This window comes from Cherax quadricarinatus, chromosome 54, assembly GCF_038502225.1.
Source record: "Cherax quadricarinatus isolate ZL_2023a chromosome 54, ASM3850222v1, whole genome shotgun sequence".
NCBI lineage: Eukaryota > Metazoa > Arthropoda > Malacostraca > Decapoda > Parastacidae > Cherax > Cherax quadricarinatus.
Window position 1 is genome coordinate 12,727,266 of NC_091345.1, and position 72,089 is coordinate 12,799,354.

The window sequence follows — 72,089 nt, forward strand, 5'->3', positions numbered from 1 at the left end:
TTCCTACATATGAATGCAGCATTTCTAGTGAAAGACTAAGAGCACTGGATCCTTCAACACACACACACACACACACACACACACACACACACACACACACACACACACACACACACACACACACACACACACACACACACACAAGGTGGACAGAAACAGGATGTTACAGGGATGGGATATAGCAACAGTCACAATTGGAAGTTGAAAACTCAGGTAAGTCACAGGGATGTTAGGAAGTACTTCGTCAGTCACAAAGTTGTCAAAAAATGGAACAATCTAGATTGATGTAGTGGAAGCAGGATCCATTCATAGTTTTAGGAAGAGGTACAACAAAGCTCATGGAGCAGGAAGGGGACCTAGTAGCGACCAGTACAGAGGTGGGGCCAGAAACTGTGAATTGACCCTTGCAACCACGAGTAGGTGAGTACACACACACACGCACACACAAGCTGAGGAGAAAAAGTGGAGAGCTCACAAGAAACGACCAAGAAGTATGTGAGAAGCTCAACATGAGATTTAAGGAAATATTTACAGTGGAGACAGAAAGAACTCTGGGAAGTCAGAACAGAGGGGTACACCAACAAGGGATATACCAAGTGATGGATGTAATGCACACAATCGAGGAGGAGGTGAAGCTGTTAAGTGATCTTGATACCTCAAAGGCGGTGGTACCTGACATCTCTCTGTGGGTCCTTAGAGAGGGAGTAGAGACACTGTGAGTGCCACTAACAACAATTTTGAACACAACCATTGAAACTAGGCAACTATCTGAGGTATGAAAGACGGCAAATTAGTCCCCATTTTTAAGAAAGGAGACAGACACGAGGCACTAAACTATAGACCAGTGTCTCTGACGTGTATAGTATGCAAAGTCATGGGGAAGATTATCAGGAGGAGAGTGGTGGAGCACCTGGAAGGGAACAAGCGTATGAACAACAACCAGCACGGATTCAGGGAAGGCAAATCCTGTGTCACAAACCTACTGGAGTTTTATGACAAGGTAACGGAAGTAAGACACGAGAGAGAGGGGTGGGTAGATTGCATTTTCTTGGAATGCAAGAAGGCCTTCGACACAGTTCCTCACAAGAGATTAGTGCAAAAGCTAGAGGATCAGGCGCGTATAACAGGAAGGGCACTGCAATGGATCAAAGAATACCTGACAGGGAGGCAACAACGAGTCATGGTACGTGACGAGGTATCAAAGTGGGCACCTGTGACGAGCAGGGTTCCACAGGGGTCAGTCCTTGGACCAGTGCTATTTTTGGTATATGTAAATGTTTGCATATGATGTGAAGTTAATGAGGAGAATTAAATCGGATGAGGATCAGGCAGGAATACAAAGAGACCTGGATAGGCTTGAAGCTTGGTCCAGCAACTGGCTCCTCCAATTTAACCCCGGCAGATGCAAAGTCATGAAGATCGGGGAAGGCAAAGAAGACCGCAGACAGAGTATAGGCTAGGTGGCCAAAAACTGCAAACCTCACTCGAGGAAAAGGATCTTCGGGTGAGTATAATACCAATCACATCACCTGAAGCACACATCAACCAGATAACTGCTGCAGCATATGGGCGCCTGGCAAAACTGAGAATAGCGTTCCAATACCTCAGTAAGGTATCGTTCAAGACACTGTACACCATGTACGTCAGGCCCAAACTGGAGTATGCAGCACCAATTTGGAACCCACACCTAGTCAAGCACGTCAAGAAATTAGAGAAAATGCAAAGGTTTGCAACAAGGCTAGTTCCAGAGCTAAGGGGAATGTCCTACGAAGGAAGATTAAGGGAAATCGGCCTGACGACACTGGAGGACAGGAGGGTTAGGGGAGACATGATAACGACATGTAAAATACTGCAAGAAATTGACAAGGTGGACAGAGACAGGATGTTCCAGAGAAGGGACACAGAAACAAGGGGTCACATTTGGAAATTGAAGACTCAAATGAATCATAGAGATGTTAGGAAGTATTTCTTTAGTCAAAGAGTTGTCAGGGAGTGGAATAGTCTGGCAAGTGACGTAGTGGAGGCAGAAACCATACATAGTTTTAGGACGAGACATGATAAATCTCATGGAGCAGGGAGAGAGAGGACCTAGTAGCGGGACCAGGAGCAATGTCTCGACCCCTGCAACCACAAATAGGTGAGAACAAATAGGTGAGTACACACACACACACACACACAAGAGGCGGGGCCAGGAGCTATGACTCGACCCCTGCAACCACAAATAGGTGAGTACAAATAGGTGAGTACACACACACACACACACACACACACACACACACACGTTTATAACCTTTGGGGACTTTCTAGGTCGTTGCCTTCTGTTACCATTGTTGCTAGGAGCTCCAGTGGTGCACCGGAGTCTCTTGCAACTTCTCCAGTGATGTCAAGAAGGTAATGATATTAAAATGACAATATATCAAAATGATGATGGTATCGAAATTTATTATTATTATTGTTATTTCTCTTATTATTATTATTATTATTATTATTATTATTATTATTATTATTATTATTATTATTGTTGTTGTTGTTGTTGTTGTTGTTGTTGTTTTTTTGTTGTTGTTGTTGTTGTTGTTATTATTATCATCATTATTATTATTATTATTATTATTATTATTATTATTATTGTTGTTGTTGTTGTTGTTGTTGTTGTTGTTGTTGTTGTTGTTGTTGTTGTTGTTGTTTTTGTTGTTGTTGTTGTTGTTATTATTATCATTATTATTATTATTATTATTATTATTATTATTATTATTATTATTATTATTGTTGTCGTTGTTATTATTATTATTATTATTATTATTATTATTATTATTATTATTATTATTATTATTGTTGTTGTTGTTATTGTTATTATTATTATTATTACCCTGGCCAACAATGGTTTCAGTTCACGCTTAAAACAACGCGTGTTTCTAACTAATATTCAGGGGCTGGTTAAAAATATGAACACAGTCTTGTTCCAACACGAACAGTTTCCGTGAAACAGAACACCACGGTGAACGAGTTCACCAAAGCACATCCATCACGGAGAAGAGACGTCAGGGAAAACCTGACGACCAGGTTGACGGCTGACTACTGCTGGACGCTGCTGCCAGAGAACCATACTCAACACAAGATAAAAAGCCTGAAAGCCGTCATGCAAATATGTTTGTACCTGGAGTTTACCTGGAGAGAGTTCCGGGAGTCAACGCCCCCGCGGCCCGGTCTGTGACCAGGCCTCCTGGTGGATCAGAGCCTGATCAACCAGGCTGTTGCTGCTGGCTGCACGCAAACCAACGTACGAGCCACAGCCCGGCTGATCAGGAACTGACTTTAGGTGCTTGTCCAGTGCCAGCTTGAAGACTGCCAGGGGTCTGTTGGTAATCCCCCTTATGTGTGCTGGGAGGCAGTTGAACAGTCTCGGGCCCCTGACACTTATTGTATGGTCTCTTAACGTGCTAGCGACACCCCTGCTTTTCATTGGGGGGATGGTGCATCGTCTGCCAAGTCTTTTGCTTTCGTAGTGAGTGATTTTCGTGTGCAAGTTCGGTACTAGTCCCTCTAGGATTTTCCAGGTGTATATAATCATGTATCTCTCCCTCCTGCGTTCCAGGGAATACAGGTTTAGGAACCTCAAGCGCTCCCAGTAATTGAGATGTTTTATCTCCGTTATGCGCGCCGTGAAAGTTCTCTGTACATTTTCTAGGTCGGCAATTTCACCTGCCTTGAAAGGTGCTGTTAGTGTGCAGCAATATTCCAGCCTAGATAGAACAAGTGACCTGAAGAGTGTCATCATGGGCTTGGCCTCCCTAGTTTTGAAGGTTCTCATTATCCATCCTGTCATTTTTCTAGCAGATGCGATTGATACAATGTTATGGTCCTTGAAGGTGAGATTCTCCGATATGATCACTCCCAGGTCTTTGACGTTGGTGTTTCGCTCTATTTTGTGGCCAGAATTTGTTTTATACTCTGATGAAGATTTAATTTCCTCATGTTTACCATATCTGAGTTAATTGAAATTTCTCATCGTTGAACTTCATATTGTTTTCTGCAGCCCACTGAAAGATTTGGTTGATGTCCGCCTGGAGCCTTGCAGTGTCTGCAATGGAAGACACTGTCATGCAGATTCGGGTGTCATCTGCAAAGGAAGACACGGTGCTGTGGCTGACATCCTTGTCTATGTCGGATATGAGGATGAGGAACAAGATGGGAGCGAGTACTGTGCCTTGTGGAACAGACCTTTTCACCGTAGCTGCCTCGGGCTTTACTCTGTTGACGACTACTCTCTGTGTTCTGTTAGTGAGGAAATTATAGATCCATCGACCGACTTTTCCTGTTATTCCTTTAGCACGCATTTTGTGCGCTATTACGCCATGGTCACACTTGTCGAAGGCTTTTGCAAAGTCTGTATATATTACATCTGCATTCTTTTTGTCTTCTAGTGCATTTAGGACCTTGTCGTAGTGATCCAATAGTTGAGACAGACAGGAGCGACCTGTTCTAAACCCATGTTGCCCTGGGTTGTGTAACTGATGGGTTTCTAGATGGGTGGTGATCTTGCTTCTTAGGACCCTTTCAAAGATTTTTATGATATGTGATGTTAGTGCTATTGGTCTGTAGTTCTTTGCTGTTGCTTTACTGCCCCCTTTGTGGAGTGGGGCTATGTCTGTTGTTTTTAGTAACTGTGGGACGACCCCCGTGTCCATGCTCCCTCTCCATAGGATGGAAAAGGCTCGTGATAGGGGCTTCTTGCAGTTCTTGATGAACACAGAGTTCCATGAGTCTGGCCCTTGGGCAGAGTGCATGGGCATCTCATTTATCGCCTGTTCGAAGTCATTTGGCGTCAGGATAACATCGGATAGGCTTGTGTTAATCAAATTTTGCGGCTCTCTCATAAAAAATTCATTTTGATCTTCGACTCTCAGTCTTGTTAGCGGCTTGCTAAAAACTGAGTCATATTGGGACTTGAGTAGCTCACTCATTTCCTTGCTGTCATCTGTGTAGGACCCATCTTGTTTAAGTAGGGGCCCAATACTGGACGTTGTTCTCGATTTTGATTTGGCATAGGAGAAGAAATACTTTGGGTTTCTTTCGATTTCATTTATGGCTTTTAGTTCTTCCCGCTATTCCTGACTCCTAAAGGATTCTTTTAGCTTAAGTTCGATGCTTGCTATTTCTCTGACCAGTGTCTCCCTACGCATTTCAGATATATTGACCTCTTTTAGCCGCTCTGTTATTCTTTTCCGTCGCCTGTAAAGGGAGCGCCTGTCTCTTTCTATTTTACATCTACTCCTCCTTTTTCTTAGAGGAATAAGCCTTGTGCATACATCGAGTGCCACCGAGTTAATCTGTTCTAGGCATAAGTTGGGGTCTGTGTTGCTTAGTATATCTTCCCAGCTTATATCGGTTAGGACTTGGTTTACTTGGTCCCACTTTATGTTTTTGTTATTGAAGTTGAATTTGGTGAATGCTCCCTCGTGACTAGTCTCATTATGTCGGTCTGGGCTCCACGCATACATGTCTGAACCTCAATTATGTTGTGATCTGAGTATATTGTTTTTGATATGGTGACATTTCTTATCAGATCATCAATGTTAGTGAAGATGAGGTCTAGTGTATTCTCCAGTATAGTAGGCTCTATTATTTGCTGGTTTAAATTGAATTTTGTGCAGAGATTTAAAAGCTCGTGTGAGTGTGAGTTTTCATCAGAGCTGCCTCCTGGTGTTATTACTGCAACAATATTATTTGCTATATTCCTCCATTTTAGGTGCCTTAAGTTGAAATCCCCCAGGAGCAAGATGTTGGGTGCAGGAGCTGGAAGATTTTCCAGACAGTGGTCAATTTTTAACAGCTGTTCCTGGAATTGCTCGGATGTTGCTTCCGGAGGCTTGTAGACTACACAATGACTAGGTTTTGGTTCTCGACCTTTACTGCTAAAAGTTTCACTACATCATTTGAGGCATTAAACAGTTCTGTGCAAACAAGTGACTCTGCAATGTACAGGCCAACCCTCCCCTTTTGCCTGTTCACTCTGTCACATCTGTATAGGTTGTAACCTGGGATCCATATTTCGTTGTCCAAGTGATCCTTTATGTGGGTCTCAGTGAAAGCCGCGAACATTGCTTTTGCCTCTGCAAGCAGTCCACGGATGAGAGGTATTTTGTTGTTTGTTGCTGGCTTTAGACCCTGTATATTTGCAAAGAAGAATGTTATCGGACTGGTGGTATTGTTGGTACTGGGGGGATATTTTTTTTTCCGGCATTAGTATCTGTATCTGTTGGTTCCACTCCAGGAATGACTGGATTTGGTGTACGATTTCTGCCATTTCCTGCCAGTTTTTTTTCCTTCCTGGCACTAAAAAACCTCTCCCTCTTGAGTGGCTGTGGCTACCCAGGTTTTCCCATGGCCTGGATGTTTTGTATCTTTTTGTCCCCTTTAGATGGTATGCCTGGCAATTTAAGTTATAGCACAGTCTTTCCTGTACTGAAGAGGTACACAGTTCAGGGTGAAAAAGCTTACAGGAAGGGAGTTTGCATTTTCCTGTTGTCATATGGGCATGGCATTTTCTAGGGAGGTCATAGTTGCACGTCCCATCTGTTTTTCCAGATTTCCCATGCCAGCAGATACCAAGTGCATAGCATGTGCACAGGCTTGGTTTCCGTTTGCCTTGGGTTTCTGTGACTGTATTCCCTGTTGGTGCATGTTTCCCTGTCTTACTTCTATCCTCCCTAGCACCAACAATGGAGCTCCCACCAGTTGTTTTTGGTAATATATCCTCACTATTGCTAGTGGAGTCCTCTTGTTTGCTATTTCCTGCGGTATTTCTAGTTTGCAATATTGGTTTTATCTTATCTTTGACTACACTTGTTTCCCTACTATGGCTCCTGTCTCCTATGAGGTCATTTATATGTATTCCTTCCTGCGTATAATTCCCGACTACCTGGACAAAATTTCCAGCTTCACCATTACTGTCTCCCAGGACAGCATCTCCAGCTTCACCATTACTGTCTCTCAGGACAGCACCTCCAGCTTCACCATTACTGTCTTCCAGGACAGCACCTCCAGCTTCACCATTACTGTCTCCCAGGACAGCACTATCAGCCCCACATTTACTGACTACCAGGACTTCATCTCCAGCCTTACAGTTTCTGACTACATGGCCAGTATCAAGGGCAGTACCATTCAGCCCAGACTTTTTATGTTCCCATCTGTTGTAGAAAGCTTCCAGGTTTTCTATGAAAGCAGCTTTGATGTTGTCCTCTTTTAATACCCTTGTGATTTTAGTCCACAGATTTATCTCATTTTGGCATACCCAAAAACACTTCCCCGTTTTAACACTGCTTATAGCTAGTTCTTGGATATCTGCACAAGGGGCGTGACACCAATTTCCACAAAAATGACAATTTACCCATGTGGAAGCCCGTTTGTTTGACTGACCACAGACTACACACAGCTTCATAATGATTTGAATGGTTGATTTACTGCAATTCTACTAGCAACCTCTTGAATATTCTATTAATAACCTCCTTAAATGAAGCTCTAGCTATTTGTATTTCTGTTTCTAACTTTTTTGTATATTGGACAGCTTACCGTGCACGTTCCTGATTTATATTTAATGTTTGTGTTTATAAGGGCGCCTACAACCCCATCCGTTTACAGTCTGCTTTATTGTCCAACGAAACCGTTTGAAACCAGTCAAGGGTTCGGACCAGTCAAGGGTTCGGACCAGTCAAGGGTTCGGACAGTACGAACATTTATTTTTTTTGCCATTCATATTCATAATGAATTTACGTTCAGGAAGATTAGTAATTCATCACTGCATGAAGCACATTAAATATCTAGAAGAGACCTGGTTATGGACTGGCCGCGGGGGGCGTTGACCCCCTGAAACACCCTCCAGGTATAACATAATGGCTATGATTGTTAGGTAACATATATCATGTGATTCTTCAAGCTTAAGTAGTTGATAATAAACCTCCAAAAATCTTTATTTATCGTGATCAATGTTAACTTAAAACCAACAATTTACTTTCTGAACTAGATAAAAAAAAATTTGTTGGTTAGTGTTATTGTTGTTATTATTACCATTATTATTATTATGATCATGATTAGTATTGGTAGTAGGATAATAATAATAATAATATTAATAATAATAATAATAATAATAATAATAATAATAATAATAATAATAATAATAATATCTACATTTACTATAAGTACATGTACATGGTATACAGGCCTGGCTGACATACTAATATACAGAAAGCCCCTTAAACAGTAGAAGTAGCAGTAGATTCAGCAGGAAGCATTTAAAGCTACGAGGATCATACAGCTCCTGGGGAATGGGGAATAATCATAGTTTGATTCGAGGAATAGGAGAGCAGCTCCAATTTCTTGGCTTAAGACCCGCCTCATCAGCATCAAGACTTCTACCTCGAAGTGTTTATACTGTGTAAAGTCTTTGTTACCTTATGTGTGTAAGAACACTGAGATGATTGTATGAGTAATACAGTGATTTGGTTTCCAAATCATTGTGTCACTTACACATGCTCGTTGTGAATTATTATAAAGGAAAACAGGTTAGAATAATTCAAAAGCAACAGCTGTGAAATTCCTCTGACTGAAGTTTTCAAACTTCCTTCTAGCATCCGCAGTTAACCTATTTTGCAGTTTAGTAATTATGTTAACGTCTTAATTCACGTTTTTTTGCAATATTTCAATTAAAAAAAACTGTTTCTACTCTAATTTATAATCTGTTTGTAGGTCATAGTTCAGTCTGTCACTAAAATAAAATGATAGTTTTGATTGGTCGTGGCAACATGATTATGGTGGGTTAGGTCGGTGGGTGGGTGAGTTTGGGTGGGTCTTAATCGGGCGGGTGGGTCAGGGAGTTTGGGAGTCTTGACTGGTATATAAACTGGGTCTCTCCTTGCTTATCCTCACTCGTAGCGGTACACAGCATCATCAGGTACGGACCTACTGTACACCTCTTGCTCTTTCTTGTTTAATTTACATTTCGTTGTTGTAGCGAATATTCGCTATGTATAACAAAGTATAACGTGTGTTTACGGTAGCCTATTATCTATCAATAGACAAAAATAATGCAGGATTTACGTATTGTATATATACCAGTCTCATATTTTAGAGTATTTGCCTAACTATTGTTGATATTAATTTGCACTGGGGTAAGGTTGTCGATAAACGAACAATATCTTGTTTCCTTCTCTTGCATTGCAGGATGAGTCACAGCGTAGTCGCCACAGCGCTGGTGGTAGTCGTCTGTTTCCTGCAACCATCATTAACCAGCCGTCCATACGGTGGTAGCCATGGTGGCAAGGTTGGTGGAGTCGGAGGGTTTGGAGGAGTCAATCCGGCTCTTGGTCTAAATGTGAGAGGCCTGTCCTTCGGTAAAAGATTCTTCAACCAACAGAATTTCCCAAACTTTGTGTCTGGCTTCAACCAGATGTACATCAGCCATCCTGGTAATGGCTACGGAGGCTGCAAGAACTGGTGCTTCAGCATGTATCAGAACCAGTACTATTGCTGTTCAACACCCTTAGGAGGTGTCGGAGTGGGTGGCATTGTAGGCAGCGGCGTCGGTGTCGGGGGAGTCGGGGGCTTTGGAGGAGGCAAGCCAGTTCTTGGACTGAGTGTGGCCGGTCTGCCTTTCGGTGAAGGATTCTTCACCCACCAGAACTTCCCTAACTTCGTTCCCGGCTTCAACCAGATGTACATCAGCCATCCTGGTAATGGCTACGAAGGCTGCAAGAACTGGTGCCTCAGCAGGTATCAGAACCAGTACTATTGCTGTTCAACCCCACATAACTTGGGCTTAGGAGGTGTCGGAGTCGGTGGTGGTGGCTTTGTAGGTGGTCACGGAGGCTCTGGTGTCGGTATTGGCCATAAAGGAGGCAAACCAGTTCATGGACTGAATGTGGCCGGCTTGTCTTTTGGTCAAGGAGTCTTCACCCAACAGAACTTCCCTAACTTCGTGCGCGGCTTCAACCAGATGTACACCAGCCATCCTGGTAGTGGCTACGGAGGCTGCAGGAACTGGTGTCGCAGCTATTTTCAAAGCCAGTATTATTGCTGCTCCTCCCAGGTGAGCTATGGCTCACGCTACCCTGGTTAAACCAAGACAAGCAAAGAATCATCAACGTAAGAGAGCCACAGATCAGTGGGAAAAAGCATGACAACACAATGTTTTGCGTTTACAACACTTCCTTGTTTGATATTTATTATTGTATTAAATATATGAAAATAAACTGTTAACTTCAATACAGCTTTATATACACCTTCAAAAGACCTAATCTAACTCCTGTGTGTCAGTTATTTTCTTTCTCACTTGCTACATAATTATGGTCCAGGAAGATCGAAACAATTCAGTTTTGTAATAAGATAACAGTAAACAGGTGATATCACAAAATGCAGAACAACCACTGTGAAAAAAACATTGAATTTTCAGGTGCTTTCGTGATTTCTCACATTATCATGGAACAGTGGTTGTTCTGCATATAGCACGTTTTATGTGCATCATTTAATAAGCTATTGATGCGGTATATTCTTATTAACTGATGGAGACTAAAGAGTGGACAACATCGATGACATTTTTCTTTCTTTAAGTAATAGTATACAATATCCAATTCGAAAGAAGCTTTAATGTGTGATATTCCAATTTCTAATTGCCATAAGCAGAATTACTATTCTTATTACATTAATGGGGGGAACACTGAACCCACAGGGGTCATACAGTGCCCCGGGGGATGGAAGGCATTCAGGCTTCACTGAAGGAACTGGAGCATAGGTCCAATTCGTTAGATCAAGAACTCCTCGCCAAAATCAAGGGACCTCCTTTGAGTTAACCATAGAGTAACCCGCACATAGGAGAGAAAGAAACTAAAGACAACGTTTCGGATCAACTTGGACCATTCACAAGAGACTTACATTCCCAGTCATGCAAGCGAAGAAGTACGAACAAGCAGTTGGTTTTGTTGCTCTGGTAGATACATTCAGGAGTTTAAGCAAATGCTTTAGTCCTGTTTGTTATCCCAGAGTTTGATAAACAACAAGAATCTTGGGAAGTATTATCTCTACCATCTCTACCCTGTGTTAGTGTGACTTGTAAACGATGCAAGTCGGACCGAAATGTCGTCGTAAGCTTCTCTCTCCCATGTTCGGGTTATCTGTGTATTATTCCAGTCACGGTATTGTATCTTTTCTCTCTTTATTACTATCCTATCATGTGAGTTTAAAAACAGGTGGCTGTCAAGCGTCCCGGGTTATTCAAGGGAATGCAGAGCTGTGCAACATTTATGAGTTTCCAGCTCTTTTCATGAGCATAATGACGATAGTTTGGATAAATTTCATTTTTTTTTACCTTTCAGACGTTGGTGGTCGGGCAATTTACGAGGATTTTTTTGTCTGGTGTATGAGACACCTGTGCAACAATTTTTGTCTGTTCTGTATGCTTCTTCAGTCGGATGGAGCGGTCACTAAATACTGGGGACAGCAGAAGCAGTGGCGAGGTAAAGGAAGGTGATCAGTCCCTCGGTTTTGAAGTAGTTTTGAGGTGATCAGTCTTTTCAGTCTTGAAGTAGTTTTAAGGAGATCAGTCTCTCAGTCTTGAGGCAGTTTTGAGGTGATGAGTCCTTTCAGTCTTGAGAAGTGCTAAATTCCGTTTCGAGAAATGTCAAAATGACATTTTGACAGCACATATGGCTCCTTTGCCTATTTTGCTTATTATATTATAAATGCTTATTATATTATAAATGACCCTTGTGGGTCATTTAGCGCATCTAGTGGTGGAGGCTCGATCCTCGGTCCGCTAACTGCGAGATGTTACTCCGGCAGACAGTCAAGGTTCTTGACCTGTGCGCCTCTCTTTCGCATCAGGACCACCATCGTTTCCTCCCTTCAGATGGTTGCCTTGATGCTGGTATGGGGGCCTGGGTCCAAGATATAGGAGCTGCGCTCTTATACCTCGGATCAAACTGGATTACCTTTCCCTTTGACATGGCAAATAGTTAACAAATGACAAGTTGTTACGCCCCTTCTTTATTTAACCCCAAACTGGACGATACATTTACATGTGTTGATTTGGCTTTTTCACTTAATATTATATTAAGGAGTATCTTCATTAATAGCTAAAATGAATATACTCGGCTTTATAATATTATCTGGCCATATATCAATTAGCTTCGTAAATAGGTAGGATGTTTCAGTGTTCTACACTACTGATGCGGCAAGGTTAAGCACCAGGGGACAATTTGAATTACTCAACCTCCGCTCAGTCCAAATTGAGGTCTGGTGGTAAAAGCTCTACCTAGGGCAGTTCACATCTTCCTCTAGTCGAGGAGGGATCCGGTGGAGAGCTTGGCTTTAAGCTTCGCTAGAATTCACAAAGAGTACCCATGAATTTTAGAAGACCTTTGGTCGGGTATATCTTGGTCTGAGAAGGCGGTTAAGAAACTCCTAAAAGTTTCGGGAACAGTGAATGGGTCTAAGTGTTAAGCTGTTTTAAACTCTGATCGAGAAGGGGAATATTGTGGAAAGCTCCCTGAGAAAAAACTCGATTACTTGTGTTAGTGTTGCTTTTAAGCTTATAAACGCCCCTACATATACGTATATCTTTTGACTCATTGTGATCTAGTGTAGAAAATCTATATGGCTGGTGCCTTTTGTAAATATTTAATGAGTTACCTTGATTAAGTGCTAATACTAATGATAATTGTTTCTACTGATAATTGTTACTGTTCGAGAAGTCACGTTTTAAAGTTCAAATTATTTAAGGAATAATGGAAACATTAACTGATTATTAATGAAGTTAATGAAACCAGCAGAAACCAGGGGTGGGTTGATAGCCAGGGGTGGGCTGGTAGTCAGGGGTGGGCTGGTAGCCAGGGGTGGGCTGGTAGCCAGGGGTAGGATGGTAGACAAGGGTGGGCTGGTGGCCAAGGGTGGGATGGTATCCAGGGGTGGGCTGGCAGCCAGGGGAAGGCTGGTAGCCAGGGGTGGGCTGGTAGCCATGGGTGTGCTGGTGATCTGGCATGGGCTGGTAGCTAGGGGTGGGATGGTAGCCAGGGGTCGACTGATAGCAAGGGGTCAACTGATAGCCCGGGGTGAGCTGATAGCCATGGGTGGGCTGGTAGCCATGGGTGGACTGGTAGCCATGGAAGGATGGTAGCCAGGGATGGGCTGGTAGCCTGGGATGGGCTGGTAGCCAGGGGTGAGTTGGTAGCCAGGGGTAAGCTGATGGTCAGGGGTGAGCTGGTAGCCAGGGGTGGGCTGGTACACTACACAAATAAACCCGTACATAGAAGAGAGGAGTGGGTTGATATCTAGGGGTGGACTGATAGTCAGGGGTGGCTGATAGGCATTGGTGGTCTGGTGGATAGGCTTCAAACCCCATTAATTGACCTTGTGTGTGTCTTATTTACATACATAATGTCCTGGTAGTCAGTAAATGTGGGGCTGATAGTGCTGTCCTGGGAGACAGTAATGGTGAAGCTGGAGGTGCTGTCCTGGGAGACAGTAATGGTGAAGCTGGAGGTGCTGTCCTGGGAGACAGTAATGGTGAAGCTGGAGGTGCTGTCCTGGGAGACAGAAATGGTGAAGCTGGAGATACTGTCCTGGGAGACAGAAATGGTGAAGCTGGAGGTGCTGTCCTGGGAGACAGAAATGGTGAAGCTGGAGATACTGTCCTGGGAGACAGTAATGGTGAAGCTGGAGGTGCTGTCCTGGGAGACAGAAATGGTGAAGCTGGAGATACTGTCCTGGGAGACAGAAATGGTGAAGCTGGAGATATTGTCCAGGTAGTCGGGAATTATACGCAGGAAGGAATACATATAAATGATCTCATAGGGGACAGGAGCCATAGTAGGGAAACAAGTGTAGTCAAAGATAAGATAAAACCAATATTGCAAACTAGAAATACCGCAGGAAATAGCAAACAAGAGGACTCCAATAGCAATAGTGAGGATAAATTACCAAAAACAACTGGTGGGAGCTCCATTGTTGGTGCTAGGGAGGATAGAAGTAAGACAGGGAAACATGCACCAACAGGGAATACAGTCACAGAAACCCAAGGCAAGCGGAAACCAAGCCTGTGCACATACTATGCACTTGGTATCTGCTGGCATGGGAAATCTGGAAAAACAGATGGGACATGCAACTATGACCACCCTAGAAAATGCCATGCCCATATGAAAACAGGAAAATGCAAACTCCCTTCCTGTAAGCTTTTTCACCCTGAAATGTGTACCTCTTCAGTACAGGAAAGACTGTGCTATAACTTAAATTGCCAGGCATACCATCTAAAGGGGACAAAAAGATACAAAACATCCAGGCCATGGGAAAACCTGGGTAGCCACAGCCACTCAAGAAGGAGAGGTTTTTTAGTGCCAGGAAGGAAAAAAAACTGGCAGGAAATGGCAGAAATCGTACACCAAATCCAGTCATTCCTGGAGTGGAACCACAGTCGATGGCCTCCACTCCAAACCAACAGATACAGATACTAATGCCGGAAAAAAAATCCCCCCCCAGTACCAACAATACCACCAGTCCGATAACATTCTTCTTTGCAAATATACAGGGTCTAAAGCCAGCTACAAACAACAAAATACCTTTCATCCGTGGACTGCTTGCAGAGGCAAAGGCAATGTTCGCGGCTTTCACTGAGACCCACATAAAGGATCACTTGGACAACGAAGTATGGATCCCAGGTTACAACCTATACAGATGTGACAGAGTGAACAGGCAAAAGGGGGGGGTTGGCCTGTACATTGCAGAGTCACTTGTTTGCACAGAACTGCTTAATGCCTCAAATGACGTAGTGGAAGTTTTAGCAGTAAAGGTCGAGAACCAAAACCTAGTCATTGTGGTAGTCTACAAGCCTCCGGATGCAACATCCCAGCAATTCCAGGAACAGCTGTTAAAAATTGACCACTGTCTGGAAAATCTTCCAGCTCCTGCACCCAACATCTTGCTCCTGGGGGATTTCAACTTAAGGCACCTAAAATGGAGGAATATAGCAAATAATATTGTTGCAGTAATAACACCAGGAGGCAGCTCTGATGAAAACTCACACTCACACGAGCTTTTAAATCTCTGCACAAAATTCAATTTAAACCAGCAAATAATAGAGCCTACAAGACTGGAGAATACACTAGACCTCATCTTCACTAACAATGATGATCTGATAAGAAATGTCACCATATCAAAAACAATATACTCAGATCACAACATAATTGAGGTTCAGACATGTATGCATGGAGCCCCAGACCGACAAAATGAGACTAGTCACGAGGGAGCATTCACCAAATTCAACTTCAATAACAAAAACATAAAGTGGGACCAAGTAAACCAAGTCCTAACCGATATAAGCTGGGAAGATATACTAAGCAACACAGACCCAAACTTATGCCTAGAACAGATTAACTCGGTGGCACTCGATGTATGCACAAGGCTTATTCCTCTAAGAAAAAGGAGGAGTAGATGTAAAATAGAAAGAGACAGGCGCTCCCTTTACAGGCGACGGAAAAGAATAACAGAGCGGCTAAAAGAGGTCAATATATCTGAAATGCGCAGGGAGACACTGGTCAGAGAAATAGCAAGCATCGAACTTAAGCTAAAAGAATCCTTTAGGAGTCAGGAATCGCGGGAAGAACTAAAAGCCATAAATGAAATCGAAAGAAACCCAAAGTATTTCTTCTCCTATGCCAAATCAAAATCGAGAACAACGTCCAGTATTGGGCCCCTACTTAAACAAGATGGGTCCTACACAGATGACAGCAAGGAAATGAGTGAGCTACTCAAGTCCCAATATGACTCAGTTTTTAGCAAGCCGCTAACCAGACTGAGAGTCGAAGACCAAAATGAATTTTTTATGAGAGAGCCACAAAATTTGACTAACACAAGCCTATCCGATGTTATCCTGACGCCAAATGACTTCGAACAGGCGATAAATGACATGCCCATGCACTCTGCCCCAGGGCCAGACTCATGGAACTCTGTGTTCATCAAGAACTGCAAGAAGCCCCTATCACGAGCCTTTTCCATCCTATGGAGAGGGAGCATGGACACGGGGGTCGTCCCTCAGTTACTAAAAACAACAGACATAGCCCCACTCCACAAAGGGGGCAGTAAAGCAACAGCAAAGAACTACAGACCAATAGCACTAACATCCCATATCATAAAAATCTTTGAAAGGGTCCTAAGAAGCAAGATCACCACCCATCTAGAAACCCATCAGTTACACAACCCAGGGCAACATGGGTTTAGAACAGGTCGCTCCTGTCTGTCTCAACTACTGGATCACTACGACAAGGTCCTAAATGCACTAGAAGACAAAAAGAATGCAGATGTAATATATACAGACTTTGCAAAAGCCTTCGACAAGTGTGACCATGGCGTAATAGCGCACAAAATGCGCGCTAAAGGAATAACAGGAAAAGTCGGTCGATGGATCTATAATTTCCTCACTAACAGAACACAGAGAGTAGTCGTCAACAGAGTAAAGTCCGAGGCAGCTACGGTGAAAAGCTCTGTCCCACAAGGCACAGTACTAGCTCCCATCTTGTTCCTCATCCTCATATCCGACATAGACAAGGATGTCAGCCACAGCACCGTGTCTTCCTTTGCAGATGACACCCGAATCTGCATGACAGTGTCTTCCATTGCAGACACTGAAAGGCTCCAGGCGGACATCAACCAAATCTTTCAGTGGGCTGCAGAAAACAATATGAAGTTCAACGATGAGAAATTTCAATTACTCAGATATGGTAAACATGAGGAAATTAAATCTTCATCAGAGTACAAAACAAATTCTGGCCACAAAATAGAGCGAAACACCAACGTCAAAGACCTAGGAGTGATTATGTCGGAGGATCTCACCTTCAAGGACCATAACATTGTATCAATCGCATCTGCTAGAAAAATGACAGGATGGATAATGAGAACCTTCAAAACTAGGGAGGCCAAGCCCATGATGACACTCTTCAGGTCACTTGTTCTATCTAGGCTGGAATATTGCTGCACTCTAACAGCACCTTTCAAGGCAGGTGAAATTGCCGACCTAGAAAATGTACAGAGAACTTTCACGGCGCGCATAACGGAGATAAAACACCTCAATTACTGGGAGCGCTTGAGGTTTCTAAACCTGTATTCCCTGGAACGCAGGAGGGAGAGATACATGATTATATACACCTGGAAAATCCTAGAGGGACTAGTACCAAACTTGCACACGAAAATCACTCACTACGAAAGCAAAAGACTTGGCAGACGATGCACCATCCCCCCAATGAAAAGCAGGGGTGTCACTAGCACGTTAAGAGACCATACAATAAGTGTCAGGGGCCCGAGACTGTTCAACTGCCTCCCAGCACACATAAGGGGGATTACCAACAGACCCCTGGCAGTCTTCAAGCTGGCACTGGACAAGCAACTAAAGTCAGTTCCTGATCAGCCGGGCTGTGGCTCGTACGTTGGTTTGCGTGCAGCCAGCAGCAACAGCCTGGTTGATCAGGCGCTGATCCACCAGGAGGCCTGGTCACAGACCGGGCCGCGGGGGCGTTGACCCCCGAAACTCTCTCCAGGTATCCAGGTATCCAGGTATACTCTTCCAAAGTACCGTCCCCAGTCCAGTTCTCACCGTCTTGCTCTTCTAAGACTGATGAGATTGGATTAGATTTAGAGAGACATAGTTTTACGTGTTTCTCGTTTATCCTACGGCAGTAAGTAGCATTAAGGCAGCAACTCACACGTCGTAGCTAAGGGAAGTATGAACGTCAGCGTTGCTGTATTTACAACTAAGCAGTTGTTAAGGAGCACTATGAAGGAGCAGTGTGATGGAGCACTGTAAAGGAATACTGTGAAGGACCACTGTAAAAGAGCACTGTAATGTTCACTGTGAAGTAGCACTGTAAAGGAGTACTATAAAGGAGCACTGTGAAGGAGCACTGTCAGGACTCGAAAAGAAGGTAAATATCTTATTCTAGACCCATTTCGAAAGTTTTTTATGAACTATCTATGCCATTACCTTGACGCCAAACTGGGTTTTACAGTCACTTCCAGTCACTCGGAAAAATATCTTTTTTCTAACCCAGGGACGAGCAAGATCAGAACATTGAAGAAAAATTTTGCCATTAATAGCAATAAAAGGCGAATTATCTCTAAACTTATTGTCTTATATGACATGTAAATTAATTTTTCTCTTCTCAGAGTAACAAAATTAAATTTGATTGGCATCACGTAATAAAATTACCGTCCGTGTTGCTTCTATCGTTAGCTATGAATGTCACTACACTGAGATGATTGTTTTAATGAATTAGTTAAATAAAAACATAATAACATCATAATTTCTCGATCTTCAGCAAAATCGCGAAAATTTCCCAAAAATTTTGTTGTCAATTTAATGATTGTACACTGTACCAGTAGTGCAGTTGACAAGTAGGTACATCAAAAGACATATTGAAAACAAATATTTATTTGTATGTATTCAACTCATCCAATTATACAGAGATATACAGAGATAATTTAAAGTGGAGGTTCATCTCTGAAGAGAAAGCTGTTGGAAACAAGGTTCAAACTGACTTGTAGAGCTGTTGTATTTTCCTTGATTTGCTAGATTGTTTCTTCCATTTGTAAAGTAAATTTGCTCTGTGCTCCAGAGGTCGGAGGACTTGGTAATGGTTGTGGCTTACTCGTGGCTTATTCAGAACTGAATTTGCGCTGGAAAGAGCATCATCATCATCATCATCATCATCATCATCATCATCATCATCATCATCATTATCATCATCATCATCTGCAGCAGCAGTGCTGATCTTATTACCCTATGCAGCACCAGGACTGCTGGTGAACAGTTCGTTGTTGATCAGCACCAAGTCGGGGAATCTCTCTGACGTGAAACATTCTCGACTGAATGTCTGCTCTAACAAACTCAGTAAAAGTCCTGAGTTGTCATAGTTTCTTGAACCGCACTACCATCCTTAAGGCCACCGACTTCATTACCACCTTGACTACCAACGTCTCCTCTGGGTTTATCCGCGATGTCCATGATGTCCATGATGTCCATGGTGTCCACCACCTGGAAATCTGCCCCCACCAATGATGCCTCCACTGCCAGGAAATCTACCCCCGATGCTTCCACCTCCTGGAAGTCTTCCAATAAAGCCACCACTACCCGGGTATCTGCTGCCAGGGAAGCCATGTTGAGGGTTGGCTTCTGATAGTTGCAGGAAGCAAACAATTACTACAAGAGCGGCAGCGATTGTGATGCGACTCATACTGCAATGTAAGAGAAACAAATTGATAACACTGATGATGATATTGATGATGATACTGATGATGACAATGATGATGATACTGCCAGTGATACTGATGATGACAATGATGATACCGACGTACTGACCATCCGGTTGGCCTCACAACCACGGGATCACAGCTAAGCATCATCTAATTAAACTGAAGTAAGGTTGGAAAAAGTCAATCTTTACATTTATAACATAATACTGAAAAAAAACACATACACATTACATTTAACTTGTAGTAAGGTTGACGAAATATTTACTAAATTATCTGTTTGCTTGATAAGTTTTGTGTATTGCTTTTCTTTATTAATGGTAAAGCCATTTGCATTATAAAGGAAAAAGGACATTTTATGTCCCTTTATAGGTAGTAGGTTGGTAGACAGCAACCACCCAGGGAAGTACTACCATCCTGCCAGATGACTGTGAAACAAAAACCTGTAACTGTTTTGTATGATGGTAGGATTGCTGGTTTCTTTTTCTGTCTCATAAACACGCTTACATAACAGGGATATCTTGCTACTCCTACTTACACTTTGGTCACACTTCACAAACACGCACATGCATATATATATATACATACATCTAGGTTTTTCTCCTTTTTCTAAATAGCTCTTGTTCTTCTTTATTTCTTCTATTGTCCATGGGGAAGTGGAAAAGAATCTTTCCTCCGTAAGCCATGCGTGTCGTATGAGGCGACTAAAATGCCGGGAGCAATGGGCTAGTAACCCCTTCTCCTGTAGACATTTACTAAAAAAGAGAAGAAGAAAAACTTTATAAAACTGGGATGCCTAAATGTGCGTGGATGTAGTGCGGATGACAAGAAACAGATGATTGCTGATGTTATGAATGAAAAGAAGTTGGATGTCCTGGCCCTAAGCGAAACAAAGCTGAAGGGGGTAGGAGAGTTTCAGTGGGGGGAAATAAATGGGATTAAATCTGGAGTATCTGAGAGAGTTAGAGCAAAGGAAGGGGTAGCAGTAATGTTAAATGATCAGTTATGGAAGGAGAAAAGAGAATATGAATGTGTAAATTCAAGAATTATGTGGATTAAAGTAAAGGTTGGATGCGAGAAGTGGGTCATAATAAGCGTGTATGCACCTGGAGAAGAGAGGAATGCAGAGGAGAGAGAGAGAGATTTTGGGAGATGTTAAGTGAATGTATAGGAGCCTTTGAACCAAGTGAGACAGTAATTGTGGTAGGGGACCTGAATGCTAAAGTAGGAGAAACTTTTAGAGAGGGTGTGGTAGGTAAGTTTGGGGTGCCAGGTGTAAATGATAATGGGAGCCCTTTGATTGAACTTTGTATAGAAAGGGGTTTAGTTATAGGTAGTACATATTTTAAGAAAAAGAGGATAAATAAGTATACAAGATATGATGTAGGGCGAAATGACAGTAGTTTGTTGGATTATGTATTGGTAGATAAAAGACTGTTGAGTAGACTTCAGGATGTACATGTTTATAGAGGGGCCACAGATATATCAGATCACTTTCTAGTTGTAGCTACACTGAGAGTAAAAGGTAGATGGGATACAAGGAGAATAGAAGCATCAGGGAAGAGAGAGGTGAAGGTTTATAAACTAAAAGAGGAGGCAGTTAGGGTAAGATATAAACAGCTATTGGAGGATAGATGGGCTAATGAGAGCATAGGCAATGGGGTCGAAGAGGTATGGGGTAGGTTTAAAAATGTAGTGTTGGAGTGTTCAGCAGAAGTTTGTGGTTACAGGAAAGTGGGTGCAGGAGGGAGGAGGAGCGATTGGTGGAATGATGATGTAAAGAGAGTAGTAAGGGAGAAAAAGTTAGCATATGAGAAGTTTTTACAAAGTAGAAGTGATGCAAGGAGGGAAGAGTATATGGAGAAAAAGAGAGAGGTTAAGAGAGTGGTGAAGCAATGTAAAAAGAGAGCAAATGAGAGAGTGGGTGAGATGTTATCAACAAATTTTGTTGAAAATAAGAAAAAGTTTTGGAGTGAGATTAACAAGTTAAGAAAGCCTAGAGAACAAATGGATTTGTCAGTTAAAAATAGGAGAGGAGAGTTATTAAATGGAGAGTTAGAGGTATTGGGAAGATGGAGGGAATATTTTGAGGAATTGTTAAATGTTGATGAAGATAGGGAAGCTGTGATTTCGTGTATAGGGCAAGGAGGAGTAACATCTTGTAGGAGTGAGGAAGAGCCAGTTGTGAGTGTGGGGGAAGTTCGTGAGGCAGTAGGTAAAATGAAAGGGGATAAGGCAGCTGGGATTGATGGGATAAAGATAGAAATGTTAAAAGCAGGTGGGGATATAGTTTTGGAGTGGTTGGTGCAATTATTTAATAAATGTATGGAAGAGGGTAAGGTACCTAGGGATTGGCAGAGAGCATGCATAGTTCCTTTGTATAAAGGCAAAGGGGATAAAGGAGAGTGCAAAAATTATAGGGGGATAAGTCTGTTGAGTATACCTGGTAAAGTGTATGGTAGAGTTATAATTGAAAGAATTAAGAGTAAGACGGAAAATAGGATAGCAGATGAACAAGGAGGCTTTAGGAAAGGTAGGGGGTGTGTGGACCAGGTGTTTACAGTGAAACATATAAGTGAACAGTATTTAGATAAGGCTAAAGAGGTCTTTGTGGCATTTATGGATTTGGAAAAGGCGTATGACAGGGTGGATAGGGGGGCGATGTGGCAGATGTTGCAAGTGTATGGTGTAGGAGGTAGGTTACTGAAAGCAGTGAAGAGTTTTTACGAGGATAGTGAGGCTCAAGTTAGAGTATGTAGGAAAGAGGGAAATTTTTTCCCAGTAAAAGTAGGCCTTAGACAAGGATGTGTGATGTCACCGTGGTTGTTTTATATATTTATAGATGGGGTTGTAAGAGAAGTAAATGCGAGGGTCTTGGCAAGAGGCGTGGAGTTAAAAGATAAAGAATCACACACAAAGTGGGAGTTGTCACAGCTGCTCTTTGCTGATGACACTGTGCTCTTGGGAGATTCTGAAGAGAAGTTGCAGAGATTGGTGGATGAATTTGGTAGGGTGTGCAAAAGAAGAAAATTAAAGGTGAATACAGGAAAGAGTAAGGTTATGAGGATAACAAAAAGATTAGGTGATGAAAGATTGAATATCAGATTGGAGGGAGAGAGTATGGAGGAGGTGAACGTATTCAGATACTTCGGAGTGGACGTGTCAGCAGATGGGTCTATGAAAGATGAGGTGAATCATGGAATTGATGAGGGAAATAGAGTGAGTGGTGCACTTAGGAGTCTGTGGAGACAAAGAACTTTGTCCTTGGAGGCAAAGAGGGGAATGTATGAGAGTATAGTTTTACCAACGCTCTTATATGGGTGTGAAGCATGGGTGATGAATGTTGCAGCGAGGAGAAGGCTGGAGGCAGTGGAGATGTCATGTCTGAGGGCAATGTGTGGTGTGAATATAATGCAGAGAATTCGTAGTTTGGAAGTTAGGAGGAGATGCGGGATTACCAAAACTGTTGTCCAGAGGGCTGAGGAAGGGTTGTTGAGGTGGTTCGGACATGTAGAGAGAATGGAGCGAAACAGAATGACTTCAAGAGTGTATCAGTCTGTAGTGGAAGGAAGGCGGGGTAGGGGTCGGCCTAGGAAAGGTTGGAGGGAGGGGGTAAAGGAGGTTTTGTGTGCGAGGAGCTTGGACTTCCAGCAGGAATGCGTGAGCGTGTTTGATAGGAGTGAATGGAGACAAATGGTTTTTAATACTTGACGTGCTGTTGGAGTGTGAGCAAAGTAACATTTATGAAGGGATTCAGGGAAACCGGCAGGCCGGACTTGAGTCCTGGAGATGGGAAGTACAGTGCCTGCACTCTGAAGGAGGGGTGTTAATGTTGCAGTTTAAAAACTGTAGTGTAAAGCACCCTTCTGGCAAGACAGTGATGGAGTGAATGATGGTGAAAGTTTTACTTTTTCGGGCCACCCTGCCTTGGTGGGAATCGGCCAGTGTGATAATAATAAAAAAAAAATTATAGGGCAATATATGTTCTTGTTTGATTTAATTATTATTATTATTATTATTATTATTATTATTATTATTATTATTATTATTATTATTATTATTATTATTATTATTATTTCTGAGGAAGCATCTGTTCTCGTAGGAATTATACAGTTTCTGTTTAAAGTGTAATCATGTTTGACCTGAGTTAAGGTCAGGTGTCTCACTACCGTCACTGGAACAATACACAAACATCTCGCACATAGGAGAGAGGAACTTATGACGACTATTTTCTCTGACATAAGCTTCTCTCTTTTATGTGCGGGTTGTGTAAAGGTCGCTCCGTTACCTCGGATCAATAATTTTTAAACCATTATTCAGATATATTCTAGAGATGTTTATTGCTTATTGATAAATCAGTGGTGATTGTTACCACTTGTCTTATGTAGTGGAACTATAACTTATACATTGCAAACTGGAATGACGCACTGGAATGAATAAGAAAATAAACGCTAACGTTTGATTAAATGTTTACAATTGTTCACTCACTCAATGTTCACAAAGTAGCGAACAAATGAAAGCAACAAGTTAGGAAATATAAGTGTACTCAAATTGTTGCATTCATTTTCCTATGAATTACATTACGTCAATATCTGAACGTGCTAAGTTACCTTCAGGCTGAATGTTAGTTACTCTACTTTAGTTAAAAATCCAATAAACAAAATTTAAAATACGGCAAGGTAAAGTCAATCAGCGGGGTAGACGCTGCTGTGGTTAAGATAGCTGGAAATAGGACGCTGGTTATCAGTGTTAAGGAACATTAGAGATGTGTGGCTCCATACCTGACGATGTTGGCACTGATAGCTGGAGAGAATGACCCAAGACTGAGGCAGCAACACCACCTGCTGTGTATATATAGGTTAGTGACCCTGGAACCACCCAGTCTTAAACCAGTTGCCAGACACTGCTACACTCAAAACTCACATCAATTTATTTAGTTCCAAATTCTTTGTGTGATGACTTTGCTGAAAGTTCATGAAATAAGTTCATAAATACACATCTCGGTATAAGAGACATGTATCTACATTATACAATCAAATAATACTCGGCAAAGGGGAAAGGAATAACCTCAAGACCTTTCGTAAACACATTATCAAGTAAAATACGTATGTAGCCAAACACTTTCCTACCTGCCTTATTTAGAACTGTTCACAGGTGCCACGGGAGTAAAGTTGTGATGTGCCCAGCTCACCTTCTACCTCACAAATTTGCTCAGAAATGAATGACTGAAAACGCGCAGTGTATGTGAGGAAATCTCTTGTTATTTGATATATCAATCACCTAGAGAATACAATTAACAAATCAAGAGAGATAAGAGAGTGAATAAAGATGGTGGTAATCAAGTTCCTTGTGTTTATACCTGTAAAACATCACTTTACGCTCACAGCTCAGTTCAAGGCAAGAGAGACATTAGATCTGAAAAATATAGAGAACTCGCATACTTCCTGCGCAGAGAGTGTACAAGATATACCTTAAAATACCGTGATGTACTCTCTGGAGCAAAGTAGAGAACGTACTCTGATACAATATACTCGAAAAATACTGAAGGGCCAAATCTAAACATTAATCTAACAACTTGCAGGAGTAAGAGATAAAGGAGGAAATACAAAATAAAATCACTGAAGAGGAGAGGTGCCACAGGAACAATAAGACAAGACTCTATAAATATCTCTTGACCAGGGCTGTTTAACCTGTTACCAGCCGATATCAAAAACATTGCTGGAAAAAGTGTAGACATTTTCAAGAGGAAACATGATCACAACCTCCGCCAAGTGCCCAGACTAGGCCGTGATGGCTGCGTGAGCCAGAGGTCCATGGATAATAACAGACTGGTTGAACAACCCCTTAAGAAGGAAGCGTTGACAATGGTCGGCTTGACAGAGTAGAAAATCTTTTACAAGTGTGTGTGCGTGTGTGTGTGTATATGTACATATATATATATATATATATATATATATATATATATATATATATATATATATATATATATATATATATATATATATATATATATATATATATATATATATATATAGTATGTGTGTGTGTGTGCGTGTACTCGCCTATTTGTCGTTGAAGGGGTCGATTCATAGCTCCTGCCCCCACCTCTTCACTGATCGCTAGTAGATCCTCTCTCCCTGCTCCATGAGCTTTTTCAAACCTCGTCTTAAAACTGGGGATGGTTCCTGCCTCCACTTCGCCACTTTAAAGACTATTTCACTTCCTGACAAATCTGTGATCAAAGAAATGCTTCCTAACATCCCTTTGACTCATCTGAGTCTTCAACCTCCTATTGTGACCCCTTGTTTCTGAGTCCCATCTCTTTAACATCCTGACTCTATCCTCCTTGTAAATTTCTCGAAGTATTTTGTATGTCGTTATCGTTTGTGTGTGTGTGTGTGTATGTGTGTGTGTGTGTCTGTGTTTGTGTGTGTGTGTGTGTGTGTGTGTGTGTGTGTGTGTGTGTGTGTGTGTGTGTGTGTGTGTGTGTGTGTGTGTGTGTGTGTGTGTGTGTGTGTTTGTGTGTGTGTATGTGTTAGTGACCTCCCCAGGTAGAGGGTGAGTAACCTAGGTAAGTCAAAAGTTACCTGGTGTAACACGTATGATCACTTAGAATTTCCCTTTCACTATTTTCTTTTTGCTTTGTATTATTGAGAGTATGATATAGAGCTAAAACAATGTTTTGCCTAGATGTTTATGAACGTATTCCATTAACTTTTAGCAAGTCATCGTCTAAGGTGTTGAAACCAAATTAATTGAGAGTTTTGAGTGTAGCAGTGTCTGGCAACTGGTTTAGGACTGGGTGGTGTCCAGGGTCACTAACCTATATATACTCAGCAGATGGTGTTGCTGCCTCAGTCTTGGGTCATCCTCTCCAGCCATCAGTGCCAACATCGTCAGGTACGCAGCCACGCAAACTTTCCCTTTTATGTTCCTCAACAAGGATAAACAGCGTGCTGTTTCCAACTGTCTTACCCATTTCAATGTCTAACGCACTGCCAGACGTTACTTTCCCGTAGAGAAATTTCCTTTTATTGATTTTGAAGTATTCGTATGTAAGCTTATTTACATTTTGTTAAAGTAACATACATAAAATAAATAATATTCAAGCTGTAGGTGGAATAACACGTACCGATACTAACGTCCAGTAATTCGGAAGGAAATGAAGATTGTAACTGATTACTTATTATGGAAAAATGAGAAGTTTAAGGTAATCAGTCCCTCAGTTTGGATGTTATGTATTTCTCTATCTTCTGCTTATATTTGTTCACTTCTTGGTGAACACCGACTTAATGAACAATTGAAAGCATTTAACCAGACTTCAACGTTCATTTTCTTACGCATTGCAGTGCGTCAGTTTCTGCACGATCTAAACCACTTTCGTATAAGTTATAGTTCCCTTACATCAGAAAATTGGTAATAATCACTTCCGAATTATCAACAGACAAATCAACATCTCTAGAAGGTATCTGAATAATGGTGTAAAAATTCTTGATCCAAGGAAACGGAACGACCTTTACACAAATAACTCATAAAGCAAACAGATATTTCAATGAACATAGATAGTTTCAGGTTAATTTTAAAGATAACTTCAAGATGAATTTTATTGTATTTGTTGTAGTATATTACCAATAACAATGAGACTACAATAAACATTATTATTTTAGGCCTAAACTAGTGATCAATGGTTATTATTTAACTAATGATAAGTACAGCCAAATACAGTTATTTATGTATATTGAACTTCTCATATTTAATTAAGCATATAAGTGTGTAATTAGTAAATAATAATTTTATTGTTAAGTCGTAATTTATTTATGATAAATACTAAACTAGTTGATGAGAGTCAACATTAGAGGCTCTATCCTCCGTCCTCTAATAACAACTACGCCTCTCAAAAGTCAGACAAAAAGGAAAGATAAATTTTTCACTTAAATAATATATAACAAACGTTCAGTAAATATCTCGTCAAACTTAATGTAGGTTAAATCTAATATGAGATTCTTGTTCATTATTATGTTAAAAATGTAAAGACTGACATTTTCCAACCTTAGTTCAGTTTAATTAGATGATGCTTAGCTGTGACCCCGGGGTTGTGAGGTCAACCGGATGGTCAGTATATCACTATCATCACCAGTGTCGTCATCAGTATCATCGTCAGTATCATCATCAGTGTCATCATCAGTATCATCGTCAGTATCATCGTCATTGTCATCATCAGTATCATCATCAGTGTCATCAATTTGTTTCTCTTACATTGCAGTATGAGTCGCATCACAATCGCTGCCGCTCTTGTAGTAATTGTTTGCTTCCTGCAACTATCAGAAGCCAACCCTCAACATGGCTTCCCTGGCAGCAGATACCCGGGTAGTGGTGGCTTTATTGGAAGATTTCCAGGAGTTGGAGGCATCGGGGGTAGATTTCCTGGCAGTGGAGGCATCATTGGTGGGGGCAGATTTCCAGGTGGTGGACACCATGGACATCATGGTCATCATGGACATCGCGGATAAACCCAAAGGAGACGTTGGTAGTCAAGGTGGTAAGAAAGTCTGTGGCTTTAAAGGATGGTATTGCACTTCAAGAAACTATGCCAACTCATGACCTTTACTGAGTTTGGCAGAACAGACATTCAGTCGAGGATTCTTCACATCGGAGAACTTCCCTGACTTGATCCTGCTCAGCAACCAACTGTTCACCAGCAATCCTGGTGCTGTAGCAGGTAACAAGAGCAGCACTGCTGCTGGTGTTCTTCCCAGCACAAATTCAGCTCAACTGACCAAGAATGAGCCACGACCCCCACCCAACTTAGCTACATAAGGGCGTTTGACAAATTTGCTTTTTAATAGACATAAGCAAAACAACAGTTTGAAAGAGAAAATGCAACAGCCCTAGAGGTCTACGAGAGTTTGAAGCTTAAGATTAACTTTTTTTTTGTTTCATGAGTTTACATCAGGTTTTGCATTTTTTTGGTGATATACTGAATTTACAACAATAAATATTTATTTTCAATATATCATTTTTTAATGTACCTTCGTGTAGGCCGTGCCGACAGCAGTGCAATATACAATTATCAACCTTACAGAAATTTTGATCTCATTTCGCCCATTTGCAAATGGTTAAGCATTAATAAATTATAAGAACTTATAACCAAGTTCGAGAAATGTTTGAGGGACTTTTAATGATTCTAGAGAAAAGCGAGAAAGTGTGATACGAATTAATTTATTAAAATGATAAACTCCGTTTAGAGTAACGAGCGTAGGTAACCATAGCAACAACAGGAAATCAACTTTATTGTGTGATATCAGTAAAGCTTTAATATTATTTTCACTTCGAGAGAGTGTCACTGATATATTTTTCTTTTTTTATGAGACAAGTAATGCAAAGAGACTTTTCCTATTGTTGTTTTGTTAGACATGTTAGGAATGTGTGTGTGTGTGTACTCACCTAATTGTGGTTGCAGGGGTCGAGACTCAGCTCCTGGCGTGTGTGTGTGTGTGTGTGTGTGTGTGTCTTAGTCACTTGATAGATGTATTTTTTTTTCTTGAGTCTTCAATCAAAATATTAACATAAACGTAGATTTCTTATCGTAACTTACTGATTATTTTTTTTGTCTAGATACATTTAGATACATTTTCCTGATTTTCCTGGTTTTTCTATGTTTTTGTCTTCGCTGACAGACACGAACCTCCTTTAAGGGACGATATTTACCATAGTTACGACCTAAAGGTTGCTAAGGTAATATGATAATATTATTAACTGCTTTGATAAGATGTGAAAGAGAGAACGTATATATATATATATATATATATATATATATATATATATATATATATATATATATATATATATATATATATATATATATATATATATATATACATATTTTTTTTTTTATTTTTTTTTATTATCACACCGGCCGATTCCCACCAAGGCAGGGTGGCCCGAAAAAGAAAAACTTTCACCATCATTCACTCCATCACTGTCTTGCCAGAAGGGTGCTTTACACTACAGTTTTTAAACTGCAACATTAACACCCCTCCTTCAGAGTGCAGGCACTGTACTTCCCATCTCCAGGACTCAAGTCCGGCCTGCCGGTTTCCCTGAATCCCTTCATAAATGTTACTTTGCTCACACTCCAACAGCACGTCAAGTATTAAAAACCATTTGTCTCCATTCACTCCTATCAAACACGCTCACGCATGCCTGCTGGAAGTCCAAGCCCCTCGCACACAAAACCTCCTTTACCCCCTCCCTCCAACCCTTCCTAGGCCGACCCCTACCCCGCCTTCCTTCCACTACAGACTGATACACTCTTGAAGTCATTCTGTTTCGCTCCATTCTCTCTACATGTCCGAACCACCTCAACAACCCTTCCTCAGCCCTCTGGACAACAGTTTTGGTAATCCCGCACCTCCTCCTAACTTCCAAACTACGAATTCTCTGCATTATATTCACACCACACATTGCCCTCAGACATGACATCTCCACTGCCTCCAGCCTTCTCCTCGCTGCAACATTCATCACCCACGCTTCACACCCATATAAGAGCGTTGGTAAAACTATACTCTCATACATTCCCCTCTTTGCCTCCAAGGACAAAGTTCTTTGTCTCCACAGACTCCTAAGTGCACCACTCACTCTTTTTCCCTCATCAATTCTATGATTCACCTCATCTTTCATAGACCCATCCGCTGACACGTCCACTCCCAAATATCTGAATACGTTCACCTCCTCCATACTCTCTCCCTCCAATCTGATATTCAATCTTTCATCACCTAATCTTTTTGTTATCCTCATAACCTTACTCTTTCCTGTATTCACCTTTAATTTTCATCTTTTGCACACCCTACCAAATTCATCCACCAATCTCTGCAACTTCTCTTCAGAATCTCCCAAGAGCACAGTGTCATCAGCAAAGAGCAGCTGTGACAACTCCCACTTTGTGTGTGATTCTTTATCTTTTAACTCCACGCCTCTTGCCAAGACCCTCGCATTTACTTCTCTTACAACCCCATCTATAAATATATTAAACAACCACGGTGACATCACACATCCTTGTCTAAGGCCTACTTTTACTGGGAAAAAATTTCCCTCTTTCCTACATACTCTAACTTGAGCCTCACTATCCTCGTAAAAACTCTTCACTGCTTTCAGTAACCTACCTCCTACACCATACACTTGCAACATATATATATATATATATATATATATATATATATATATATATATATATATATATATATATATATATATATATATATATATATGTCGTGCCGAATATGTAAAACTGGTCAGTTAGCAAGAACTCATTTAAAATTAAGTCCTTTCTAAAATTTTCTCTTATACGTTTAAAGATATATTTTTTTCATTAATGTTAATGTAAAAATTTTTAATTTTGCTCCAAAAGAATCTTAGAAAACTTACCTAACCTTATTATAACAAGAACAATTTATTTTAGCCTAACCCAACTAAACATATTTTAGATTTCTTTACAATAATTTAATACTAAACAAACACAGTGAAATATATTTTTTTCGTTAGGTTCAGAATGATTTTGGCGAAATTATTGCATACACAAATTTTCGCTTGTCCTATATGGCAAGATGAGCGTTGCTATTTAAGCCAAGATGGCTAGTTCTGCCTATTCGGCACGACATATATATATATATATATATATATATATATATATATATATATATATATATATATATATATATATATATATATATATATATATATATATATATATATATATATATATATTGAATCGTGGGAGAGTAAGAGGGGAAAAATAACAGTTTGGTCCACCACAAATGCAACTCTGGTTATTTATTGTTATGCATCTCATCTTCGGTGGTGAGAAATATTGTAAATCACCGATACGATCTATGAAGACTCAAATACAGTACACTGTCACAATTTATTTACAACGTTTCCCTCACACCGTGGGATTTATTAATTTAATGGCTTAATAAAGTCCACTGTGTGGGCGATACGTCGTCAATAAAGTATCACATTTTTGCTGTGTTTGTGTCTTTATCCAACCCTTTCTCAAATATTTCCTTTTTTAGCTTTCGTAAGACAACGCAGCGCCACTTAACAACTTATTATTATTATTAAAGATTAGCCGGTATTCTCCCGGCCCGGGCCTTTTCCAAAGTGGTGGCTCGGCCTTGGCTCCGTCTTTAGGGAGTGTCTGAGACCTAAGTCTCCCATGGGAGGAGGCACAAGTACCTCCTCATCTTTGGGACCAACTGTCCCCAGGCCTAGCCACAAGCTAGGCCTCTCTGGTCTGCCATCCCCGCCCCAAGGGAGCAAATGGGAATGACAGTCTTATGAGCTAAAAGCTCGGACTCAGGCACCTACCCTACCCTAGAAGGGTTAGGCATGGTGTCGATCAACAACTTATCCTTCGCTGCCAGCCGTAAGCTTCACATTTTCTTTATATTTCAATGATCCATAAGATAATACACGTTAATCATGGTAATAGACACCGACAGAAGAGATCACAGCCCCAGGACAGAAATGTTTTCTAATAAATATATCCTAATGTTTACTTAAGTGATTTTTCTAAACCAATACGTTAATGAAAATTAAACCCGATCCACCGTAAATTAAAACATGAAATATTTCTCCGGTGATACCTCCATTCGGCGGAAAGTGCACGCAGTAGTTGAAGACCCCGTTGATAAGACAGTTGTGCAACACTTAGGCATTATGAATTATACCACTGTGCAACATTTTGGTATCTTCATTGTGGAAACCTTTCGCCAGCCAGTGGCTTCTTCAGTCTAAAACAGAGAAGATTGGTGATAGCTGAGAAGTTTGAGGTAATCAGTCCCTCAGCCTGGAGTCAATGCGTTCACTGAAGAAGCCACTGGCTGGTGAAACGTTCACTCAGTAAAGATTTCAGAATGCTGCACAAGTATCTCATTCTTCAATGGCGCTCAAGTCCACGACAGACTGACTGGTCTGAGAGGCGTTCGTGACTTTCTACTCTCGCTTCACACGGTGAGGGCCTGGGTTCGATTCCCAGCCAGAGTAGAAACATTGGACGTGTTTCTTTCCACCTGTTGTCTATGTTCCCCATCAGTAAAATGGGTACCTGGGTGTTAGTCGACTGGTGTGGGTCGCATCCTGGGACACTGACCTAAGGAGGCCTGGTCACAGACTGGGCCGCGGGGGCGTTGACCCCTGGAACTCTCTCCAGGTAAACTCCAGGTTAGAATCTTAAAAATAGCAGAGAAACTGATCTTCATCGGCATCTGTTATGGTAATATAATATATAAAAATAACATATAATAACATATACTAATATCGCAAGAAAACCTAATAACACGATTGCAAACAAACCACGGACCGGGTGAGGCTTCAACCCATGGGAAGTGAATCCTAAAGGGATGGAGAGACATCTGGTTTTTTTTTTTTTTTTTTTTTTGGTCAACTTTCAAATGTAACTTTATGCTGTTATGAAGGAGCAGTTTGCATCCTATACACATGTGTGCATGGACTCCTTGTTGCAAAGTTGCAAGATATTGCACAATTGTATTTATCATTAAACCCTTCCTTCCCCTACAAAATTGGTAAGTTGTACAATGTTCTAGTCAACATCAGATGAAAGATAAAGAGTTAGATTATCTAAATTTCAAACTTTTTGCGAGAAATGTCAATAGATTACATTATAATTTTTTTTTTTAGGGGCGTTTTTGGGGAGAATAAGAGTCAATAAAAACAAAGTGGTAAAACATATTGCAAAACACCTCTGAATCTTAATGGAACCATTATTCATCAACATTGTGTGAAAAAATCATGACACTCCTATTATTACTCTTTGCAAAAAATTAAAACAAATGTCAATAACTTATTCCTGAGATATTCAAATATTTGTTTCTACAAAACTCTATGGAGATGAAAAATCAAATTTGAGCGTGTTGCAAACCCCTATCATTGTTGACAACCCAGAGGCAACTGAGCAGTAACAACTCTGTACTCATCACTTTAGTCGTCACAGAATTTGCCATGTTGAGTGTTTAGCATGAAACAGCCATAACAGCAGCAATTTTCGAAGTAAAAAAATGCAATAAAAACACTAATTGCCAACATGTCCTCTTGATGACAGCAAAAACATAAAAATTACATTTTCGAAACAACATTCTTAGAAATATGATAGAAACCAGCTGATTGCATCAACATGTTGCCAGAATTTTGCACTATTTTTTGGTAAGAAAACCTTAATTTCCATAATTTTTCAACTTCAATTTTAAAATCTCTAAAACAAAGTGCCTCTGGCCCTAAAAGTCGCAGGCCAGTACGTTCAAACCCCACCCACTACTTGAAACATAATAATATTTCAATACTTTCTTTATTGCACAACATTATATATATACCATGGACGAGTGGTATTTAATCAATAACAACACTGCCACTGCTACTAGCCGAGGACTCGAACCCATGTCGTTTTAGCACGTCTCTTGGAGAGAGAAAATACACGACGCGCTAACCGACGGGACCATCCAATCCTACAAAGATCACGCACCCAGCAGAGCTAGGTGTTTTACAAAGTTTTACAGATCTGCTGGATGCGCGATCTTTGTAGGATCGCTGCCTCAGTGGTAAGGTGACACGTACGTTGTGTTGTCTCTTGAGGTGGAACAGTGTGTCTTGGGGTCGAGCCCTGGCCTGCCTCAGTTTGGTAAATGATTCAAAATCACTTGTTTCGTGATTGCATTGCCATATAGACTGCTTGTTGAGGCGTGTATTCAAACAAGAGGAGGCTGAAATTAATCCTTGTGATACCACTGCTACGAGTGTCCTCGGATCACGAGAAAAACATTAAGCTCTGCTGGATTCGTGATCTATGTAGGATCACTGGCTCAGTGGTAAGGTGACACATGCGTTGTGTTGTCTCTTGAGGCGGGACAATGTGTCATGAGGTCGAGCCCTGGCCTGCCGCAGTTGGTAAATGATATAAATATATGCAAAACAACCAAGGGGAGAGCTGATTGATAATTCTAGGCCTTTCGTGTTGCACTCAAAGCATCATCATGAACTTGCAATGTTGCGGAAAGGAGGAAGAAGTCCAAGCCTTTCCTGGATTGAGGCAGAGAGGCTGGAGGTAGGAAGTGCCCCCATGCATACCAATATACATAGCAAGAAAGATGGAATATTACAACATTAGAAGACAGCCAGCCCATATATATATATGTGTGTGTGTGTGTGTTAGTGACATTCCCAGGTAGAGGGTGAGTAACCAAGATAAGTCAAAAGTTTCCTGGTGTAACACGTATGAGTAACTCAACCCAAGGCAGCTGGGAAAAGTTTGGCTACGAACATTCTCTCCTTGACTTAAAAATTTCCTTTCACAATCTCCCTTTTGCTTTGCGTTATTGAGGGTTTAATATAGAAATGAAAATATTTTTTCCTTAGATGTGTATGAATATATTTCATGAACTCAGAGCAAGTCATCGTCGATGGTGTTGAAACCAAATTAATTGATATGAGTTTTGAGTGTAGCAGTGTCTGGCAACTAGTTTAGGACTGGGTGGTGTCCAGGGTCCCTTACCTATATATACTCAGCAGGTGGTGTTACTGCCTCAGTCTTGGGTCATCCTCTCCAGCCATCAGTGCCAACATCATCAGGTACGCAGCCACACCCACTTTCCCTTTCATGTTCCTTAACAAGGATAAACAGAGTGCTGTTTCCAACTGTCTTACCCACTGCAGTGTCTAACCCGCTGCCAGACGTTACCTTCCCGTATAGAAATTTTCTTTTATTGATTTTGAAGTATTCGTATGTAAGCTTAATTTACATTTTGTTAAAGTAACATACATAAAATAACTAATATTCAAATTGACCTACTGTAATTGGTAGGGAAATAAATGTTGTAATTTGATTACTAATTGTTGAATATGGAGACTTTGAGGTAATCAGTCGCTCAGCTTGGAGATTATATATTTCTCTATCTTCTGCTTATATTTGTTCACTTCTTGGTGAACACCGACTTAATGAACAATTGAAAGCATTTAACCAGACTTCAACGTTCATTTTCTTACGCATTGCAGTGCGTCAGTTTCTGCACGATCTAAACCACTTTCGTATAAGTTATAGTTCCCTTACATCAGAAAATTAGTAATAATCACTTCCGAATTATCAACAGACAAATCAATATTTCTAGAAGGTATCTGAATAATGGTGTAAAAACATTCTTGATCCAAGGAAACGGAGCAACATTTACACAAATGACTCATAAAGCAAACAGATATTTTAATGAACATAGATAGTTTCAGGTTAATTTTAAAGATAACTTCAAGATGAATTTGATTGTATTTGTTGTATTTTATTACCATTTAACAATAACTATAAAAAATATTATTTTAGGCCTTTTCTAGTGATCAATGGTTATAATTTAACTAATGATAAATACAGCCAAATACAGTTATTTATTAATTTTGATCTTCTCATATTTTTTTTATCATAATTAAGCACATAAGTGTGCAGTTAGTAAATAATAATTTTAATGTTTATTCGTTATTCATTTATGTTTAATGCTAAATTATTTGATGAGAGTCAATATTAGAAGCTCTATCCTCCGTCATCTAATTCCAACTACATCTCTGACCAGTCAGACCAAAAAATGAAAATGAAAATTTCTACATAAAAAAATACATAACAAGTGTTTAGTAAATATTACATCAAACTTAATGTAAGTGAAATATAATATGTGAGCTTCTTGTTCAGTACTGTTATAAATGTAAAGATTGACTTTTTCCAACCTTACTTAAGTCTAATTAGATGCTGCTTAGCTGTGACCCCGGGGTTGTGAGGTCAACCGGATGGTCAGTATATCAGTATCATCATCAGTGTCATCATCAGTATCATCGTCAGTATCATCATCAGTGTCATCATCAGTATCATCGTCAGTATCATCGTCATTGTCATCATCAGTATCATCGTCAGTATCATCATAAGTGTCATCAATTTGTTTCTCTTACATTGCAGTATGAGTCGCTTCACAGTAGCTGCCGCTCTTGTAGTAATTGTTTGCTTCCTGCAACTATCAGAAGCCAACCCTCAACATGGCTTCCCTGGCAGCAGATACCCGGGTAGTGGTGGCTTTATTGGAAGACTTCCAGGAGGTGGAAGCATCGGGGGTAGATTTCCTGGCAGTGGAGGCATCATTGGTGGGGGCAGATTTCCAGGTGGTGGACATCATGGACATCATGGACATCGCGGATAAACCCAGAGGAGACGTTTGTAGTCAAGGTGGTAATGAAGTCGGTGGCTTTAAAGGATGGTATTGCGCTTCAAGAAACTATGCTAACACAGGACCTTTACTGATTTTGGCAGGAGAGACATTCAGTCGAGGATTCTTCACATTGGAGAATTTCCCCGGCTTAGTGTTCAGTAACAACCAACTGTTCACCAGCATTCCTGGAGCTGTAGTAGGTAACAAGAGGAGCACTGCTGCTGGTGTTCTTCCCACCGCAAATTCAGCTCAAATGACCAAGAATGAGCCACGACCCCCACCCACCTTAGCTACATAAGGGCTTTTGACAAATTTGCTTTTCAATATATATAAGCAAAACAACAGTTTGAAAGAGAAAATGCAACAGCCCTACAGGTCTACGAGAGCTTGAAATACGTCTGCTGGTGAACGTTGTTTTAATAATTAGCTTTTCCTCATACAAATTGTTCTTTAACAAGATTCTCTAACGCAGTCAGTGTGAACTCAAGCTTGAACCTTCAGATTAGACTTTTTTATGTTTCATGAATTTACATCAGCTTTTGCATTTTTTTGGTGATATACTGAATTTACAACAATAATTATTTATTTTCAATATATCATTTTTTAATGTACCTTCGTGTAGGCCGTGCCGCCAGCAGTGCAATATACAATTTGATTAAACCTTACAGAAATTTTGATCTCATATCGCCCATTTGCAAATGGTTAAGCATGAAAAAATTATAAGAACTTATAACCAAGTTCGAGAAATGTTTGGGGGACTTTTAATGATTCTAGAGAAAAGCGAGAAAGTGTGATACGAATTAATTTATTAAAAGGATAAACTCCGTTTAGAGTAACGAGCGTAGGTAACCATAGTAACAACAGGAAATCAACTTCAATCAAAATATTAACATAAACAAAGATTTCTTTTCGTAACTTACTGATTATTTTTTTTGTCTAGATACATTTAGATACATTTTCCTGATTTTCCTGTTTTTTCTATGTTTTTGTTTTCGCTGACAGACCAGAACCTGCTTTAAGGGACGGCATTTAGCACAGTTAGGACCTTAAGGTTGCTAAGGTAATAAGGTAATATTATTTACTGCTTTGAGTCAGGTGGATGCCTTGATGCTGGTCTGGGGCTCTGGGTCCAAGATATAGGAGCTGCGCTCTTATACCTCGGATCAAACTGGATTACCTTTCCCTTCGACATGACAAATAGTTAACAAATGACAAGTTGTTATGCCCCTTCTTTATTTAACCCCAAACTGGACAATACATTTACATGTGTTGATTTGGCTTTTTCACTTAATATTATATTAAGAAGTATCTTCGTTAATAGCTAAAATGAATATACTCGGCTTTATAATATTATCTGGCCATATATCAATTAGCTTTGTAAATAGGTAGGATGTTTCAGTGTTCTACACTACTGATGCGGCAAGGTTAAGCACCAGAGGACAATTTGAGTTACTCAACCTCCGCTCAGTCCAAATTGAGGTCTGGTGGTAAAAGCTCTACCTAGGGCAGTTCACATCTTCCTCTAGTCGAGGAGGGATCCGGTGGAGAGCTTGGCTTTAAGCTTCGCTAGAATTCACAAAGAGTACCCATGAATTTTAGAAGACCTTTGGTTGGGTATATCTTGGTCTGAGAAGGCGGTTAAGAAACTCCTAAAAGTTTTGGGAACAGTGAATGGGTCTAAGTGTTAAGCTGTTTTAAACTCTGATCGAGAAGGGGAATATTGTGGAAAGTTTCTGAGAAAAAACTCGATTACTTGTGTTAGTGTTGCTTTTAAGCTTATAAACGCAAGTATATATACGTATATCTTTTGAATCATTGTGATCTAGTGTAGAAAATCTATATGGCTGGTGCCTTTTGTAAATATTTAACGAGTTACCTTGATTAAGTGCTAATACTAATGATAATTATTTCTACTCATAATTGTTACTGTTCGAGAAGTCTCGTTTTAAAGTTCGAATTATTTAAGGAATAATGGAAACATTAATTGATTATTAATGAAGTTAATGAAACCAGCAGAAACCAGGGGTGGGTTGATAACCAGGGGTGGGCTGGTAGCCAGGGGTGGGCTGGTTGCCAGGGGTAGGATGGTAGACAAGGGTGGGCTGGTGGCCAAGGGTGGGATGGTATCCAGGGGTGGGCTGGCAGCCAGGGGTAGGCTGGTAGCCAGGGGTGGGCTGGTAGCCAGGGGTGGGCTGGTGGCCTGGCATGGGCTGCTAGCTAGGAGTGGGCTAGTAGCCAGGGGTGGGATGGTAGCCAGGGGCGACTGATAGTAAGGGGTCAGCTGATAGCCCGGGGTGAGCTGATAGCCATGGGTGGGCTGGTAGCCATGGGTGGACTGGTAGTCATGGAAGGATGGTAGCCAGGGATGGGCTGGTAGCCTGGGATGGGCTGGTAGCCAGGGGTGAGTTGGTAGCCAGGGGTACGCTGATGGTCAGGGGTGAGCTGGTAGCCAGGGGTGGGCTGGTACACTACACAAATAAACCCGTACATAGAAGAGAGGAGTGGGTTGATATCTAGGGGTGGACTGATAGTCAGGGGTGGCTGATAGGCATTGGTGGTCTGGTGGATAGGCTTCAAACCCCATTAATTGACCTTGTGTGTGTCTTATTTACATACTGTCGGTATACTCTTCCAAAGTACCGTTCCCAGTCCAGTTCTCAATGTCTTGCTCTTCTAAGACTGATGAGATTGGATTAGATTTAGAGAGACATAGTTTTAGGTGTTTCTCGTTTATCCTACGGCAGTAAGTAGCATTAAGGCAGCAACTCACACGTCGTAGCTAAGGGAAGTATGAACGCCAGCGTTGCTGTATTTACAACTAAGCAGACGGTAATAAAATTACCGTCCGTGTTGCTTCTATCGTTAGCTATGAATGTCACTACACTGAGATGATTGTTTTAATGAATTAGTTAAATAAAAACATAATAACATCATAATTTCTCGATCTTCAGCAAAATCGCGAAAATTTGAAAAAAATTTTGTTGTCAATTTAATGATTGTACACTGTACCAGTAGTGCAGTTGACAAGTAGGTACATCAAAAGACATATTGAAAACAAATATTTATTTGTATGTATTCAACTCATCCAATTATACAGAGATATACAGATAATTTAAAGTGGAGGTTCATCTCTGAAGAGAAAGCTGTTGGAAACAAGGCTCAAACTGACTTGTAGAGCTGTTGTATTTTCCTTGATTGACTAGATTGTTTCTTCCATTTGTAAAGTAAATTTGCCCTGTGCTCCAGAGGTCGTAGGACTTGGTAATGGTTGTGGCTTAATCGTGGCTTATTCTGAACTGAATTTGCGCTGGAAAGAGCATCATCATCATCATCATCATCATCATCATTATCATCATCATCATCATCTGCAGCAGCAGTGCTGATCTTATTACCCTCTGCAGCACCAGAACTGCTGGTGAACAGTTCGTTGTTGATCAGCACCAAGTCGGGGAAGCTCTCTGACGTGAAACATTCTCGACTGAATGTCTGCTCTAACAAACTCAGTAAAGGTCCTGAGTTGGCATAGTTTCTTGAAGCGCAATACCATCCTTTAAAGCCACCGACTTCATTACCACCTTGACTACCAACGTCTCCTCTGGGTTTATCCGCGATGTCCATGATGTCCATGGTGTCCACCACCTGGAAATCTGCCCCCACCAATGATGCCTCCACTGCCAGGAAATCTACCCCCGATGCTTCCACCTCCTGGAAGTCTTCCAATAAAGCCACCACTACCCGGGTATCTGCTGCCAGGGAAACCATGTTGAGGGTTGGCTTCTGATAGTTGCAGGAAGCAAACAATTACTACAAGAGCGGCAGCGATTGTGATGCGACTCATACTGCAATGTAAGACAAATTGATGACACTGATGATGATACTGATGATGATACTGATGATGACAATGATGATGATACTGCCAGTGATACTGATGATGACAATGATGATACTGACGTACTGACCATCCCATTGGCCTCACAACCCCGGGATCACAGCTAAGCATCATCTAATTAAACTGAAGTAAGGTTGGAAAAAGTCAATCTTTACATTTATAACATAATACTGAAAAAAAAACACATACACATTACATTTAACTTGTAGTAAGGTTGACGAAATATTTACTAAATTATCTGTTTGCTTGATAAGTTTTGTGTATTGCTTTTCTTTATTGATGGTAAAGCCATTTGCATTATAAAGGAAAAAGGACATTTTATGTCCCTTTATAGGGCAATATATGTTCTTGTTTGATTTAATTATTATTATTATTATTATTATTATTATTATTATTATTATTATTATTATTATTATTATTATTATTTCTGGGGAAGCATCTGTTCTCGTAGGAATTATACAGTTTCTGTTTAAAGTGTAATCATGTTTGACATGAGTTAAGGTCAGGTGTCTCACTACCGTCACCGGAACAATACACAAACATCTCGCACATAGGAGAGAGGAACTTATGACGACTATTTTCTCTGACATAAGCTTCTCTCTTCTATGTGCGGGTTGTGTAAAGGTCGCTCCGTTACCTCGGATGAATAATTTTTAAACCATTATTCAGATATATTCTAGAGATGTTTATTGTTTATTGATAAATCAGTGGTGATTGTTGCCACTTGTCTTATGTAGTGGAACTATAACTTATACATTGCAAACTGGAATGATGCACTGGAATGAATAAGAAAATAAACGCTAACGTTTGATTAAATGTTTACAATTGTTCACTCACTCAATGTTCACAAAGTAGCGAACAAATGAAAGCAACAAGTTAGGAAATATAAGTGTACTCAAATTGTTGCGTTCATTTTCCTATGAATTACATTACGTCAATATGTGAACGTGCTAAGTTACCTACAGGCTGAATGTTAGTTACTCTATTTTAGTTAAAAATCCAATAAACAAAATTTAAAATACGGCAAGGTAAAGTTTGGCAGCGGGATAGACGCTGCTGTGGTTAAGATAGCTGGAAATAGGACGCTGGTTATCCATGTTAAGGAACATCAGAGATGTGGTGTGGCTCCATACCTGACGATGTTGGCACTGATGGCTGGAGAGAATGACCCAAGACTGAGGCAGCAACACCACCTGCTGTGTATATATAGGTTAGTGACCCTGGAACCACCCAGTCTTAAACCAGTTGCCAGACACTGCTACACTCAAAACTCACATCAATTTATTTAGTTCCAAATTCTTTGTGTGATGACTTTGCTGAAAGTTCATGAAATAAGTTCATAAATATACATCTCGGTAGAAGAGACATGTATCTACATTATACAATCAAATAATACTCGGCAAAGGGGAAAGGAATAACCTCAAGACCTTTCGTAAACACATTATCAAGTAAAATACGTATGTAGCCAAACACTTTCCTACCTGCCTTATTTAGAACTGTTGTTCACAGGTGCCACGGGAGGAAAGTTGTGATGTGCCCAGCTCACCTTCTACCTCACAAATTTGCTCAGAAATGAATGACTGAAAACGCGCAGTGTATGCAAAGCGCAGGCAGTTCAGTGACTGACTATGAGAAACTGGTAAAAATGTGAGGAAATCTCTTGTTATTTGATATATCACCTAGAGAATACAATTAACAAATCAAGAGATAAGAGAGTGAATAAAGACGGTGGTAATCAAGTTCCTTGTGTTTATACCTGTAAAACATCACTTTACGCTCACAATTCAAGGCAAGAGAGACATTAGATCTGAAAAGTATAGAGAACTCGCATACTTCCTGCGCAGAGATTGTACAAGATATACCTTAAAATACTGTGATGTACTCTCTGGAGCAAAGTAGAGAACGTACTCTGATACAATACACTCGAAAAATACTGAAGGGCCAAATCTAAACACTAATCTAACAACTTGCAGGAGTAAGAGATAAAGGAGGAAATACAAAATAAATTCACTGAAGAGGAGAGTTGCCACAGGAACAATAATACAAGACTCTATCAATATCTCTTGACCAGGGCTGTTTAACCTGTTACCAGCCGATATCAAAAACATTGCCGGAAAAAGTGTAGACATTTTCAAGAGGAAACATGATCACAACCTCCGCCAAGTGCTCAGACTAGGCCGTGATGGCTGCGTGAGCCAGAGGTCCATGGATAATAACAGACTTGTTGAACAACCCCTTAAGAAGGAAGCATTGACAATGGTCGGCTTGGCAGAGTAGAAAATCTTTTACAAGTGTGTGAGTGAGTGTGTGTGTGTATATATATGAATATATATATATATATATATATATATATATATATATATATATTTATATATATATATATATATATATATATATATATATATATATATATATATATATATATTTTATTATCACACTGGCCGATTCCCACCAAGGCAGGGTGGCCCGAAAAAGTAAAACTTTCACCATCATTCACTCCATCACTGTCTTGCCAGAAGGGTGCTTTACACTACAGTTTTTAAACTGCAACATTAACACCCCTCCTTCAGAGTGCAGGCACTGTACTTCCCATCTCCAGGACTCAAGTCCGGCCTGCCGGTTTCCCTGAACCCCTTCATAAATGTTACTTTGCTCACACTCCAACAGCACGTCAAGTATTAAAAACCATTTCTCTCCATTCACTCCTATCAAACACGCTCACGCATGCCTGCTGGAAGTCCAAGCCCCTCGCACAAAAAACCTCCTTTACCCCTCCCTCCAACCTTTCCTAGGCCGACCCCTACCCTGCCTTCCTTCTACTACAGACTGATACACTCTTGAAGTTATTCTGTTTCGCCCCATATATACACATATATATATATATATATATATATATATATATATATATATATATATATATATATATATATATATATATATATATATATATATATATATATATATATATATATATATATATATATATATATGCAATAAGATCACAGAAAACAGGTGATTTCAGAATATGCAAAACAACCACTCTGAAAGAATAGAGAAATTCCAAGCGCTTTCGTGACTACTCACATTATCAAGGAACTATGTTCCTTGATAATGTGAGTAGTCACGAAAGCGCTTGGAATTTCTCTATTCTTTCAGAGTGGTTGTTTTTCGCCTATTTGCCGTTGCAGGGGTCGATTCATAGCTCCTGCCCCCACCTCTTCACTGATCGCTACTAGATTCTCTCTCCCTGCTCCATGAGCTTTTTCAAACCTCGTCTTAAAACTAGGGATGGTTCCTGTCTCCACTTCGCCACTTTAAAGACTATTTCACTTCCTGACAAATCTGTGATCCAAGAAATGCTTCCTAGCATCCCTTTGACTCATCTGAATCTTCAACCTCCTATTGTGACCCCTTGTTTCTGAGTCCCATCTCTTTAACATCCTGACTCTATCCTCCTTGTAAATTTCTCGAAGTATTTTGTGTGCCGTTATCGTGTGTGTGTGTGTGTGTGTGTGTGTGTGTGTGTGTGTGTGTGTGTGTGTGTGTGTGTGTGTGTGTGTGTGTGTGTGTGTGTGTGTGTGTGTGTGTGTGTGTGTGTGTGTGTGTGTGTGTGTGTGTGTGCGTGTGTGTGTGTGTGTTAGTGACCTCCCCAAGTAGAGGGTGAGTAACCTAGGTAAGTCAAAAGTTACCTGGTGTAACACGTAAGATCACTTAAAATTTCCCTTTCACTATTTTCTTTTTGCTTTGTATTATTGAGAGTATGATATAGAGCTAAAACAATGTTTTGCCTAGATGTTTATGAACGTATTCCATTAACTTTTAGCAAGTCATCGTCTAAGGTGTTGAAACCAAATTAATTGAGAGTTTTGAGTGTAGTAGTGTCTGGCAACTGGTTTAGGACTGGGTGGTGTCCAGGGTCACTAACCTATATATACTCAGCAGATGGTGTTGCTGCCTCAGTCTTGGGTCATCCTCTCCAGCCATCAGTGCCAACATCGTCAGGTACGCAGCCACGCAAACTTTCCCTTTTATGTTCCTCAACAAGGATAAACAGCGTGCTGTTTCCAACTGTCTTACCCATTTCAATGTCTAACCCGCTGCCAGACGTTACTTTCCTGTAGAGAAATTTCCTTTTATTGATTTTGAAGTATTCGTATATAAGCTTATTTACATTTTGTTTAAGTAACATACATAAAATAAATAATATTCAAACTGTAGGTGGAATAACACTTACCGATACTAACGTCCTGTAATTCGGAAGGAAATGAAGATTGTAACTGATTACTTATTATGGAAAAATGAGAAGTTTAAGGTAATCAGTCCCTCAGTTTGGATGTTATGTATTTCTCTATCTTCTGCTTATATTTGTTCACTTCTTGGTGAACACAGAGCTAATGAACAATTGAAAGCATTTAACGAGACTTCAACGTTCATTTTCTTACGCATTGCAGTGCGTCAGTTTCTGCACGATCTAAACCACTTTCGTATAAGTTATAGTTCCCTTACATCAGAAAATTGGTAATAATCACTTACGAATTATCAACAGACAAATCAACATCTCTAGAAGGTATCTGAATAATGGTGTAAAAATTCTTGATCCAAGGAAACGGAACGACCTTTACACAAATAACTCATAAAGCAAACAGATATTTCAATGAACATAGATAGTTTCAGGCTAATTTTAAAGATAACTTCAAGATGAATTTTATTGTATTTGTTGTAGTATATTACCAATAACAATGAGACTACAATAAACATTATTATTTTAGGCCTAAACTAGTGATCAATGGTTATTATTTAACTAATGATAACTACAGCCGAATAGTTATTTATGTATATTGAACTTCTCATATTTAATTAAGCATATAAGTGTAATTAGTAAATAATAATTTTATTGTTAAGTCGTAATTTATTTATGATAAATACTAAACTAGTTAATGAGAGTCAACATTAGAGGCTCTATCCTCCGTCCTCTAATAACAACTACGTTTCTCAAAAGTCAGACAAAATGAAAAGATAAATTTTTCACTTAAATAATATATAACAAATGTTCAGTAAATATCTCATCAAACTTAATATAGGTTAAATCTAATATATGAGATTCTTGTTCATTATTATGTTAAAAATGTAAAGACTGACTTTTTCCAACCTTCAGTTTAATTAGATGATGCTTAGCTGTGACTCCGGGGTTGTGAGGTCAACCGGATGGTCAGTATATCACTATCATCACCAGTGTCGTCATCAGTATCATCGTCAGTATCATCATCAGTGTCATCATCAGTATCATCGTCAGTATCATCGTCATTGTCATCATCAGTATCATCATCAGTGTCATCAATTTGTATCTCTTACATTTCAGTATGAGTCGCATCACAGTCGCCGCCGCTCTTGTAGTAATTGTTTGCTTCCTGCAACTATCAGAAGCCAACCCTCAACATGGCTTCCCTGGCAGCAGATACCCGGGTAGTGGTGGCTTTATTGGAAGACTTCCAGGAGGTGGAAGCATCGGGGGTAGATTTCCTGGCAGTGGAGGCATCATTGGTGGGGGCAGATTTCCAGGTGGTGGACACCATGGACATCATGGTCATCATGGACATCGCGGATAAACCCAAAGGAGACGTTGGTAGTCAAGGTGGTAAGAAAGTCTGTGGCTTTAAAGGATGGTATTGCGCTTCAAGAAACTATGCCAACTCATGACCTTTACTGAGTTTGGCAGAACAGACATTCAGTCGAGGATTCTTCACATCGGAGAACTTCCCTGACTTGGTCCTGATCAACAACCAACTGTTCACCAGCAATCCTGGTGCTGTAGTAGGTAACAAGAGCAGCACTGCTGCTGGTGTTCTTCCCAGCACAAATTCAGCTCAACTGACCAAGAATGAGCCACGACCCCCACCCAACTTATCTACATACGGGCGTTTGACAAATTTGCTTTTTAATAGACATAAGCAAAACAACAGTTTGAAAGAGAAAATGCAACAGCCCTAGAGGTCTACGAGAGCTTGAAGCTTAAGATTAACTTTTTTTTTATGTTTCATGAGTTTACATCAGGTTTTGCATTTTTTTGGTGATATACTGAATTTACAACAATAAATATTTATTTTCAATATATCATTTTTTTTAATGTACCTTCGTGTAAGCTCATTTCGCCCATTTGCAAATGGTTAAGCATTAATAAATTATAAGAACTTATAACCAAGTTCGAGAAATGTTTGAGGGACTTTTAATGATTCTAGAGAAAAGCGAGAAAGTGTGATACGAATTAATTTATTAAAATGATAAACTCCGTTTAGAGTAACGAGCGTAGGTAACCATAGCAACAACAGGAAATCAACTTTATTGTGTGATATCAGTAAAGCTTTAATATTATTTTCACTTCGAGAGAGTGTCACTGATATATTTTTCTTTTTATATGAGACAAGTAATGCGAAGAGACTTTTCCTATTGTTGTTTTGTTAGACATGTTAGGAGTGTGTGTGTGTGTGTGTGTGTGTGTGTGTGTGTGTGTGTGTGTGTGTGTGTGTGTGTGTCTTAGTCACTTGATAGATGTATTTTTTTTTCTTGTGTCTTCAATCAAAATATTAACATAAACGTAGATTTCTTATCGTAACTTACTGATTATTTTTTTTGTCTAGATACCTTTAGATACATTTTCCTGATTTTCCTGGTTTTTCTATGTTTTTGTCTTCGCTGACAGACCAGAACCTGCTTTAAGGGACGATATTTACCATAGTTAGGCCCTTAAGGTTGCTAAGGTAATATGATAATATTATTTACTGCTTTGATAAGATGTGTAAGAGAGAACGTATATATATATATATATATATATATATATATATATATATATATATATATATATATATATATATATATATATATATATATATATATATATATATATATATATATATATATATATATATATATATATATATATATAGAATCATGGGAGAGTCAGAGGGGAAAAATAACAGTTTGGTCCACCACAAATGCAACTCTGGTTATTTATTGTTATGCATCTCATCTTCGGTGGTGAGAAATAGTGTAAATCACCGATACGATCTATGAAGACTCAAATACAGTACACTGTCACAATTTATTTACAACGTTTCCCTCACACCGTGGGATTTATTAATTTAATGGCTTAACAAAGTCCACTGTGTGGGCGATACGTCGTCAATAAAGTATCACATTTTTGCTGTGTTTGTGTCTTTATCCAACCCTTTCTCAAATATTTCCTTTTTTAGCTTTCGTAAGACATCGCAGCGCCACTTAACAACTTATCCTGAGCTGCCAGCCGTAAGCTTCACATTTTCTTTATATTTCAATGATCCATAAGTTAATACACGTTAATCATGGTAATAGACACCGACAGAAGAGATCACAGCCCCAGGACAGAAAAGTTTTCTAATAAATATATCCTAATGTTTACTTAAGTGATTTTTCTAAACCAATACGTTAATCAAAATTAAACCCGATCCACCGTAATTTAAAACATTCGGCGGAAAGTGCACGCAGTAGTTGAAGACCCCGTTGATAAGACACTTGTGCAACACTTAGGCATTATGAATTATACCACTGTGCAACATTATGGTATCTTTATTGTGGAAACCTTTCGCCAGCCAGTGGCTTCTTCAGTCCAAAACAGAGAAGATTGGTGAGAGCTGAGAAGTTTGAGGTAATCAGTCCCTCAGCCTGGAGTCAATGCGTTCACCGAAGAAGCCACTGGCTGGTGAAACGTTCACTCAGTAAAGATTTCAGAATGCTGCACAAGTGTCTCATTCTTCAACGGCGCTCAAGTCCACGACAGACTGACTGGTCTGAGAGGCGTTCGTGACTTTCTACTCAAACATGCGCTTCTTGGGGCTCATGTTTGACGTTAGAATCATAAAAATAGCAGAGAAACTGATCTACATAGACATCTGTTATGGTGATATAATATATAAAAATAACATATAATAACATATACTAATAACGCAAGAAAACCTAATAACACGACGGCAAACAAACCACGGACCGGGTGAGGCTTCAACCCATGGGAAGTGAATTCTAAAGGGATGGAGAGACATCTGTTTTTTTTTTTTTTTTTTTTTTTGTCAACTTTCAAATGTAACTTTATGCTGTTATGAAGGAGCAGTTTGCATCCTATACACATGTGTGCATGGACTCCTTGTTGCAAAGTTGCAAGATATTGCACAATTGTATTTATCATAAAACCCTTCCTTCCCCTACAAAATTGGTAAGTTGTACAATGTTCTAGTCAACATCAGATGAAAGATAAAGAGTTAGATTATCTAAATTTCAAACTTTTTGCGAGAAATGTCAATAGATTGCATTATATTTTTTTTTTTTTAGGGGCGTTTTTGGGGAGAATAAGAGTCAATAACAACAAAATGGTAAAACATATTGCAAAACACCTCTGAATCTTAATGGAACCATTATTCATCAACATTGTGTGAAAAAATCATGACACTCCTATTATTACTCTTTGCAAAAAATTAAAACAAATATCAATAACTTATTCCTGAGATATTCAAATATTTGTTTCTACAAAACTCTATGGAGATGAAAAATAAAATTTGAGCGTGTTGCAAACCCCTATCATTGTTGACAACCCAGAGGCAACTGATCAGTAACAACTCTGTACTCATCACTTTAGTCGTCACAGAATTTGCCATGTTGAGTGTTTAGAATGAAACAGTCATAACAGCAGCAATTTTCGAAGTAAAAAAATGCAATAAAAACACTAATTGCCAACATGTCCTCTTGATGACAGCAAAAACATAAAAATTACATTTAAAAAAAAAACATACTTAGAAATATGATAGAAACAAGCTGATTGCATCAACATGTTGCCAGAATTTTGCACTATTTTTTGGTAAGAAAACCTTAATTTCCATAATTTTTCAACTTCAATTTTAAAATCTCTAAAACAAAGTGCCTCTGGCCCTAAAAGTCGCAGGCCAGTACGTTCAAACCCCACCCACTACTTGAAACATAATAATATTTCAATACTTTCTTTATTGCTCAATATTATATATATACATACCATGGACGAGTGGTATTTAATCAATAACAACACTGCCACTGCTACTAGCCGAGGACTCGAACCCGTGTCGTTTTAGCACGTCTCTTGGAGAGAGAAAATACACGACGCGCTAACCGACGGGACCATCCAATCCTACAAAGATCATGCACCCAGCAGAGCTAGGTGTTTTACAAAGTTTTACAGATCTGCTGGATGCGCGATCTTTGTAGGATCGCTGCCTCAGTGGTAAGGTGACACGTACGTTGTGTTGTCTCTTGAGGCGGGACAGTGTGTCTTGGGGTCGAGCCCTGGCCTGCCTCAGTTTGGTAAATGATTCAAAATCACTTGTTTCGTGATTGCATTGCCATATAGACTGCTTGTTGAGGCGTGTATTCAAACAAGAGGAGGCTGAAATTAATCCTTGTGATACCACTGCTACGAGTGTCCTCGGATCACGAGAAAAACATTAAGCTCTGCTGGATTTGTGATCTATGTAGGATCACTGGCTCAGTGGTAAGGTGACACATGCGTTGTGTTGTCTCTTGAGGCGGGACAATGTGTCATGAGGTCGAGCCCTGGCCTGCCGCAGTTGGTAAATGATATAAATATATGCATAACAACCAAGGGGAGAGCTGATTGATAATTCTAGGCCTTTCGTGTTGCACTCAAAGCATCATCATGAACTTGCAATGTTGCGGAAAGGAGGAAGAAGTCCAAGCCTTTCCTGGATTGAGGCAGAGAGGCTGGAGGTAGGAAGTGCCCCCATGCATACCAATATACATAGCAAGAAAGATGGAATATTACAACATTAGAAGACAGCCAGCCCATATATATGTGTGTGTGTGTGTGTGTTAGTGCATTCCCAGGTAGAGGGTGAGTAACCAAGATAAGTCAAAAGTTTCCTGGTGTAACACGTATGAGTAACTCAACACAAGGCAGCTGGGAAAAGTTTGGCTACGAACATTCTCTCCTTGACTTAAAAATTTCCTTTCACAATCTCCCTTTTGCTTTGCGTTATTGAGGGTTTAATATAGAAATGAAAATATTTTTTGCTTAGATGTGTATGAATATATTTCATGAACTCAGAGCAAGTCATCGTCGATGGTGTTGAAACCAAATTAATTGATATGAGTTTTGAGTGTAGCAGTGTCTGGCAACTAGTTTAGGACTGGGTGGTGTCCAGGGTCCCTTACCTATATATACTCAGCAGGTGGTGTTACTGCCTCAGTCTTTTGTCATCCTCTCCAGCCATCAGTGCCAACATCATCAGGTACGCAGCCACACCCACTTTCCCTTTCATGTTCCTCAACAAGGATAAACAGCGTGCTGTTTCCAACTGTCTTACCCACTGCAGTGTCTAACCCGCTGCCAGACGTTACCTTCCCGTATAGAAATTTTCTTTTATTGATTTTGAAGTATTCGTATGTAAGCTTAATTTACATTTTGTTAAAGTAACATACATAAAATAACTAATATTCAAATTGACCTACTGTAATTGGTAGGGAAATAAATGTTGTAATTTGATTACTAATTGTTGAATATGGAGACTTTGAGGTAATCAGTCCCTCAGCTTGGAGATTATATATTTCTCTATCTTCTGCTTATATTTGTTCACTTCTTGGTGAACACCGACTTAATGAACAATTGAAAGCATTTAACCAGACTTCAACGTTCATTTTCTTACGCATTGCAGTGCGTCAGTTTCTGCACGATCTAAACCACTTTCGTATAAGTTATAGTTCCCTTACATCAGAAAATTGGTGATAATCACTTCCGAATTATCAACAGACAAATCAATATTTCTAGAAGGTATCTGAATAATGGTGTAAAAACATTCTTGATCCAAGGAAACGGAGCAACATTTACACAAATAACTCATAAAGCAAACAGATATTTCAATGAACATAGATAGTTTCATGTTAATTTTAAAGATAACTTCAAGATGAATTTGATTGTATTTGTTGTATTTTATTACCATTTAACAATAACTATAAAAAATATTATTTTAGGCCTTATCTAGTGATCAATGGTTATAATTTAACTAATGATAAATACAGGCAAATACAGTTATTTATTAATTTTGATCTTCTCATATTTTTTTTATCATAATTAAGCACATAAGTGTGCAGTTAGTAAATAATAATTTTAATGTTTATTCGTTATTCATTTATGTTTAATGCTAAACTATTTGATGAGAGTCAATATTAGAAGCTCTATCCTCCGTCATCTAATTCCAACTACATCTCTGACCAGTCAGACCAAAAAATGAAAATGAATATTTCTACATAAAAAATACGCAACAAGTGTTTAGTAAATATTACATCAAACTTAATGTAAGTGAAATATAATATGTGAGGTTCTTGTTCAGTACTGTTATAAATGTAAAGATTGACTTTTTCCAACCTTTCTTATGTCTAATTAGATGCTGCTTAGCTGTGACCCCGGGGTTGTGAGGTCAACCGGATGGTCAGTATATCAGTATCATCATCAGTGTCATCATCAGTATCATCGTCAGTATCATCGTCATTGTCATCATCAGTATCATCTTCAGTATCATCGTCATTGTCATCATCAGTATCATCATCAGTGTCATCAATTTGTTTCTCTTACATTGCAGTATGAGTCGCATCACAGTCGCCGCCGCTCTTGTAGTAATTGTTTGCTTCCTGCAACTATCAGAAGCCAACCCTCAACATGGCTTCCCTGGCAGCAGATACCCGGGTAGTGGTGGCTTTATTGGAAGATTTCCAGGAGGTGGAGGCATCGGGGGTAGATTTCCTGGCAGTGGAGGCATTATTGGCGGGGGCAGATTTCCAGGTGGTGGACACCATGGACATCATGGACATCATGGACATCGCGGATAAAGCCAAAGGAGACGTTGGTAGTCAAGGTGGTAATGAAATCGGTGGCTTTAAAGGATAGTAATGCGCTTCAAGAAACTGCCAACTCAGGACCTTTACTGAGTTTGGCAGGAGAGACATTCAGTCGAGGATTCTTCACCTCGGAGAACTTCCCTGACTTGGTGTTGATCAACAACGAACTCTTCACCATCAGTCCTGGTGCTGTAGCAGGTAACAAGAGCAGCACTGCTGCTGCTGTTTTTCCCATTGTAAATTCAGCCTAGTTGACCAAGAATGAGCCACGACCATCACCAACCTGGTCTACATAATGGCATATAACAAATTTGCTTTTCAATAGATATAAGCAAAACAGTTTAAAATGGAAAATGAAACAGCCCTTCATGAGCTTGTAATAAGTCTGCTAGTGAACCTTGTTTTAAGTAGCTTTTACTCATACACATTGTTCCTTTAAAAGGAATTCTAACTACATTGCTGCTTATTATTTACATTAAAAGCACAAGTTGTGTAAATTCAAGCTTGAACGTTAAGATTAAATTATTTTTATATGTTTCTTGAGTTTACATCAGCTTTTGTATTTTTTTGGTGATTTACTGAATATATGGCAATAAATATTTATTTTCAATATATCCTTTTAAATGTACCTACGTGTAAGCTGTGCCGCCAGCAGTTTTAAAACAATTATCTTTACCGAAAAATGTACCTCATTTGTCCCTTTGCGCATGGTTAAGCATTAATATGAACAATAAAATGGTATAAAATACCGACAGGTTGTTAGGTAAGACACATATGCAACAGTTAGGTATCTTTATTTCGAAACGTTTCGCCTACACAGTAGGCTTCTTCAGTCGAGTACAGAAAAGTTGATAGAAGCAGAAGAGACTTGAAGACGATGTAATCAGTCCATCACCCTTAAAGTTTTGAGGTGGTCAGTCCCTCAGTCTGGAGAAGAGTATTGTTCCATTGTTTCAGACAATGGAACTGTTGCATATGTGTCTTACCTAACAAGCATTAATATAAATTATACGAACTCATTACCAAATTGGAGAAATGTTTGGGGAAATTTTTGTCATTCTACTGCAAAGCGAGACATTGTGATACGGTTTAATTTATTAAAATGATAAACACCGTTTAAAGTAACGAGCATAGATAACTATAGTAACAATAGCCTGATGCTAGTGAAGCTTTATCATTTTTTTTGTACTCGGATAGAGTGACTGTTTTATTTTTCTTGAAATGCGAAGCTTCGTCGATGGTTCGAATGTGTGTGTATGTGTGCACATTGATCACGAGACACATGTTTTTTCCTTGAGTATTGAATCAAGATAATGATATAAACATGGATTTGTTTTCGTAACTAAGTGATTATTTTTTTTTTGTCTAAATCATGATATTGATCTTCTTTATAGAGTCTCATATTCGCAAAAAATGGGACGTCAGCAAACACTCCTGACACTATGTTAGACGATAGAATTATATATATATATATATATATATATATATATATATATATATATATATATATATATATATATATATATATATATATATATATATATGCATATGCAAAACAACCACTCTGAAAGAATAAAGAAATTCCAAGCGCTTTAGTGACTACTCACATTATCAAGGAACTATGAAAGTAAAGCATCCAAGGAAGCTATATAAGGGGTCTGGCCAGCACCTCACTATCAGATCCCACAACGGTTAAACACGTGACGCGCGCCGACCCAACTGGATAGGTCCTTTGCACAACTCACCCACAAACTATTCTACCCAAGAAAATTTAAAAATTATTTGTCCAGTGTATTATTAAATTCTTCCCAAATTCTATTAATTATAAATGGATCTAATTTATATAAACCAAAGGAAATATTCCTATTATTGTCAAAACTGCTTTTTATGAAACAAGATTCAATTATATTCCTGTCGACCATGGACTTGCTTGATACTACTTTCTCAACTTTTTGAAAATCAATAGGATGGTTAAAATCTCTTACGTGAATAAATAGAGCATTGGAATCTTGTCCAGTTCTAATGCTATATTTATGTTGTTTTAATATTATTTCGAGATTTTTACCAGTTTGACCGTAATAAACTTTATCGCAAATTTTACAAGGAATCTTATAGATACATCCATTAGCATTTTGGGGGGAATTCTTTATCAAAAGTTTTTTTACTGTATCAAGATTTTTGAATACAACTTTAATATTAAAAGTCTTAAGAAGAGAAGGCATATCAACCAAGTTTTCATGGTAAGGGAGAACCAACATATTTTTAGTTGAATAAGGCTGGTTGTCCCTTTTTGGATTGTAAAAAGTATTTCTAGCAACTTTAAAAGATTTATCAATTACATTTCATGGGTATTTTAAATCATTACCTATTTCATAAATTTTGGATATTTCCTCATCTATGAACTCAGGACTACAAATTCGTAAAGCTCTCAAAAACATTGATGAGAAAACAGACAGTTTGACTCTATCTTGATGCAAGGAATAATAGTGGACATAGGAACAGTTATTTGTAGGTTTTCTGTAAATTTTAAATTTGAATTCATTATTACCCTTAATAATTAAAACATCTAGAAAAGGCAATGAGTTATTTTCTTCAAACTCAACAGTAAAGTTTATAGAATGGGCTAAGCTATTTAATTTTCCAAGGAAATGGTGTATATCTACATTTTTGGGCATAAGACACAAAATATCATCAACATATCTGAACCATTTAGCTCTATTAGGGAGGATTGAAGAAAATAACTCATTGCCTTTTCTAGATGTTTTAATTATTAAGGGTAATAATGAATTCAAATTTAAAATTTACAGAAAACCTACAACTGGCAACTGGCCACTTCTGGAACACTTGCAACCTCCCCCTAAAATGTTCTAACTGCGGTGGGTCACACACTGCAGTTGCAAATTCCTGCCCTACTAGAAAAAGCATTCTCTCCACCCTCAGAGAAAGCCAGCCTCCCTCCCTCCCCAACCCCTTCCCTGCACCTCCCCCTCCTACAATTCCTTCCACCCCTACCCCCAATGCCTGGGTTACCTCACGCACTTGGTCTACCCCTCCTACTCTACACACTTCAAACACCAACACAGACTACAATCACCTCTCCTTCAAATTCAAATTCAAAGTTTATTCTCTATAAGGATTACAATGCTGAGTTTACAGAAATTTGGTTATTGTGTGGTTTACATGTAGTAAAATTGTGATTACAGAGTGTACCACTAGAACGCTTAGCATGGCTAGGCATTTCGGGCAGACTTAGTTTTATTCTTAATTGTAAAATATTACAAATTATGAGGTAAGTTGGTATTATGGCTAAGTGACTAAATACTAGTTTGTGAGTTTAGCAATGTGAATGCTTTTGTTTTGGCACAGTACATAGTTTCAGTATTGGAGTATCACAGGATTCATTATTTTAAGATTGAGGTTAATATTTCTGTTTATGGTCAAATGAGTGAGTGTAAGTGTGAACCACCAGGTGGTATTCGTGTAGTTAGTTGACGGGGTGTATCAGGGAGATAAGATGTTTTCTAATGGTAGTTTTGAAGGTGATGAATGTGTCTGCAGTTTTAGAGTTCTCAGGTAGGGTATTCCAGATTTTAGGGCCTTTGACATACATTGAATTTTTGTAAAGGTTTAGTCGGACACGGGGAATGTCGTAGAGATGTTTGTGTCTAGTGTTATGCCTGTGGGTTCTGTCACAACTATCAAGAAAGCGTTTTAGGTCAAGGTTGATATTAGAGTTTAAGGCCCTGTAGATGTAGATTGCACAGTAGTAAGTGTGGATGTACTGAACTGGGAGTAAGTTTAGGTCTATGAAGAGTGGGGGGGGGGTGTGTTGCCAGGGATGGGATTTAGTGATTATTCTTACTGTAGCTTTTTGTTGGGTTATTATTGGCTTTAGGTGTGTTGCTGCAGTTGATCCCCAAGCACAAATAGCATAGGTGAGGTATGGATAAATAAGTGAGTGGTATAGTGTGAGAAGGGCATTTTGCGGCACGTAGTATCGTATCTTGGAGAGGATCCCAACCGTTTTGGATACTTTTTTGGTTATATGCTGGATATGGGTGCTGAAATTCAGGTTGTTGTCAAGGTATAAGCCTAGGAATTTGCCCCCATTATTTCTGGTAATTAGAGTGTTGTCAATCTTAATGTTAATTTGTGCATCTCCTGCTCTGCTACCAAACATAATATAGTAGGTTTTGTCAGTGTTAAGCGTAAGTTTATTGGCTGTCATCCAAGTCGATATTTTAATCAGCTCCTCATTCACAATGGTGTTGAGGGTGGCAAGATTAGGGTGAGAGATGACATAAGTCGTGTCATCAGCAAAGAGAATGGGTTTCAGGTGTTGGGATACGTTTGGAAGGTCATTGATGTATATGAGGAAGAGCAGGGGACCAAGGACACTTCCCTGCGGAACTCCAGTATCAAGTGGGCGTGTTGCTGATGCTGTGTCTTTAATGGTGACGTACTGATACCTATTAGTAATGTAAGATTTGAAATAAGCAAGCGCATGGCCTCTTATACCGTAATGATCAAGTTTGTGGAGTAGGATGTCGTGGTCTACTGTGTCAAAAGCTTTTCTTAGGTCAATAAAAATTCCTAGTGGATATTCCTACACCCACACTAGACTACAAAACTAACTGCCAACTCGCCACTGCTGCCCACTCTGCGATGGTAATCTCTCAAGCCTACCAATCAGACTACTCACATGTCCTTAACCTAATCTTGTCCGCTAACAATCTTCCCTCTTTAATTATCCCTCCTTCCTGCTTCTCTTCTAAGCCCCCTACAACCTCTACCTCCTCCCTCTCTCCCACCCCCCCACTTCCTATACCCACCAGCTCTCCTCCCCTACCCCTCTTCACTACTTCCACCCCTCCCACCAACACCCCTACTGCTGCTGCTACGACCACCCCTCCCCCGACCTCCTTACCCACTTCCTCATCCCCAACCAAAGCTTCCGCTTCCTTACCCAGTACCATAGCTTCCACTTCCTCATCCCCTACCAAAGCTTCCACTTCCTCTGCATCTACCTTCGCCCACTCCTCCACCACAACCAGAACTTCATCCAGGTCCAACTCCACCTCCTCCAGACAAAATCCACTCAAACCCAAACCTGCCCCAACTTCTGACAGACATACAAAAGAACATAAAAACAGATCCATCTCTTCCTCCCCCTCCAGGAAACGGGTCCGTAACACCTACAAACTCGCATCCACTGATGGCACCACTATCACGGGTTTTAATCCAAACTCCTCCGACATTAACTTTGCTATGAGGAAACCATTAAATCATGTTTAAGGTGATTCAGTTCAACGTACGTTCTTACTTTACTATTAGACACCTACTGGCCGAGCTCCTTGAAGCAGAGAGACCAGATATTGTTTTGCTAAACAGTACCTGCCTCAAAGCCCCTCAACGTATCCGCCATTATGGTTATACTGCACTACAGTCCCCTTATGATCCCCACGATGGGGTTGCCATCCTTGTCAAATCCAACATAAAACACGAATCTCTCCCAATCCCTTTTATTCTCCAACACTGTCTTGCAGTCAGAATACACACCCACCTTGGCCCCTTTATCTTTTTCACCACCTATGCTCGCCCAAACACTATTCTCAACATACACGACCTTTCCTTAGTCTTCAACTACACCAACACACCAACATACCTACTAGCTGACATGAATGCCAAACACACCGCCTTTCATCACACCAGTAACAACCAACTTGGTCACCAATTACTCAACTTCACTAACCATAAACACCTAATTCATCTCGGCCCAGACTTCAATACCTTCTTCAGTCACGCGGGCCAAGGCAAACCAGACATCATTCTGGCAAACCGAGCCAGTTCTCTATTTCAACACTACATCTCACCTGTCCCTATTACAGGCTCTGATCACATCCCAGTCATCTTGCACATCTCCTCCAACCCTATCCTCATTCCAACCACACCTTCCTTCTCCTACAAGAACGCTGACTGGGATGCTTTCAAACAACACATAGACAATATTAACCTCACCTACGACTATAACAACAAACCTATCTCTGACATCGATACTCAACTTGATCTCATCCAGGACACCATTACACAAGCAGCCAACAACGCAATACCAAAGAAAACTCACACCACTCGTTATTCCTTCAAACCGTCACTCAGAACAAGAAGACTAATTATCTGCTACCACAACCGCTTCCTCTACAACACACACAGATTTAATCAAGTTCGATTAGATCTCACTTATCTTAGAAACAACATTCTACACAGTCTAGACCAAGACCACAACAATCACTGGTCACAACTCATACAACAAGCTGACAAACAGCGTATTAAAAACACTAAAGCCTTCTGGAACTTTATCAAAAAAATAAGAGGCACTACTCCCACCAACAAATTCAAACACATCACCCACAACAACACACACATCTCAGACCCACAGGCTGCTACCAACATCTTCAAACACATCTGGGAGAACATCTTCCACCCTCACCGACCTCACCCTAACGTTATTCAACACATTCAGAACATAGAACATTGGAACACTGCACACACACAAGATACAACACCAGATAGCCACATTCATCTAGACTCTCTTACCTCCTCCCAAGAACTCGACACTCCTTTCACCAACACAGACATTAAAACTCTCCTCAGACACCTTCCTCCCAAGGCTCCTGGCGCCTCTGGCCTAAACCATATTATCCTAAAACACCTTCCTGACTCTATCATTACTGCCTGCACAAACCTCCTCAATGCCTCCCTTGCCTCTGGATACTTCCCTTCCCTCTTCAAAGCTGCTACTGCTATCCTCCTTCCTAAACCCAAAAAAGACCACTCTGATCCTAGAAATTATCGCCCTATCAGCCTCCTCGAAACTTTAGGTAAACTCTTTGAAAAACTCATCAACCATCGCCTTCGCAGATACCTGGAACACAACTCTCTACTTTCTGATGGTCAGTTTGGCTTCAGAACACACAGATCCACACAAGATGCCATTAACATCATTCTCAACTACATCCACATAAACACAGAACAAAGAAACAGGACAGCCCTGGTTGCAAAAGACGTTGAAAAAGCTTTTGACACTGTCTGTCACCAAGGGCTCAAGTACAAACTCTGCACTAACTTTAACCTGCCTCTCACTACTCGTAAACTCCTCTGCAACTTCCTAGACGGCCGTACCATGAGAATCAAATTCCAAGGCTGTTACTCTGACTACTTCACACTAAATGCTGGAGTACCCCAGGGATCTGTCCTCTCCCCTACCCTCTACATTTTATACACTAACGACATTCCAACACCTGTATACCAAAACTCCATCACACTAGCCTATGCAGACGACATTACACAACTTATCACTCATGCCAATATAGATACACTCACACACAAAACACAAAATGAGGTCGACAGGATAGCCATCTGGGAACAAAAATGGAGGATCAAAACCAATGCAGCTAAATCCAGCATTACATATTTTAACTACAGAAAACGTGATCCTCCATTACCTGTCGAGCTCAGAACAGCTGACACCCGCACTTACATCCCCATGACACAATCTGTCACTGTCCTTGGCGTTAATCTTGACTACCTTCTACGCTTACACGGACACATTCACTCAAGGCATGCAATAGCTAGTAAGGCCCTTGCGGGCCTCTACAAGCTGAAACATGCCTCTCAACGCACCAAACTACACCTCTACAAATCCCTTATACGTCCTCTGATAACTTACTCTCCTCTAGCCCTCTCTCTTGCAGCAAAAACAAACTTACTTAAACTGCAGAGTGTCCAGAACAAGGCGCTGCGCTGGGTGCTTGATGTCAGATGGGAGGACTTCGCCACATGCGAGTCTCTACATGCCCAGTTAGACATCCATGCGCTGAATCTGTACTGGAAGACGCTCAGTGACAGACAGATTGACAAACTCGTGACACGACATGACTACTGGACCTCTCTCCTTGACGAAGACATTCGCAGACCCACAAACCAACACAACCTTTTCTACTCCTTGCATGATCCTGCTCCTAACCCTATTTACAAATAACCTTGGATTCTCCGAGAGGTACCTTCTATGACAGGTACCATTCTCTGATCCACGTTCGCTTTACCCTTTGGGCTAAGACATGGCTCAGTTCTACAATCCTCTCTAGCTCTAAACGTCACATGTCCCTTCCTTCCCGCTCGCCCCACCGGAGTCCCAACAAAAGAGCCTGAATTTCTCTTCTCAATATCTGTCCCACGATCGATCGCCTCGCTGCTGGGTTAAGCCCTGGCTCTATTTCTACGAATAAGAACACTCCTCTCCAGCACTGTTCTTCGTCTGTCCCGTCTTCCCCGCTCATCCCATTTGGGATCTTACCTGAACTTTCGTTCGTTCGTTCGTTACTTCTGGTTAGTGTGACTTTGTCAATGGTCCAAGTCGGACCGAAACGTCGTCGTAAGCTTCTCTCTTTTATGTGCGAGTTATTTGTGTTTCGCTGATGTATATTAGGACTAAGGTAGCGCTAACTACACATAGTCGTGGTTCATCCTGAAGGAAGTCAGGGTAAAGGATGTTACTAACCCCAACACATAAGATACCGTTGAGAAAAAATGCCAGCCTACCCCATTGGTTTAAGAAATGTCTTGAGACAAAATGTGGTAGCCTTTTCCCTCTCTACATAGAAAAAGGCCGAAAAGTAAACTGGCGTTCAATAAAGGCATAATGAATGTGAAGTATATACGAAGATAGCGTAAAAGTTATCTGATTAAACGGCCCCTTTGATAATAACCAAACTGATGGGGGAGTGATATCTCCAGTCTCTTAACTATCACACCAGGTAGCTGTTAACTATACACTTCAATAAACAGCAAATGGAGCCGGTGTGAGGTACGAGACTATATTGCCACTGATCACGCGCCAATACAGGTTTTTTCTAAAAGGGCTGACCACTGCAGGGTGAAGAGGTAGAAGTCCCTTAGAGTTTTTTGGGTTATCCTAGGTAATTTACACTATGTATTATAATTGTGCTTTTGTGTACCTGTGCCTAAATAAACTTAACTAATTACCCATTATTATTGAAAAACAGGAGGAATAAGAAGTGTAGTGCTGAAGAGGAAGGAGAGAGAGAGAGAGAGAGAGAGAGAGAGAGAGAGAGAGAGAGAGAGAGAGAGAGAGAGAGAGAGAGAGAGAGAGAGAGAGAGAGAGAGAGAGAGAGAGAGAGAGAGAAAGAGAGAGAGAGAGTAAGAGAGAGAGAGAGAGAGAGAGAGAGAGAGAGAGAGAGAGCGTGTGTGTTGCTCTCCGGGGAGCTTATCAATATTCAGACATCATCGACATGATTGCTATGTGAGAGAAAGCGGAAAAAAAACACGTACCTCAGAAGGTTGCTAAACCAGATTTACCAGCACTGCCCCCGACCTCCCCCGTCCCTCCTCCCTCCCTCCCTCGCTAGATGCGTATGCTCCCTCACAGTAAGCAACGTTTCGTCAAATTTAAGACCATCACCAGTCCTTTTAAACTAGTTGACCACGACCTCACTAGTAAAAGCTTCACACTTTCTCTAGATGATTCACAGTGGCCACAAGTCCCACTCTCAGTCCAACTGGAGATGACTGACTGGACTGAACTGGACAGATACGTGTGGCTCCCTGTCCTCCTTCGCCTCAGTCAGTGTACTGGGAGGAAAATTGGGACTCAGATGAAAGATGCTGCACGACCTGGTGTGTGTATGTGAACCGGGGGGTGGGTCATGCAGAGCCTGTGGAAAGGGAGGTAAGCAGGTTTGATCTAAGGAGAGGGAGGGTAACTCCGGTCCCTCGTATCAAGAGCCCTTTACTTGCATGGAGGCACAAGCGTGAATACTCCCACTCTGTAAACCCACTCAAGAGACCCCACTCAACACACCCACTCCACAGACTCACTACAGAGACTCACTCCACAGACCAACTCCACAGACCCACTCTACAGACGCACTCCACAGATTCACTCCATAGACCCTCCGCAGACCCACTCCACAGACCCTCCACAGACCCACTCCACAGACCCTCCACAGACCCACTCCACAGACCCTCCACAGACTCATTCCACAGACTTACTCCACAGACCCACTCAACAGACCCACTCCACAGACCCTTCACAGACCCACTTCACAGACCCTTCACAGACTCATTCCACAGACCCACTCCACAGACCCACTCAACAGACCCACTCCACAGACCCTTCACAGACCCACTTCACAGACCCTTCACGGGCTCATTCCACAGACCCACTCCACAGACCCACTCAACAGACCCACTCCACAGACCTTTCACAGACCCACTTCACAGACCCTCCACAGATTCACTCCACAGACCCACTCCACAGACCCACTCAACAGACCCACTCCACAGACCCACTCCACAGACCCACTCCACAGATCCACTCAACAGACCCACTCCACAGACCCACTCCACAGACCCATTCCACAGACCCACTTCACAGACCCACTCCACAGACCCACTCCACAGACCCATTCCACAGACCCACTTCACAGACCCACTCCACAGACCCACTCCACAGACCCACTCCATAGACCCACTCCACAGACCCACTCCACAGACCCACTCCACAGACCCACTCCACAGACCCATTCCACAGACCCACTTCACAGACCCACTCCACAGACCCACTCCACAGACCCATTCCACAGACCCACTTCACAGACCCACTCCACAGACCCACTCCACAGACCCATTCCACAGACCCACTTCACAGACCCACTCCACAGACCCACTCCACAGACCCATTCCACAGACCCACTTCACAGACCCACTCCACAGACCCACTCCACAGACCCACTCCATAGACCCACTCCACAGACCCACTCCACAGACCCACTCCACAGACCCACTCCACAGACCCATTCCACAGACCCACTTCACAGACCCACTCCACAGACCCACTCCACAGACCCATTCCACAGACCCACTTCACAGACCCACTCCACAGACCCACTCCACAGGCCCACTCCACAGACCCACTCCACAGACCAACTCCACAGACCCACTCCACAGACCCACTCCACAGGCCCACTCCACAGACCCACTCCACAGACCCATTCCACAGACCCACTTCACAGACCCACTTCACAGACCCACTCCACAGACCCACTCCACAGACCCATTCCACAGACCCACTCCACAGACCCACTCCACAGACCAACTCCACAGACCCACTCCACAGACCCACTCCACAGACCCACTCCACAGACCCACTCCACAACTCAACTATAGATTAATGATTAAGACTGAAGATTAAGACACCTATACAACAGTCGGGTATCTTTATTGTTGAAACGTTTCGCGCACACAGTAGATTTCTTCAGTCAAATACAGTCAACAGGTGTAGTAGTGAAATAAAGATGTAATCAGTCCATCAGTGTTGGAGAAAAAGTATTTGAGGTAATTTTAAAAAAACTAAATTGGACCGGTAAGCCAGCGGAAGGCCTCGGTCAGGTGACCAAAAGCTCCAACGGCCGGTCATCATCTGACTAAGTCCCGAGTCAGGAAACATTTGTCCTGTTTCCTGACGAACCTTACCTAACCTAACCTGAGGTGATCAGCCATTCAACCTGGAGAAGAGTTCAGCTCACTGGTCTGGAACGATATCGTATCGTCTGGAACGATAACATAATTTTTGATCACCTTAATACCAGTACACTGATAAGAACTGTTTTGAGAGTAATTTGCTCATTTGAAAACTCATTTGATTTTGATTTTGTTATGCTTCTAACAGGCTGGAGTCCTCTTACACATTTTTTTGTCTATGTTACGATTTCCGGCAGACCTGCAGTTTTTCCCATGTGAATTTGAATTGTAATCAGAATTAGACACACAATATTCGACTAACCTGCAAGTATCTGTCTACTGGTAGATGGACAGGGGCAACGGGTTGCATCTGTTTAGTTCACTGCTAGGTGAACAGTGGCACGGGTGGTACCTGTTTACCGCTAGATGAACAGTGGCGGGGGTGGTACCTGCTTGCAGTGGAGGGGGTGGTACCTGCTTGCAGTGGAGGGGGTGGTAACTGTTTTCTCCTAAATGAACAGGAGCAACAGGTGCAACAAGATTTGCACTTACATCTTGTTGGGCCCGAGAATCGCTCCTTTTAACTTAGTTTACCTTAGTTTACTCATAGTTTACCTTAGTTTACTCATAGTTTACCTTAGTTTACTCATAGTTTACCTTAGTTTACTCATAGTTTATCTTAGTTTACTCATAGTTTACCTTAGTTTACCTTAGTTTACTCATAGATTACCTTAGTTTACTCATAGTTTATCTTAGTTTACTCATAGTTTACCTTAGTTTACTCATAGTTTACCTTAGTTTACTCATAGTTTACCTTAGTTTACTCATAGTTTACCTTAGTTTACTCATAGTTTACTCATAGTTTACCTTAGTTTACCTTAGTTTACTCATAGATCACCTTAGTTTACTCATAGTTTATCTTAGTTTACTCATAGTTTACCTTAGTTTACTCATAGTTTACCTTAGTTTACTCATAGTTTACATTAGTTTACTCATAGTTTACCTTAGTTTACTCATAGTTTACCTTAGTTTACTCATAGTTTACCTTAGTTTACTCATAGTTTACCTTAGTTTACTCATAGTTTACATTAGTTTACTCATAGTTTACCTTAGTTTACTCATAGTTTACCTTAGTTTACTCATAGTTTACCTTAGTTTACTCATAGTTTACCTTAGTTTACTCATAGTTTACCTTAGTTTACTCATAGTTTACCTTAGTTTACTCATAGTTTACCTTAGTTTACTCATAGTTTACCTTAGTTTACTCATAGTTTATCTTAGTTTACTCATAGTTTACCTTAGTTTACTCATAGTTTGGACTATATCTTTACACATTATGAACATTAAACAGCAAACAACACAACAAAACAATAGATAAATATTTACATGGGAAGTTGTGTACCATTCAGTGTAAACAATTACAGGAGCTTTAATCTCTACTTTAGGAATTAAAGAATCTTTGGTTGTTTACAGGTGATTTACAGCTTTATTGACTCGAGTAGTTAAAAGGCCTTACATTAGATGACTAAATTTACAAATGATAATGTTTAATAACATGTTTGTGTTGAGACAAAATGTAATTAAGACTTCCAGAAGGAACTGGTAAAAACTGTTTAGTAAGTTTAACTATTTATTGAGTTCTTGTAAAATTGTTCCATTACTCCGAGAGTTCTTGTAAAAGTTGTGTGCCCCCCTAAAGTTCTAGTAAAAGTTGTCCCCCCCTAAAGTTCTTGTAAAAGTTGTCCCCCCCCTAAAGTTCTTGTAAAAGTTGTGTCCCCCCTAAAGTTCTTGTAAAAGTTGTGTCCCCCCTAAAGTTCTTGTAAAAGTTGTGTCCCCCCTAAAGTTCTTGTAAAAGTTGTGTCCCCCCTAAAGTTCTTGTAAAAGTTGTGTCCCCCCTTAAAGTTCTTGTAAATGTTGTCCCCCCCTAATGTTCTTGTAAAAGTTGTGTCCCCCCTAAAGTTCTTGTAAAAGTTGTGTCCCCCCTAAAGTTCTTGTAAAAGCTGTGTCCCCCCTAAAGTTCTTGTAAAAGTTGTCCCCCCTAAAGTTCTTGTAAAAGTTGTGTCCCCCCTAAAGTTCTTGTAATAGTTTTGTCCCCCCTAAAGTTCTTGTAAAAGTTGTGTCCCCCCTAAAGTTCTTGTAAAAGCTGTGTCCCCCCTAAAGTTCTTGTAAAAGTTGTGTCCCCCCTAAAGTTCTTGTAAAAGTTGTCCCCCCTAAAGTTCTTGTAAAAGTTGTGTCCCCCCTAAAGTTCTTGTAAAAGTTGTGTCCCCCCTAAAGTTCTTGTAAAAGTTGTGTCCCCCCTAAAGTTCTTGTAAAAGTTGTGTCCCCCCTAAAGTTCTTGTAAAAGTTGTCCCCCCTAAAGTTCTTGTAAAAGTTGTGTCTCCCTCTAAAGTTCTTGTAACAGTTGTGCCCTCCCCCCACCAGGCCACTACGAATAAGTGAAGATCTCAGTAACTTTATAAAACGCGGACTTGCATTGTCTCTTGTTACTTAGCTGAAAATTATTATGATTTCCTGCCAGAATAGATTCATTCAATCTTTGCTCACAGCCTGGAAGGCCTGGAAGGCCTGGAAGGCCTGGAGCAGCTAACCTCTCCGAGCGAATGATCAGCTTTACCGTGTATCCAACAGATGTACTTTCTTGTGTGGATAGCAACTTTTGCTGTGTATTTAAGTCACATAAGCAAATATACTGGATATTCCCCAGCTGCCTCGATCCTGTAAACTGGGAAAAACTGGTCTGGGGAGGAGAACGTCAGAGCCACGAGCACCAGAGGTCAGTCAGGGGACACGGTAACAACCACCTACACGGGCGCCTTCTCTGTAAAATTTCCAAATGAATGCCACAACGACAGATGCTTTTTAATTTTTATAAATATATACATTAGGACTGTGTGGCTGAGTCAAAGGTGAGGTTCCTTTGTTTTGGGAAATTTTAAGTGAGGAAAATATTTTTTTTCTTCTTTTTTTCTATCTTTGCCTCGAAATATCTTATTCTTCTGCTCAATGTATGTTAGTTTGTTTCATGTATATCTATGTGCTATATGTGTCTGTTTATTTGCCTATGAGCAAGCACAAAGATGTAACAAGAAGTGGTCTATAGCTCAAACATACAAACAAAAAACAATGGCTTAGTGTGTGTGTTAATGTATGTGTGTATGTATATATGTATGTATATATGTAAATAGTTAATTTAACACTGGAAATTCACGAACATTTGTTGAAACATTGACTCTCGCCTTTAAACGTTTTGGTTATGCTGGAAAAGGGTTTTTAATCCAAGGAGATGTAAAAAGTATTCTAGAGTTACTTATTATTATTATTATTATTATTATTATTATTATTATTATTATTATTATTATTATTATTATTATAAAACAACAAAAACACTAATAATAATAATAATAATAATAATAATAATAATAATAATAATAATAATAATAATAATAATAATAATAATTATTATTATTATTATTATTATTATTATTATTATAATAATAATAAGAAGAAGAAGAAAACGAAGGAGAAGGAGGAGGAAAAGACGATCAAGACGAAGATGAAGAAGATTCTTAAAATTAACGTCAGTGTTGTCAGGTTATTAAGGCCAAATCACCAAACATTTTTATTTTTCTGTTATTTGACTGATGTATCAGAGTCACTAGACTTCCCAGTGAGACTGAAGTGATGTCTCGCAAGACTCATCGTCTTCGCTCGGTACAAGCGACCAACTTAACGAACGAGAAGTGATGGAGGAGGTGAAGAAAAACCTGGTTCCTCGGACCGTACTTCTTAGAGACTCGCCAAACGCGTTGCTGTTGTTTTTATGGTCGCTTTTGCTTCAGTTTTGTGACCTTAGCCTCGAGGGTCGTGTGCTGAGGCATTGCCAGTGTATTACCTACTGGATGTCAAAGGCACTTATCGACAGACACTTGGCTAGTTGTGTGGTAGTTACGAGTTGTCAAAGGCACTTGTCGATAAACACTTGGCCTATTTTGCGTGTGTGGTTCGGTTGTGTGTGTGTGTGTGTACTCACCTAGTTGTACTCACCTAGTTGAGGTTGCAGGGGTCGATTTATAGCTCATGGCCCCGCCTCTTCGCTGGTCGCTACTAGGTCCACTCTCTCCCGGCTCTAAGAGCTTTGTCGTGCCTCTAAGTAAAGCTATGTATGGATCCTGCCTCTACCACTTCATTATCCAGATTGTTCCACTATCCACTTCCTCTGTGTACTCACCTGGTTGTGGTTGCAGGGGTCGAGTCACAGCTCCTGGCCCTGCCTCTTCACTGATCGCTATGTATGGATCCTGCCTCCACTACATCACTTCCCAGACTATTCCACTTCCTGACAACTCTGTGACTGAAGAAATACTTCTTAACATCCCTGTGATTTATCTGAGTCTTCAACTTCCAACTTTGACCCCTTGTTGCTGTGTCCCATCTCTGGAACATTCTGTCTCTGTCCACCTTGTCGATTCCTTTCAGTATTTTGTGTCGTTGTCGTATCTTCCCTATCTCTCCAGTCCTCTAGTGTCGTCAGGTCGCTTTTCCTTAACCTCTCCTCGTAGGACATACCCCTCAGCTCCGGGACTAGCCTTGTTGCAAACCTTTGCATTGGTGCTGCATACTCCAATATGGGCCTAACGTACACAGTGTGTGTGTGTTTGTGTTTGTGTGTGTGTGTGTGTGTGTGTGTGTGTGTGTGTGTGTGTACTCACCTAGTTGTACTCACCTAGTTGAGGTTGCAGGGGTCGAGTCCAAGCTCCTGGCCCCGCCTCTTCACTGGTCGCTACTAGGTCACTCTCCCTGAACCATGAGCTTTATCGTACCTCTGCTTAAAGCTATGTATGGATCCTGACTCCACTACATCGCTTCCCAAACTATGCCACTTCCTGACTACTCTGTGGCTGAAGAAATACTTCCTAACATCCCTTTGATTCATCTGTGTCTTCAACTTCCAACTGTGTGTGTGTGTGTGTGTGTGTGTGTGTGTGTGTGTGTGTGTGTGTGTGTTGCTTTAAATGTGGATGCATATACATATTCATACATTTGTGTATGTTTGCGTATGTGTCAGTAATATGTTATATGTACTGTGTGTATGTATTAAGAGATTGTTAACTGAGGGTCATCATTGAGAAACTTCCGGTACCTGGCAGGGTAGAGTCAGTCACCTGGCAAGGTAGAGTCAGTCACCTGGCAGGGTAGAGTCAGTCACCTGGCAGGGTAGAGTCAGTCACCTGGCAGGGTAGAGTCAGTCACCTGGCAGGGTGGAGTCAGTCACCTGGCAGGGTAGAGTCAGTCACCTGGCAGGGTAGAGTCGGCCACCTGGCAGGGTAGAGTCAGTCACTTGGCAGGGTGGAGTCAGTCACCTGGCAGGGTGGAGTCAGTCACCTGGCAGGGTGGAGTCAGTCACCTGGCAGGGTGGAGTCAGTCACCTGGCAGACACTGTGCTGCTAACACACGTCCATTTGACATCTGAACTATCGTGTAAATATAACGGCAGCAGAGCCAATGGCGTGCCCTATCATTTCATACCCACTGCGTACTACAACCCACGCATAACGAGTAGTGGCAACGCACAGCACTTGCGCAGGCATACGTGTGGTTACTAGTTGTCAAAAGCACTTGTCGATGGATACGTGGCCTGTTTTGTGTGTATGTGTGTGTGAACCAAGAAGGAACATCAGGTCCCCGGGGCCACAACACTGCTTATGTCATAAAACAGCAAGATGGTTGCCTACACCTCTACGAGGCAAGGAAAGCCGTACGTGGCAGGTGGAGCCCCGACCTTGTAATCCTGGTGAGGGATTCCCACATTAATCCCATGACAGCTTGATGTTAGCGTGTCGTATGGGGACGCAGACAAGAGTATTCCAATACTATACAACATAAAAGGCAAGCCCTTAATACAGACATTCCCGCGTAGTGTGTAATTCCTTCATGTAAACAAAAAAATAAGTGAACTGCGAAGGTTTGCAGCAGAGAGTAATAGCAACGCTGACGCTGATATGTACTGTGGGATAACTAAAACTGAGGTTAATTCCTGAACGCATACTCATTAGGCGTTTCTCTGGGCGTATAGAGTTTAATCCTTAAAATAGGGATTCAAGTATACTTAATTAGGGATGTACAGGTGACCAAGCAGCCTTAAGGATCCTTGAGAAGGCGATATTCGCGCTCTGTGATAGGTTATGTGAGGGATATTCACGCTATATAATGGAGTATAAGATGGAAATCCATGCTATGTGATGGATTATAAGAGAGAAATTCATATTATATGATGGGTTATAAGAGGGAAATCCCCTCTGTGTGATGAATTATGAGAAGGAAATCCACGCAGTGTGATGGATTATAGGAGAAATCCACACTGTGTGAATGATTATGAGAGAGAAATCCACGTTATGTGATGAAATATGACAGATGAAACAGTTAGATTTTATACACACAATATAACATAGATTTTGTACCCACAGTGAAACATATAGGTGAACAGTAAATAGATAAGGGTAAAGAGGTTTTCGTTGCATTTATGGATTTGGAAAAGGTATATGATAGGGAAGCAATGTGGCAGATGTTGCAAATGTATGGAATAGGTGATAGTTTACTGAAAGCAGTTAAGAGTTTTTACGAGGATAGTGAGGCTCAGGTTAGAGTATGTAGGAGAGAGAGAGATTATTTTCCAGTAAAAATGGACCTTAGACAGGGATGCGTGATGTCACCATGGTATTTAATATATATTTATGTATGAGTTATGAGAGATGTGAATGCTTGGTGTTGGCAAGAGGTGTGGGGTTAAAAGATAAAGAATCTAACAGAGTGGGAGTTGTCACAGATGCTTTTTGTTGAGGACACTGTGCTTTTGGAGCATTGTGAAGAGAAGTTGCAGAGGTTGGTGAACGGGTTTGTATGGGTATGTAAGAGAAGGATATTAAAAGTGAACATAGGAAAGAGTAAGGTGAAGAGTATATAAAAAAAATTAGGCAATGATAGACTGGATATCAGAATGGAGGGAGGAAGTTTGGAAGAAGTGAATGTATTCACGTATATGGGACTGGACTTGCCAGCAGATGGCTTTATGAAAACTGAGGTGAATCATAGAATTGACGAGGGGGAAAAAGGCGAGTGGAGCACTGAGGATCTGTGGAGACAAAGAACGTTATCCATGGAAGCAAAGAGAGGAATATATGAGAGTATAGTTATACCAATGGTTGTAATTGCAACAAGGAGAAGGCTAGAGGCAGAAAAGATGTCGTGTCTGAGGGCAATGCAGAGAATCCGTAGCTTGGAGATTAGAAGATGTGGGGTTTCCAAAAGTATTATCCAGAGGGCAGAGGAAGGGTTGTTGAGGTGGTTCAGACTTTTACAGTGGATGGAAAAAAATAGAATGACTTGGATAGTGTATAAATCTGTAGTGGAAGGTGAAGTAGGGGTTATCCTAGGAAAGGATAGAGGGGGGTAAAGGAGGTTTTGTGTGATAGGCTTGGACTTGCAACAAGCATGCGTGCTAGATAGGAGTGAGTGGAGACGAATAGTTTTTATGACTTGAAGTGCTGTTGGAGTGTAAGCAAAGTAACACTTATGAAGGGATTCAGGGGAACCGGTTAGCTGGACTTGAGTCCTGGAGGTGGGAAGTACAGTGCCTGCACTCTGAAGGAGGGATTAGGATATGTTGCAGTTTTTTAACTGAAGGGTACGCATGCCTCTGACAAGACAGTGATAGAATGAACGATGATGAAAGTGTTTCTTCTTTTTTGGGTCGCCTTGACTTGGTGGGAAACGACTGATGTGTTAATAAAAAAAATAAATGTAACAATCACTACCGAACAAGGCAGTAACACTCTGCTTATTAATCTTAATCTTGCTAAATAACAAAAAGAAAAAAAAACGAACAGCTATTGAGTGAGTAATGGTGAATGTGTTTTCCTTTTTTTTCTCTGCGTCATCGTACGTCAGCGTGCGAACGTAAAAGGTGAACTCTGCAGCAGGTTTTCCCGTCATAACTGAGAGGTGGAGGAGGTGGTTGTTGCTGGCTCGGAGGCTGCCTCTTCTAGGTCAAATGTCGCTCCTTATTTTCCGAGTAAGTTTTTGTTTCTTCTTTACGCAATTTTTCTCCCCCAGAAGGTCTGGTGTGGGGAGCGGGACGCTGGGGCGATGACCTCAGTCTTCTAGGACGGCAGGTGGGTATACTTAGAGGGCTTCTATTATTATTATCATCATTATTATTATTGTTTGTGTTATTATTATTG

At 40.5% G+C, this 72,089-nt stretch overlaps 2 protein-coding genes and 3 long non-coding RNA genes across 5 annotated transcripts; 4 read left to right on the plus strand and 1 right to left on the minus strand.

Moving 5' to 3' along the window:
- The first annotated feature begins 8,920 nt into the window (after nucleotides 1-8,920).
- Nucleotides 8,921-10,257, plus strand: LOC128699043 (prisilkin-39). The gene is made up of 2 exons (XM_053791554.2): nucleotides 8,921-8,947; nucleotides 9,217-10,257. The coding sequence occupies exon 2, from the start codon at nucleotides 9,218-9,220 to the stop codon at nucleotides 10,109-10,111; it is 894 nt and encodes a 297-aa protein (XP_053647529.2). The 5' UTR covers nucleotides 8,921-8,947; nucleotide 9,217; the 3' UTR covers nucleotides 10,112-10,257.
- A 15,856-nt stretch (nucleotides 10,258-26,113) lies between these two features.
- Nucleotides 26,114-28,289, plus strand: LOC138854290 (uncharacterized). Its single transcript, XR_011393481.1, has 2 exons — nucleotides 26,114-26,178; nucleotides 27,542-28,289. It is a non-coding gene; the product is annotated as an uncharacterized lncRNA (long non-coding RNA).
- A 10,829-nt stretch (nucleotides 28,290-39,118) lies between these two features.
- LOC138854291 (uncharacterized) lies at nucleotides 39,119-41,590 on the minus strand. The gene is made up of 2 exons (XM_070096518.1): nucleotides 41,547-41,590; nucleotides 39,119-40,363 (listed from the first exon to the last, which is right to left on the minus strand). The coding sequence occupies exon 2, from the start codon at nucleotides 40,284-40,286 to the stop codon at nucleotides 39,684-39,686; it is 603 nt and encodes a 200-aa protein (XP_069952619.1). The 5' UTR covers nucleotides 40,287-40,363; nucleotides 41,547-41,590; the 3' UTR covers nucleotides 39,119-39,683.
- A 2,723-nt stretch (nucleotides 41,591-44,313) lies between these two features.
- Nucleotides 44,314-46,522, plus strand: LOC128699084 (uncharacterized). The gene is made up of 2 exons (XR_011393482.1): nucleotides 44,314-44,415; nucleotides 45,773-46,522. It is a non-coding gene; the product is annotated as an uncharacterized lncRNA (long non-coding RNA).
- A 4,141-nt stretch (nucleotides 46,523-50,663) lies between these two features.
- Nucleotides 50,664-52,924, plus strand: LOC128699085 (uncharacterized). The gene is made up of 2 exons (XR_011393483.1): nucleotides 50,664-50,711; nucleotides 52,059-52,924. It is a non-coding gene; the product is annotated as an uncharacterized lncRNA (long non-coding RNA).
- Nucleotides 52,925-72,089: the final 19,165 nt, after the last annotated feature.

Coding starts and splice junctions, on each gene's coding strand:
- LOC128699043 (XM_053791554.2), top strand. CDS start 9,218: ATGAGTCACAGCGTAGTCGCCACAGCGCTGGTGGTAGTCGTCTGTTTC.
- LOC138854291 (XM_070096518.1), bottom strand. CDS start 40,286: ATGGTTTCCCTGGCAGCAGATACCCGGGTAGTGGTGGCTTTATTGGAA.